The 72,089-nt window shown below is 37.7% G+C and overlaps 2 protein-coding genes and 1 non-coding gene across 3 annotated transcripts; 1 reads left to right on the top strand and 2 right to left on the bottom strand.

Annotated features, from left to right (window-relative positions):
* Positions 1 to 32,057: 32,057 nt before the first annotated feature.
* LOC113275215 (probable WRKY transcription factor 12) lies at positions 32,058 to 35,051 on the bottom strand. The gene is made up of 4 exons (XM_026524669.1): positions 34,518 to 35,051; positions 34,086 to 34,177; positions 33,634 to 33,846; positions 32,058 to 32,327 (listed from the first exon to the last, which is right to left on the bottom strand). Exons 1-4 carry the CDS (start codon positions 34,818 to 34,820, stop codon positions 32,162 to 32,164), a joined length of 774 nt encoding a protein of 257 aa, XP_026380454.1. The 5' UTR covers positions 34,821 to 35,051; the 3' UTR covers positions 32,058 to 32,161.
* Positions 35,052 to 37,132: 2,081 nt separating this feature from the next.
* TRNAI-AAU lies at positions 37,133 to 37,206 on the top strand. Its single transcript has one exon. It is a non-coding gene; the product is annotated as a tRNA-Ile (tRNA).
* Positions 37,207 to 45,991: 8,785 nt separating this feature from the next.
* On the bottom strand, positions 45,992 to 52,914 carry LOC113275214 (probable phosphoribosylformylglycinamidine synthase, chloroplastic/mitochondrial). Its single transcript, XM_026524668.1, has 4 exons — positions 52,815 to 52,914; positions 50,784 to 50,833; positions 46,459 to 50,681; positions 45,992 to 46,244 (listed from the first exon to the last, which is right to left on the bottom strand). Exons 2-3 carry the CDS (start codon positions 50,820 to 50,822, stop codon positions 46,464 to 46,466), a joined length of 4,257 nt encoding a protein of 1,418 aa, XP_026380453.1. The 5' UTR covers positions 50,823 to 50,833; positions 52,815 to 52,914; the 3' UTR covers positions 45,992 to 46,244; positions 46,459 to 46,463.
* Positions 52,915 to 72,089: the final 19,175 nt, after the last annotated feature.

Raw genomic sequence — 72,089 nt, 5'->3', positions numbered from 1 at the left:
AAGAAGAACCCAAGAACTGTCGCCTTCATAGGTTCATCAATCATCCAACAAGTGACTGCAAAGTTTTGAAGCACATCTTCAAAGAGAAGGTTTATCCAGGAGAGCTTCAACTGGGGACTGAAGGAGTACACAGGACCCTCTCCCAATCAAAATCTTCACTCTCTCTGAGAAACTTTTCAAAGAGGCAGTTCAATCCTCGGTCGAGCATATATGTGGATTTCTCTATCTGTCGAAGGCACAAAGGAGTACATGCTCACATCACTGAATCACATCCGGAAATACTTCCTGAGCCTCAGGCACAGGTAAAGATATGTATGACTGGGGATGCTTACCGCAGTCCATATCAAAGGAAACGAATTTGGGAGAACTTTGGTCGATGCTGGCACAACTATCAACATTGTTCCACTGAAATCCCTCAGAGTCGCAGGCATCACTCGAAAAGAAGCTACTCATTCTCCCATCTCAATCAGAGACCATGAAGGAATGCTCACAGATGCATACGGTTTCATCACTCTCAAAATGAAAGTTGGTTCAACCTGGACGGTTGGTTTCCACATAATCAGGGAAGATCCCGAATAAGACATGGTTCTCGGACAGACGTGGATTCATGCCGAGAATATGACTACTGACAAAGCGTCTTTGGTTGTACATCTCTCCAACGAAGAAAGTTTTGATCCAGAAGATTTGGCGGACGTTCCATCATCATAGCACTTGGAGGAATTTCGAACTTTGATGAGGTTGAAACAAAAACCTGCAAAAGATGCATAGACATTCATCGAAAGGTCCTGCACTCAGGAAAGCCTCATTCCTCCCATGTCTATGTCATTTATTTACTCACATGTTATCCTAGTATGGGGACTTCTGCTAGCAACTCTGCAAGACGTTATGAATGGTAGCTTCACCACATTAGTATTTTACCAAGTGGTTGAATCTGACATTTCTCCGAATCGAGCACCGAGACATTCATTACTGAGATAATTTCCAAGCATGGAAAGGAACACTTTTATTTTGGGCGTTTCTCCATAGCCTTGCAGGAGTGTCCATGTGTTCCACAAAATCAAAAATCTCTGATGTCTGCACAAGAACTGAATCCCACTACCGCAACGAAAGGGATGCTGAATCAACAGAAGATACTCAGGGCCGAGACTAAGACATTCGACGCTCAAGGGACATGACGCTTCAACGCTCAATCATCTAATAAGCCTTCAAATTTTATTCTCAATCAAAGACTATTGATGTGATTATAGAAGTGGTAAATAAAGTTCGTTCAACTCGGACTTGATGAGATTGGTTTAAGACTTCAAAATAAATACAAGGAAAATATATATACACGATTGTCACGATATCGAGAGGTACTGAGACTCAGGAATCCACCAAACTCATAACATAGGGTTCAAATATTAATTCTTTTAACAATTATAGCTCAATAAATAAAGACATGGACTCTTATTTTTTCCAAGGTAGATTCCCAAAATATTAGTTGTAAATCCTAAGCATGGGACATCAAAACATCTAAGCAAGCATGACCCATTAGATGAGATGACAACTAATTAATCAAAATCATAAATCAATTTTAATTTGTGCAAAAGTCATATAAGAATTAAATATACTTACCCACGTATGATTTTAGGATTTCTCCATCATCCCAGGGTTGGGGTTTAGCTCTTCATGGTGAAAACACGCTCCAAAGATATAAATTTGGCTCAAAAGGTGTTTTATTGAAGAAAAATAGTATTACAGCGAATATGTAACAGATATAATTGTTAAAGAGTCAACTGTTACAGAAATTGTTGCAAACTGAAGATAATAGTTACTAATGGACTGTTACAGGATTCTGAATTTAAGACCCTATGAAACGACTGTCCTTTACAGCCTTATGTTTTTCAGCTTAGTCTTCTTTCTGTTGCTGCTGCAACTTCTCCTGCAGCCCGATTCTTAGCTCTGCAGCGTACCCCAACTCCCGATCCCTTCTCAGACCTCCCATCAGTCTAAATATATTTCAATAGGTAACATAATGACTCGATTTATCTAGTTTTCTTCTCTCCAAAGTCTCGGATTTTTCTTTCACCGTAAGTCACGATAATATCTCCTAAAATATCTTTACGCGTCTCTGTGTTTGATACACTCGAATCCTGGAAGTCCTATGCTTGCACGCGTCTACCATATTTACTCAAAAAAATCCCGTAAACAAATCCTCTTTCCTTCCTTAACACAAACAATTCCCGTAATAAGTTATCTTCCTTGCTTTCCGAGAATACAATGGAATCTACCATTTTTATCGCAACCAACTTCCTTACCAACCTTGTTTTAGTGTAACAAGGTCATTCCAACCAATTTCCGTTAAAATCTCCCATAGAATCTCGTTCAAATTCTCGCCTGAAGAACCGAGAAAGCTCATACCCCTGTTTTGTGTCGTCTAGATGATCCATCCCAACTCAGTCGGATTTAAACACCATATCAAGCCTGTTAATCACTATCAGGCCCAAAACAGTCCTTACCCGTCATTGAATCTCGTTAAAACTCCTTCAAAATTCGATCGAAATGTTACGCAGTTGAAAGCTTCCTTTTCCCGCCAATTTCAAATTCAAACCTAGGAAATGATGACCCCCCCTTAACAGCTGTTGGTGTGAGAATAGCAGTAGGGTGCCCCTTAGTAATTGAAGTGACCCTTATCCAAACTGAGAGTCCGAATAGTAATTTTCTCCCACGAGCACAAATACCACTTTTCGAGCCAATTTTCCCGCAAAAGCTTATTTCTCCAAAAACACCTACAAAGACATAAAATGACTAAATAAGTACAAAATCGAGCATTATAATTACACAGAATTGAGATCATATCAGACACATAAATGTGTCTATCAAGTACACCTTCGATAATGTCGTATCTAGCTTCAGCACAAATATCTCGACGATGACACACTGATTCAACACCAGCACGATCAAAGTATAACTGAACTACGATCGATAAGTCTTCATCATCCCATAATAAGACTTCTGAAGCAGATGAAACATCATTCATCAATGGATGCTACAAACTCCTTCAACATACACCGGAGACTTGATCTTATTGGAGAAATCGATTCAAATCTATTTCAATAAATGTTATCCACATAACAAGCTATTGCAACCTGATGTGATTCCATGAAACGTCATCAACGGAACCTCTCTACATCACAAAACTTGCACGACCAAGGAACTTTTTCTCCTCACATCCAGAATGGAGACTACCGCTGATATCTGCCACAACAACACTGATTCCCTGACGAAGCCACTTCACAGTAAAGTCATATTCAGAAGAATTTGGGTTGAAATCCTAGTCCACCTTCATCTTATGAATGCTCAAATCACTAATTAGTTCGTGCATGTAAAGGCTCACTGGATGGAGGAGCAAAGACCATGTCGATAATCTAGCCTTTTCGGTCTCTAGAGTAACTCCAACCATAATATCGGCATCAACAACGATATGTGGAGGAAATTCATTCATGGTCTCAGCATCAACAAGAATTTCTGGAGAAAATTCCATCGTGATCTCAGCATCAACAACGGTTTCAAGAGCAACATCCTCATGACAGGGCTTCATTAATTAACCATTCTCTAAAGTATTGCTCGATGAAGCGGACTTCTCCAAGCACTAATGATTCATATCAAGGTGTGTAGATGATAGGCACATTTTTGAGTCTTATATAATATCAATTGTATATATTATTAGTGCTCGATTTTATATTTATTATGGCTTTTTATGTCCCTGTAGGTATTTTTGGAGAAATAAGCTTTTGCGGCGAAATTGGCTAAAAAAGTGGTTTTTACGCTCGTGGGAGAAAATTACTATACGGACTCTCACTTTGGATAAGGAGTAACCAAATTACTAAGGGGTGACCCATTTCCAGGCATCTGCTAAAGGGAGACCGGTACTGGATAGGGGAAGGTCACATTTCTTCACGTTTTCAAACATTCGTTTTGGCGGGAAACTGGCAGCAGCAAGGAGCAATTTTTGTGTGAGAATCTTTGGGCAGTTTTAAAGAGATTCAATTGTGGAAATCGATTGGGCTGGACTTACTAGAGAAAAACAGGGTTTGTGTGTGCGTTTGGGTCGAACATATTGGGCTAGAATGGCCGGGAGAAGTGAATCAAAGTTCAACAGGGATACGTATTCTTTCTGTTTATTTTCAAAGATTTTGTGAAGAATTTTGGGAGAGTTTTACGCTGGATAAAGATGTACCTAGTCTTGTTCAAGTCAGAGGAGAAGTTTGGAGAGTTAGAATAGGCCAGAAGACGCGTACAGAGAGGATTGAAGTGAGATTTTCTCTCAACTGTTGACCGAAGAGAATAAAAAGAATATTCATAGATAAACTCGGATTTGTGGGTTTGATGGGTATAAAAAGGCTGGTTCAAGTCTTAGAAAGGGGATCAAGTGTTTGGGGTCGATCAGGGACCAGAGAGAGACCGGAGGAGCGAAGAACAGGAGTTGCAGGAAAAGTTTCCTGCTGTTGCTGCTGCTGCTCGAGGAGGAAGAAGAAGACGAAGAATGGACCCTCCAGGGCCGTCGTTCTTCAACAGTGCTAGCAGCAGCAGACTTGCGTCGTTATTCAACAGCAGCGCTAAAGTATCGTTCTTCTCAGGACGCTTAAAGAGGGTCGTAGTTTCACTGTATTATATTTTTCACTCTTTTAATCATATTTTGAGCATCAAGTATGTATTTTGAGAACATGATTATTATGAGTAGCTAAACCCCGATACTGGGATGATGGAGGAAACCATTCTTTATGCATGAGTATTTAATTCTTTTATGACTATTTGCATTATTATAAGTTGATTTATGATTTTTCTTGATAATTTGTGATTTTATCTGATGATGTATGCTTAGTCTAGGAACTCTTGATGCATCATGCTTATGATTTACATCTAATACTTTATAAAATCTATTTTTTGCAAAGAAAAGAGTCGATATTTGTCATCATTATAAGCTATAATTGTCTAGAATTAATAGTTGTTTCGCATGAGTATAAGAATTGGTGGAATCCTGAGTCCTAGTATCTCTTGATCCTGTGACAAATTTTGTATATATTTTTGTTTTAAAAATCTTTTCAAGTCCTAGCAACGAATCCTTATTTACCTCAATTGAAATACTACAACAGTAGACATGAAATATGTTCACATGAAAGTCTTTCCGAAGCTTTCACGATGGGCGGAGTCTTCTACAAGATGTTCTCATCACCTCTACAAATGAGATACAACATACTTCATCCCATGGGTTTACAAAAACGTACCAATGGGTGAGGAATGGGACAATTCTTCCTCAACAAAAGATGTTCTTCTATGTCTCTTCTACAACATACCGAAATGGCGCATCAATTGGAAATACGAGCTAAAAGATATGGCCTTTACCGTCAGGTCTATGAAATCTGAAAGTCTTGTACGGGATTACAAATTACAAATGTGAACGCTTCGTTGGCTGACCTATACAACTCCAAATTGAGTGATTCTTGTCTCATGTGATAATTCAGTCTCTTAGCTTCAAAAGTTGGGGCCAAGTATCGAATTCCGACGTCGTATGACGTTCCTACATCTTCCAGTGCATACAACATGCAAGCAGCAATTCTTAGACGGGATTCATAACTTCCACAGTCAATCAGTGTCCACCAGGTCTTTCCATTAAGTCCTTCATCAAGGTACTTCCAACTTCGACCACCTAGGTATTTACATCAATTTTCCTACCTGGGTCTTCTATCTAAGTCTTGCTAGAAGAAGAGAAAATCAAAAGGAGAGATTTAACAAAATACTGGGGACTGACGGTGTGCTGATCATGACGATCAGTTTCACAGTCCAAGACCCGAGGCACCAGACTCTCATGTGCTAATCATTAATCATAAAAGGAATGCTACCACCGGGACATGAAACCATGGTCATTACATAACCCCTCTTGAGAGCAACCACAGTTATGGTCCCGTGACCAGGGTTTTCATAAGTGATGTTTCTACGACTAACAAAAAAAAGATGGCACTGCAAGCACCATGATCTCTATCAATCAAGGGTTCAGATTTCAAATCAAACAATAGCACTGGAATCCTTCATCAAAAGTTCAAGACACAAGAAAATGGTCTGAAGACATAACAGGGGCGTTCTACAACAAGCTCGTCCGAGACGATTTTACACTGTCCTGCACAAAGAAGCAAGCTGGGAGAAATTGGTGAGGAATATAGGGATGGGTCATATACTATTCTCTTCGCAAGGATGTCCTCTACAACATATCCAAAATTCACATCAATTTTATGAACGAGCAAAGAGATGTGGCCGAAACATTGGACTACATGCAGCTGAAATATTTCTGAAGGTCTCCTGTAAGTTTACTGTTTCGCCGATTTAGGCCCCTAAACATGCTCAAAACTCAAAAAGCTTCTATTCTAAAGCTTGGAAATTTCCTGGGCATGAGAAAACATGGGTAGATCGTGAAATCCCGACATCGGACGAAGATTCTACAACAATTTCAATGAAGACCTAACTTCTGAATTTTCTGATGACGAATTATGACGAAATTCTTCATCCATCCACATCCGAATCAGGAGCTACACCATCAACGCAAAGCCGAACTTCATCTTCAGCCGATAGTCTCGCTTTCTGAAGTCGGCGGTGCTTCTGCTGATGAGATATGAGCTTTTCATCTTCAGCTATTTTCTTCTGTGATATTTCATCAGGTCTCTGCTTTCCCTCCGCATCTGCTAATACCAAGAAGGCATATATCTTAGCACGGACGACTCCCAGATGATCGAGAGATATACAATGTGTCAGCTTTCCAGCGTCTCTGAAAGGTTGATTCACTTCGGCAGGAGCATCAGCAGAAGTCTTCATCTTTGACTTGATATTTTTGGAGTGTTCCCCGAAAGAGCCAGAAGAGTGGTTGTAACCAGAAGTCACCACTGTCTGGGGCGAAGGACATGGAGTCATGGATATACCAATAAAAAAAGCGTAACAAAAATGGTAACAATCCAACTCTTACCTATTTACAATTTCACTAGTTGTAGTGATTATAACGTCAGAATTTTGAAAACTTGCTCGTTCCCTCAAACCTGCAAAGACGAGCAAAATTCATTATTCAAAATCATGACTTGATTTTCATAAAAACGTGAACAACCCACGTGAATTTTAACATCCACTGGTTTTTCAAAATTAGACAGACGTCCATTCTACAATTGTGAAAACTCACATACACACATTATTTCACCATGTATATTTGTCTACTCAACAGTTGTTCAAAATAAAAACACTGAATTTACAATATATATGTATATTTATATATTTATATTTAACGTGAAACTCAAATAAAATTGAATATATATATATATATATTTTTGCTCCCTCGCGCGAGCATCTGTCTTTGAAACGAGAGTATATTTTCAAAGTTTTCTGAAATCTCGAAGATAAAAAATTTCATGAAACCTCGTAAAGAAATTTTTTATTACTAACAGACGCACGTATATTCAAAAAAAAAAAAAAACTTTTCTCTCGTACGAGCATCCACCTTTGAAACGAGAGTTTATTCCATTTTGTGAAGTCTCACATATTTAAAAAATAAAAATTTTGGATTTCGTGAAAACTCGTAGATAAATTTTTTATCATTAGACTCAGGTCTATTTTGTTTGTTTCTTAAACTAACTAACAAACAAACGCACGTTCTTAAAACAAGGATTTCCTTTTGGGTCGGGCCCGTAAACGCTAAGCCGACCAACACTGGACGACTGATCGTCCAAATCAGCGGTGCCTCATCTCTCTATACTTACGGGATGACACTTTATCATACCATCAGGGTCCTTATCTGAGCATTTGCTCGTACATGACATCATTAGAGAAAATCATGGATTCTGAAAATACCTTTGTACAACTGAGTTCAACCGCTGATCTCGTCGACTGAAAATCACCATTTAATGCTTACTGCGGAACATGACTGTCCCTCACTAAGCAGGGGACTTAATTTTGATGGTGGATTTTCAACAAAGGTCAAAATCGTAAAATCATGATACTGCAGGTTTCTGACACGGCTTCAGGAACGCATGTGACGATTCATATTTTACGAGACATGATGGATATGTCACTTGAAAGGCCTCCCCGGAGCGTTCGATGCTGCTCATTTCATCATGCCCTCTATGTAGAATAACATAATTGGGTGGTTCTCCGAATGATTGAGAACTTAACGCCTTCAGGACGTCGGTGATACTCGTTGTTCCCTGACTACATAGAGATACCCCCCTTTACATAGAAGAATGATTGGGCGGTTCTCCGTAAGATTGAGAGCATTAACACCTTCACGACTTCGGTGACACTCATTGTTCCCTGACTATGTAGAGAGACCGTGTATAGATTCAGGCGGTTCTCCATACATGATTGTTGAGAGGGAAAAACGCCTTCAGGACATCAGCAACACTTGTTGTTTCCTGACTACGCACCTTTCAGAACGGGTATGACGCTTTAACTAGCTAATATCCCTTCTGCAATAGATTAATTCTACCGTGACATTCACCATTGAATTCCTAGAAGATAATCTATTTTATCTCATTACTCCGATTTCATGATCGAATCCACAACTGATCTCATGAAATGGTAATAGATAATCTCATTACTCCGATTTCATGATCGAATCCACGACTGATCTCATGGAACGGCAATAGATAATTTATTACTCCGGTTCTGTAGTCGAATCCATGATCTTTTGGGATGGTAATGCTCATTTTATTATTCTGAATCCATGGTCGAATGCACGGCTGATCTTATGGATTGATAATAAATAACTACTCACTTTTATTACTCAGTTTCATGAACCATTCTCCATTGAATTTCATAAATTAGTAATAAATACTCAATAACCGGGGATCTGGACCATCACTGAGTAAGCCCCAAGAAAATGGCGCAAGTGTACTCGACAATGATGCACGACCGAGCATCTGAGTGCACGAACGAGCATTCGAAAATATGGACAAACGAGGAATCCTACATAAAATAGGAGAGAGAAAATAATATTAAAATAATAAAAGTGGCGCCTAGGGGATCAGGCCCACCGGCCAGCCGGTCATGCCGCCGTAGCCGGTCCCCCACGCCTTTTTCCTTTATTTTAAATTATATTATTATTTTCATGAACTCATGAAAACTCCTTCATTCTAGCAATTTTCCTTGTTTGAGCAAAACTCATGATTTCTCCATATTTTCACGTTTTCATGAAAAATAAAAAAAAAATAGGGAAAGGTGTTGTGGGATCGGGAAACCTGGCCGACCGGCCATGCCCTATCCGTGGTCGGTCCCACACCTTACAATCCCTAGTATTTCATAATTATTATTTCCCTCATCTCATGAAACTCCTCAGTTTGAGCAAAAATCATGGTTTCTTCATATTTTCTCAAATATTGCTCAAACCATAAAAAAGTCAAAAAGTCAAATGGTCACATGACCGACTAGGCTACTCACACCAAATATTAAAATATAATTATTTTAAATTTTGATCAAACGAGCAAAGTTCTACTTGCTCATTCGAGTAAAATCAAGAATTCCAGTCAAAGATCAAACTCTTCTGAAACTCCAAGATATTGGTCGAACGCATATCAGAAAATACTGAAACTCTCAGGATTGAGACACGGACATAATGGTGACACGGGCATGCTTCGTTGACCGACCAAGGCCGGCCCTAAGGCTTGCAAGGAGCCGGTCACACACATTCTTATAATTTTGACCTAATTTGCTCAATTGCTCATATTGGGTCCAAACTCTTTCCAACCAACTTGGAATTTGCTCAAACGACCATCCGCTGGTCCCACGACCACCGAGGGACGTATTCATTCCCTCTTAATCGGTCCCTTACTTTTCCATAATTAGGTTTTATCACCTAATGCTCAATCGAGCACTATTTCAATAAATGATGAAACCGGCATTTAATCATCATTCTTTCACCAAATGGTCAACTCAGAACCCTGGTGCACGCTCACTCTAACAATTGGGCATCACATGGTCGTCCATTATCCCATGTGGTCGATCCCTCCCTCCCTCATGACCTATTTTCAGCAATTCATCAATTGACGAACAATTGATCAAAAATTAGGGTTTTGAACAAACGCTCCAAAAATCATCATTCTGAGCAAGTTCAAACACTAATAAATTTATGTTGATCCAGAAATTAACATCTGAATTAATTATATAATATTCGGTAGTCTACCGATATTTTAATTAATATTTTATTGGGTCACGTCACTAATAAATAATTCGTCGAATTGAGCAATACTTGCTCAGTTGCTCGAATATTGATCGAATTATCAATATTCAGTAATTCGCCGAATTGAGCAATACTTGCTCAGTTGCTCGAATATTGATCCAACTATCAATATTCAGTGATTTGTCAAATTTGGCAATACTTGCTCAGTTGCTTGAATATTAATCCAATTATCAATATTCACTAATTCATCGAATGGATGCTCAGTCGTCGAATTTACAATCTTTTCTAATACGCGCAATGTCAACATCATTCAATGAACTATACATCTCAACAGACATGTTCGATCCATGAATCACTGAGCATTCATCAATCATGCTCAATTCAACAAAACCTAAACTCATTCTAATCAGTTAACAACTGACTAATAAAATACACGTCTGTCATGCAGACTCCACAACTCGTGAGACATCAATCACGTCACATGGGGGATATCAATTAGGGTTTTGGTCTGGCATCCTACGGCACGTGGATTCATCCACGATGAGAAATGTGAGTAAGTCGTGCAAACGGTTGAAGGAGTTAACAAAGTAGTGGGTGGACGGTTAACCAAGTCTCCGCAAGACCTGGAATTGGTTTCATCACGATTCCCCACTTCCCCACTCTTTCACTCAAGAAACCGTCACACTTACAAGGATCAATGTGTTCATTATTCTGGCAATATAAATAAGTCCTAAATCGAGGACAAAAGACAACATTCATTTTTACACGAAGACAATCAGCTACACACAAGTCTCGATCAAACTTATTTACACATATTTGCAGAAACCTTCAACACATCCACAATCCCTGATCATCATTGATCCCACACAATTCTCAGCTTCCCTCCTACGGATCAACCCATCTCCCTCTTTGTGACCGAATTGACTCTGGAACGACCATTGACTTGGTTTAGGCCGAAGTCCTACAGATTGATCTCTCGAATCTAAGCACTTCCTTTGCAGTACATCTGTGTGAGGTTGAACAGTTTGCTCGGTTGAGGAGTCCCGGCAACACGTTCGTCTCTTTAATTCCCTAAAAACCAGCAAATCGTTTTTCCCCATCTACAACTGCGGAACATGACTGTCCCTCAATAGTCATTTCATTTTATTACTCTGTTTCGTGTCTGATTCTCAGCTGAATTCCATGAATTAGTAATAAATATTCACTGATCGGCATCTGGGCCATCACCGAGTAAGCCCCGAGAAAATGGTGCGAGTGTAGTTAGTACATAATGCACAAACGAGCACCCGAACGCACGAACAAGCATTCAAAAATATGGACAAACGAGGAAACCTATGCAAAATTGGGGAGAAAAATAATATTAATAAAATAATAAAAAAGGCGCCTCGGGGACCGGGCCCACCGGCCGGCCGGTCATGCCGTCGTGGTCATCCACACGCCTCTCCCATTATTTATTATTTTTCCTAATCTCATGAAAACTCCTTCATTCGAGCAAATTTCCTTGTTTGAGCAAAACCCTTAGTTTCTCCATATTTTCCTTCAAACGATGAAAAAATAATAAACAATAGGAAAAGGAGTCACGTGACCGGGCCACCTAGCTAGCCGGCCCGCCATGCCCTAGTCGTTGCCGGTCCCACACGCTATTATCCCAATTTTCTGCTTATTATTATTATTTCCCTCATCTCATGAAATTCCTTCGTTTGAGCAAAAACCCTAGTTTTGCATATTTACTCAAATATTGCTCAAACCATCAAAAGGCCAAAAAGTCAAATGGTCACATGGGTCGACTAGGCTACTTACGGTAAATATTAAAATACTATTATTTCAATATTCTCAAAATATTGGTCACACGAGCAAAGTTCTACTTGCTCGTTCGAGCAAAATCGAGATTTTCAGTCAAGATCAAACTCTTCTGAAAATCCAAAATATTTTTCAAATGCGCACCAGAAAATACCAAAATTCTCAGGACTGAGACACGGACAATATGGTGACAAGGGCATGCCTTAGGCTAGCGAGGAGCCGGTCCCACACTCTTGCACAATTTTGACCTAATTAGCTTTCAACAGTTCATATTGGGTTCAAACTCTTTCAAACCAATTTTGAATTTTATCAATCGACCACCAGCTGGTCCCACGACCACCAAGGGACGGTTTCACACCCCTTGTCTGGTCCCTTATCTCTCCATAATTAGGTTTTATTACCTAGCGCTCAGATGAGCATTATTTTAATAAATGATTAAACCAGCATTTAATCATTCTCTCACCAACTGGTCAATAAAGGACTTTGGTGCATGCTCACTCGAGCACCTGGACGCTACATGGTCGACCATCATCCCATGTAGCCGGTCCCTCCTTCACTTAGTAATTAATTTTCAGTAAATCATCAATTGATCAGCAATCGATCAAAGTCATGGTTTCGAACTGAATAATTTGCAAATCCTAATTCTGAGCAAGTTTAAACACTATTAATTTTATGATTAATCCAACAATCAACATCTTAATTAATTATATAATATTCGGTCCAGCTACCAATATTTTAATTAATATTTTATTTGGTCATGCTACCAATAATTCACCAAACGAGCAATATTTTCTCAGAGTATTAATATTGATTCAACTATCAATATTCAGTAATTTATCAAATGAACAATATTTGCTCAGACGAGGAATATTGATTCATCTATCAATATTCAGTAATTTTACTTAGACGAACAATATTTGCTCAGAGTATTAATATTGATTCAACTATCAATATTCAATAATTCATCATACGAGCAATATTCGCTCAAACGAGCAATATTTTCTCAGACTATCAATATTCATTATGTTGATCCAATTATCAACATTTATTCGAGGACTATACGTCCCAGCAGACATGTTCAATCCATGAATCATAGAGCATTTGGAAACCATGCTCGACTGAACAATACTTTGACACATCGTTTAATCAAGTCAACAATTGACTAATTAAATACACCTCTTCCCTGCAGACTCCACAAATCATGAGACGTCAATCATGTCACATGGGGGGATATTAATTAGGGTTTTGGTATGGCGGCCTACGGCACATGTGTTCATCCACGATGAGAAATATGAGTAAGTCGTGCAAGCAATTGAGGGAGTTAGCAAAGTAGTGGGTGGACAATCAACCAAGTCTCTGCACGACCTGGAACTGGTTTAACCACGATTTCCAGTTTTTCACTCTTTCACTCGAGAAACCGTCACACTTACTGGAGATCAATGTGTCTACATTCTAGCAATATAAATAAGTTTCTGAAGCCACGGTTGAACAACATAAAAAGACAGACAACATCTATCATCTAACCAAGAATCATCGTGTGAGCAACAATCTCTCGATTGTGCATAATTAAAACTTATTAGTTCATTTGCAGAAACCTACAACGCATTCAGAAGCCTTGATCACCATTGATCTCGCACACTTCTCAGCTTCCCTCATACAGATCAACCCTCTTCCCTCATTGTGATCGAATTGACTCTGGAACGTCCATTCCTTGGTTTAGGCCGGAGTCATACAGATTGATCTCTAGAACTCAAATCACTCTCGTGCAGTGCATTTTTTTGAGGTTAGGCAGTTTGCTCGGTTGAGGAGTCTCCATCCGTACGGTCGTCTCTCCACTTCTTGAAAAACCAGCAAATCATTTTCCCCCATCAACAGATTGGCGACCACACTGGGAGATTAATCTTTTCGTTTATGAAAAACATAATAGATTTAACTTCTGAGCATATATGAAATATCAGCTCGATTCACGAAAACGTAAAGGCACATATATTTCATAAGACTTTTTCAATAATTAAAACAATAATGATTACATACTGCAAGTTCATCTTCTAACAACTCTAAAATTTAAATAAATAAACCTAAAAACATGCAAGATGAAAAATGTTGGAAATAGCTTGTGTAATCACAATTTTTTCTATACAAAATCCTAGTTATCCTTCTCAAAAGTAAGAATAAATTCTCCAAAGAAGTTTCCTAATATTTAAAATCTTTGAAGAATTCTTTATCATCTCCAAACTCCTTATCAACAACTGGCATAAGAACATACGGTTCATGAATGAAGGTGTTAGTTCCTGCAAACCTGGTAGGTTGTTGATTGACAAGTGCTTCTTGTAGATTGAGATATTTCTGTAGAATCTTCTTCATTACCTGCACCTCCTTCTTGGTTTTCTTAAGTTCTTCAAGAAGATTTTCAAACCTTTTCTGATTGGAGTAATCCACTCTAGGTTTCTTCTTATTCTTCATTTTCCTCTTAAGAGTCAAAAGGAAAAGGCATCTCTTCTTCCATTTTAGTTGGATAAGTATCAACAACCATTGGACATAGGTTCCACGAGAAGATGTTGGACTTGGAGCCTATGAAAAAGATGGGTCTAACAACCTCACCCAATATTTCGCTTAGCAATATGTATGGACTAACTCCAATATACTTTCAAGAGAATCAACTAGACAGTCATACTCAATCTTAAGAAAAGCATATCACGGAGTTATATCTCAATTTCTCAATTCAATACTTACTCAAGCAAATAGAAATATATGAATCTAATTGAACACAAGAGAAATTAACTTGAACGGTACCAAAGACTAATGTTCAAGGATCAATCAATTTCAATCAACAACCAAAGGTTGGATTTACCGATTGATCGGTTCAACGCACAACCTGTGATATTTCAATTATATAACAAAATATAATGCGAAAAATAAATAACACATACACCAGAAGTTTTCTTAACGAGGAAACCGCATATGCATAAAAATCCCGGGACCTAGTCCAGATTGAACACACACTGTATTAAGACGCTACAAACACTAGCCTACTACAAACAAACTTCGTTCTAGACTGTAGTTGAACCCCAATCAATCTCAAACTGATCCAAGGTATAGTGGCGCTCCTTACGTCTCTGATCCCAACAGGATATCACGCACTTGATTCGCTTAGCTGATCTCACCCACAAGTAAGAGTTGCTACGACCCAAAGTCGAAGACTTTAATAAACAAATATGTATCACACAAAAAATCTACAGTAATAGATAAATCTGTCTCCCACGGAACTACCTACGAGTTTTTTTCCGTCTTTTGATAAATGAAGGTGAAAAGGAACCAATTGATATACCAGACTTATATTCACGAAGAACAGCCTAAAAATATCAATCACCTCACAATAATCTTAATCGACTAGCGAAACAAGATATTGTGGAATCACAAACGATGAGACGAAGATGTTTGTGACTACTTTTCTATCTTTCCTATCGGAGAAATTAATCTCAATCCAATCTTACGATTGCACTTAATCACGATAGAAACAACAAGATCATATCACGCAACTACAGAAAAAATAGTTGGGTCTGGCTTCATAATCCAAATGAAGTCTTCAAGTCATTAACCTACAGGGTCTCGGTAGAAACCTAAGGTTAAAGGAGAATCGACTCTAGCTTATACAAATAGTATCACACAGGAGGTGTGGGGATTAGGTTTCCCAGTAGAGTTATCTTTTATATAGTCTTCAAATCAGGGTTTGCAATTAATGCTACCTTGGTAACAAAGCATTCAATATTCACCGTTAGATGAAAACCTGATTAGATTCAAGCTAATATTTCTCAACCGTTGGATCGAAAACTTAGCTTGTTACACACAAATGAAATGTCCAATTTTGGGTTTACGAACCGTTCCCAAACATTAACATTTGTTGGTTCAATAATAGTTAACCAAATGGTTAGCCATATGATTACTTTCATATCACCCATATTCTTCTTCACCATAACTAGTTCAAATGACTCAAATGAACTAGTTAGAGAGTTGTTCAATTGCTTAGATCTCATAGAAGTATATAAGACACAATCGAAACAAAAAGAATTTTGATTCACTCGAATCGATTCATGAACATTATAACCACGGTTTGCAAATATGATTTCCTTAGTTTATATAAGTCTTAGTTCACGAATAAACCTTTTTTTAGAAAATAATCCACTGAAGTATGCATACCGGTACACATACTTAAGTACCCGGATTGAGTTTGTTTTCAGTTCACAAACTCGAGCAGAAATTCACGGGATGTGAACTTCCGGCAGTACGCGTACGGGTACGCGGACTTAGCTTCCGGACATCCTGAACAGTAAAGTACGCATACTTTAGTTCAAGGATTTTGGACTTACACAAGTATGAGTTCACATACAATGTTTATATCCATTCAAGGTTATATATTCTAAACTCTCATTTCAATAGTTGAAACATTCTTAGAGGATGTTAAATAGAGGTTATTCACACACTATTTTTCATCAAAGCGATTTTCAAGATATTGAAATAACCAACATGACTTTCGTCACTTTTAAAGATGAACTTGGCCAAAGCGAAAGCTTACCAACACATATTTCGAGAAATAGATAAGCGAGATAAACTCGGGTCAAAATTGTGTATAATCGAAGTCTATATAGCAATACGACTTTTGTCTCAAGATAGGAGATAGAGTAGATATACTTTTGAGTGATAGATAAGTTCAAGTCTCCACATACCTTTTAGTCGATGAAGTTCCACCAGTTCCTTGAGTAGTTTTTCGTCTTTGCATGATGAACGTCGTGGAGTCTAGAGCTCAACCACACTTTCTATCCTAGTCCGAGACTTAGCTATAAGTGGACTAGAAATCAAGACTTATAGTTTTGGCAACTAAACTTGACAAACACTCTTGAGATAGCAACGCTTGCGAGTTCGACCGAGCAGTGCTCTAACATCCTGCATTATTCGTAAGAATAAAATGGATTTGTGAAACACAAATATATGGCTCAACAGGCAAAACTTATTGTGAAAGAGATAAGAGTCTTGAAGTGGAAGATATTTACCATGTAGGATTTCAGAACCATAAAAGTTCACGTTCAAGAATACGTAAAACCTAAAATGGAATGAAAAGGTAATTATTTTTATCTTTCTTAAGATTTCGTAGATCAAAATTTCAATAACATTACTTGAGACATAGATTAAGATGCACAAATAAGAGATGGAGATCCAAGTAATAATATTCAATTGTGATCCAAAGCCCTGGTGTGCATAGTTCTTATCTCTTTTAAGGGCACATGAGATAAAATGCACCTTTGAGGTGAGCATTAGATTGCTCACCACTAGATTCCTGCACGGAATTAATAATATCCTTTAAAACGGAACATTTATCCCGGACTCTTCTCTTCGTTTGAGATTTTACCTTATCCTTAGAATCAATCAATCTTTTAGAAGAAGAATAGTTAACTTTGTGTACCTCGGGTTTGGACTTTTGAACAAGTTAAGCATATTTGCTAAACGATTAGCCCTCCGTTGCAGTTTGTTGACATACCTTAGTTTATGTTTGTAATTGAAACATTGTGTAAGTCCGTGAACTTCACTAGAAAAATAAGGACATGTCGGTTTGAAGATTGATTTAGGAACAACATTAGCAGTTAAGCACAGGGTACCTCCAGTGATTTTGATGAAGAGTCATCAATTAAATTATTAAGATTGATAAGAGTATTGCTACATCCATCAAAATTGACAATTTCTCCCAAGAGTGCTACACTTGTACCATCTTCCTCTTCGGAATCATAATGATTAGATATTTCATCAAGTGTTGCAGCAAGACTCTTGCTGCCAGTGCATTTCTTACGATTTGGAAACTCATTAGCAAAGTGACTGAATCCTTTAGACTTGAAGCATTGTGACATATGCTCATCGTCGGTATCATTAGAATCTCTGTTTTTGACAGAAATACGATTATGTGGCCTAGTTGACGTTAAAGATTTTTCTCTGGAGAATCGTTTATTTCTCTTCCTAAGAAGTTATCTAAACTGTCTTGTGATGAATGAAACTGAGTTATCAATATCTTCATCTGAAAAATCAGGATCGGCAAGATCATCTCCAGAGTTGCCAACACTTTCACTGTTAAGAGTTTTAGTGTTTTTCAGTGCATTGAATGCAATATTCGTTCCGGCTTTGGATTGCATTTCATGATCAAAGATCTTCAACTTTCCAACAAGAGTATTTCTGTAAAGTGTTTCAAAGTTATTCCCTTCCATGATGGCATGTTTCTTAGACTCGTATCTTGCTGGTAAAGATAGGACAATTTTCATCACAATGTCCTTTTGGGGAATGGTCTTCCCGAACGCATAAGATGCATTAACAATTCCAGATAATTTTTGATTAAACTCATCAAACAAATCTGACATATGGATATTTTCCCTGTCAGAATTTAGGTTTTGAAGCCTAGCTTCTTTCTATGAGGTATCTCCTTCAAATATCGTTTCTAAGATATCCCAAGCATCTTTAGACTTAGTGCACGAAGTCACATGCTGTTGAAGATCTGGGCTTATGGCGTGGATAATAGCGTTTAACTCGTCAGAATTATGCTTTGCAGCACTTATCTCGTATTCACTATATTTTCTAATTGTTTCGCAATATTGTTTCGCAATAGTGTTTCCGTTTCTAATAATTGTTGGGACATCGTATCCAATAACTATAAGTTACCATGTCTCAAAGTCACGGGATTGTAAAAAGGAACGCATAGAAATTGGAGCCATCAAATGTTGGCGGTAAATTTAACGAGATTGTACTCCTGTCCATATAGTCATACTGCTTCAAACACATACTTATTAGGTCTTAGCGTGTTTTCCTGCTCTGAAACCAATTGAAAACGTGGGGGGTACCAAAATACACCACCACTTTTTTTCTTACGCAATATGTATGGAGAAACTCAATACAACTCTGAGAGTTAAACTTACATAATCAAATCCGTGAACCTAATCACAAAGAGATTACTTCGACAGTACCAAAGATCAATGTCCAAGAATCAATCAAGTCGTATCCAACAAACTAGGTAGGATGTATCTACTATGATTGATTAACACTCAACCTGTGATATTTCAATTATAAAGATAAACAATATAATGCGAAAAAATAAATAACACAGATACTACAAGTTTTGTTAACGAGGGAACCACAAATGCAGAAAAACCCCGGGACATAATCCAGATTGAACACCAAATTATATTAAGCCGTTACAAACACTAGCCTACTACCAATTAATTTCGGATTGGAATGTAGTTGAGCCCTAAAAGGTATCCCACCAATTAAGGTATATTCGCGCTCCTTACGCCTCTTGAATCCCAGCAGGACTCTATGCAATTGATCCCCTTAGCCGACGTCACACCAACTAAGAGTTTCTTCAACTCAATTGAAGACTTTAAACCAATATCCCTCCCACAGATTAATCTTATATATGATATCCTTTTACAATCAAATAGTTTGATCAAAGTTGATGGATGTCGATAGCAACAGTCAAACTCTAGCTAACCTCAAAATCCGGACTTATGCATCCCGAAGTGCATCCTAGATTATTATTCACCTCACAAGTATAAAACCTGTGGAATCAACAAAGTTTGATATGGAGAGAACTTTGATGATTTCTATCTATCTAGATCAAGTGAGCATCTCAACAATCGATCGATCAAGATCAGGATACACGAGTTATCAAGGAAAGATAACTGGACCTGGATTCATAAATCCCTATGAAGTCTTTGTAGTCGCTAAACCTTAAAAGGATTAGGAAGAGGACGACTCTAGATACAACTAGGACGCACCAAAAAGTAGTTCGGGATTCAAAGATCCCAGTTGCTTGAAGTTCCCCTTTTATAGACATTCAAAGCATAGGTTGCTTTAGGTTTAAGCTAAGATAGCTTTGAAACCAAGCAAACAATATCCACCGTTAGATGAATCTTTGAGTCAAATTTACATAAACATGATATACACTTTGGTTAGGTGAAACCGTAACCGAACCGTGTACAAAGACTATGTTCAACGTGGTTAGACGAAACTAGCCGATTTGAACTTAAAAGATTAATACTCATTTTCATGAACACATAAGATATAATCCTTGAGTCACAATCATGTGATCAAATAAATCTAGTGTTTTAGAGAATTAATCAAATGCTAATTATCTCGTAAAAATAATTTAGTCGCACTTGAAGATAATCGACATGGTTATTAAGTGCACAAAGTACAAATACATTAGCCATTCGTGACTCAGGTCAGTCAGAGCACGTGTACCGGTTCATAAACATTTAACCAAACCAAGTTTCGGAGTTAACAGAACTATTTAGGTATGCGTACCAGTTTGGAAGCCTTAAGACTATGACCGGTTCTAGAGTTCACAGAACTATTTTGGTTTGTGTATCGGTATGGGTATTAATCCCGGTTCCGTAACAACAGTTCCAAAATGGTTTACATACGAGTATGCGTATCGATATGGTTCACGAGTTGAACATATTTTCACATAATGTGCATAAGAATATGCGTACCACAAATCTGCAAGTCGATATATATAGCTACTTTGTTACGTGTACGAGTACATGTAATACGGGGGACTTGTAGCAGTTTTCCGAGTTTGTAAGACTGATAACACCGTCTAGTATCCGAAGCTATAGTAGTTCTATATTTCTCTCTAAATCAATTCGGAATATTCCCGAATAACATCAATGACACATATCACTGTTCCATGCTATTTTCGAATGATAAAACTTGAATCATGATTTTGATTCCGAACAATAAATTGTCTTTAACCGAAATTCTATCAACTATGAAAAAATGTTCATTAAGCTTAGTCATTGTATTTCGAGAACTAATTATCAAGATAAACTTGACTCAAAATTCTTATCTATGCATAATAGTCTAATTAGTTATGCGACATCGTCACAATGATAGAAAAGTGAATATAACTTGAAAAATAGGTGGTTCAGTCTTCACTTACCTTTTGTTGATGAAGTTCTCCAAAAACTTCGGTTGATCTTCGCCTTCAAACGGTAGAATGCAATGATGCTGCCGTGATCCACTGTTTCTTAACTACATTTATATCCTATTCCGAGATTTAACTAATTGTAGACTAGAAATCAAGATATAGTTTTGACAACTAAATTTGACAACAAACTTGAGATAGCAACACCTGTGAGTCTCTAACACATTGCTTTAAATATGTTAGACTCCACAACAAAAGATGGAACTGGACTGACTCTATGTGATTATACAGGTACAGTTAGAGAAGCTAGAGGACTTTATGTGGATTGTACAACCAGAGATCAGTTAGAAAACGTTGGAGTGGATGCGGATTTCCAATGGGCAACACAGTGGAGCGGACACATAATTTCTTTCACATGTGATTCAGAACCAACCTTGTTGTTGATGATAGGAATGTATGCAAAAACACGTCAACGGAGATACATAGTCCAAGATTTTACTTTAGTGAAGAGACAAAATGTTATCTGGGATGCAAAACTGGTTGTTTTTTTGTAACAAATACGTAATCAAACATAATTAGGTTGACCACGGCCTTTGGGCGATCTTAACCTACTTTAGTTTTCAGACAGGAATGAAAGTGTAAAGATGTATCGTAGTGCCAATTATGGAACAAAAAATACTTTATTATCAACATATCGAGGGAATCCTTCTTTTAAAAAATAATAAAAAATAAATGGATAAGTAAGTCGCAATTGAACGTATACTTGAGAAGGTGCAAAACTGCATAATTTATATGGGCGGATTTCAAGATTATCAGGGATACCATTTGAACAATTGTATGATCAGGATCGTTCAACATTTCTTTGTCATATATGAAATGGTATCAGTCCCGGAAAATACGTGTGAAATTAGGTTTAAATGGCTAAAATTGGAAGAAAAAAATACCTAATATTGGATGGGGTGTGCAGTTGGACTTGGTGGGAAATTGCACAACCACTCTCATTGTGGCTCCGCTCTTGCTGCTTCTGTTGAACTTTCCTTTTTTTTTTTTTTTGCCATTTTGTAAATTGCAAATGGGTACTTTTCCGTTATATGAATAGGCTTTGTTTATTAATACAGGTACAATAATGAATTAATCCAACCCATCGTTACCCAGTGGGCTGCTCCTCACCGCTTGCTATTAACTTGGACCAGACAGACCAGAGGTTTCCGCAACATTACCTCTTAATTCTCTCAATGCTTATTATATTTCTATCCAAGGAAGATTGTTGTGGGATGATATAATGGTGATTAAACGGGACATGACTGATCAAGGCTTGGAGAGAGAGTTGGTGCTCGACAGAAGTGCGTGGAAAGCAGCGATCCACGTTAAGGAGGTATGTACACGAGGTACATGAGTTGAACGTATTACTTTTGAATTTCTGTATCTTTTATTAGTAGATTGTCTAAACTGCGGACATGTAAACAACCATGGCAGAATTGTGAATGGGGACCCCCAGTAGCTCTGCAGCTCGCAGGATTGAGAAGGGGGGCGACCCCCCGTAACCCTGCAGCCGGGATATGGTACATGTGGATATATCACCTAAATGGTCGCGAACGCGTAATCCCACTGAAATGATGGCCACTGCACTCTCTGCACTGAAAATGAACAAGACATGGGATGTGTTAAGGAATTACTCTTGCCTTCGGGTAAGTTGCGTCTAGGCCTGCAGGCAGCCGGTGTAAAAATTTTAGCCGCATCTCTTGAGATAAGATCGTTACGCGGTTTATCTTCGCTCGACCCGGTACTTTTTACTGGAAAACGAGTTCTGGTTCTTTTCTTGAATAAAGGGGTATATTTCATTAGACGAAAGCTCTAACGAGCAACGTTACAGGACCCCATATAGAGTAAATCCGTTGCCGAAACGGTGACCCATAAATCGACAAGCTTCTACTGAATACCAATTGGAAATCCATACTAATTGGAAATCCCAGGAACAAATCCTAAAGGACAACTAGCATCCATATTGAAGACAACTAAATAAGCCATACCGATACATAAGGAACCGACTCTGAAGACAGATTCCACAGAAACCAGTGGAGACAAGATCAAAGGTTTACAACGGCAGACTAAAAACACTAACAAAGCCAACATACAAATCCGCCAACGTACAAAGATCACCATCGATGAGAAGGCCAAGCAGTAAAAGCCCAAACCATAGAAGCAACCATGGATCAGCAGAGGGACCGGTTCAGCCACAACCCGACCCGACCCGGAAAAACCCTAGCCACCATTTTCCCCCACCAACAGAACGGAGAATCATCAATTTCACTGGAGAAATAACAACTACAAAATCAGATCACTTCCAAAACAGCAACAATAAAAAATAAACACCACCAGCAGTTTCAATACATCAAAAACAGACCCCCATGCCAACAAGACGGTGATCAAAGGAACACCCCCACACCAACATGCAACAACATAGAAACCCCAGAAGCCATCACCACCACTGGAAGTCATCACCTCCACCAGAAGAAACTAACAACAACACAACCAGCAATCATCACCTTCACCAGAAGCTGAAATTACCGAACAACCCAGGAGAAAACACCACAAACAGCAACCCAACAACAGAAGCATGAAGAATCGAACTAAAAGCCCAAAAAAAAACACCAACTAACAGATCCAAACCACAGATCTAGAAAGAGGTGTACCCACTGATCGATTATTCATGAAAAGAAAAAATCCACCGCAAAAGAGAACTTATTCATAACTAATTACAGTAGTTACAGTTGAATCTTACTCAATTTAATCTATAAAGGACCAAATCAAGCAAGATTCAAAGAGAGCAGATGATTTTTTTTTTTTTTTTGGTCGATGTAGTTGAGAAAAAGAGGAAAGAAAAGAGAAAGAGACCAGGCAACTATGGTGTGGTGTCAACGACCACTGGTTCTGATATGGTGGTTGATCTGAATATTCAATAGGTCCTAAGAATAATATATTAGAGAGAGTCTAGTCCAATTGACCTAGTCAATTGTCTGTTTGGTCCTTTTTGGGAAAATATATTATAGTTTGGTCCTACAAATTATGGTATGGTCCTAGGATGGACAATACCCACGCGGGATGATGTCATAGATGATGTAATTGTCAAATGGTAGTGGCAGAAATACCCTTTTAATGGGGACTATATATATACTTATTATTAGGAGAGAAGAGAATCATTTTCATATTTATTTTCTCTCACCTCTTTTTTTCTTTCAGATCTTCTTCTTCTTCTTTCTGCTACTGTTTAAGATTTAGGATGAAGATTTATTTTTAAAGATGGATTTGATTTGATTATAGAAACTGATTTGGTTATTTATTTTAAAGATTTTGATTTTTCAGTACAGAGATCTTGATTTGATTATAAAAATCGAAGATGAACTCGTGTTGAAGATGACGAAGACGATGAGGATGATGATGATGATGATGAAGATGATGACGATGAAGACGTGATAATGAAGATGATGATGAAAAAAAATCTTATTCTTCCGTTTTTTTGTAAGTTTTGACGATGAAGAGGATGATGAATGATGATGATCTTTTGTGTTCTTCTTCTCTGCTACTGTTGCTGTTGTTAAAGAATTTATTTCTGCTATTGTTGAAGACGACGAAGATGATGAAGATGATGATGCTGCAGTTCATTCCATGAATGAACTCTGTTTTTTTAGGTTTTTCTATGGAGTTCATTTCTGGAATGAACTCTGTTTTTTTTAGGTTTTTATATGGAGTTCACTTCTGGAATGAACTCTGTTTTTTTTAGGTTTTTATATGGAGTTCACTTCTGAAATGAACTCTGTTTTTTTAGGTTTTTATATGGAGTTCATTTATGGAATGAACTCTGTTTTTTTTTTAGGTTTTTATATGGAGTTCATTTCTGGAATGAACTCTGTTTTTTTTTAAGTGATTTCTGAAAAAATAAGTAGAAATTAACAGGAGTTCATTTTCAAGAATGAACTACTACAAAAAAATAAGTAGAAATTAACACGAAAGGGTACTTTTGTCCATTTAATATTCTTAAATAATTATGGACCATACAGTAAAGGTGTTTTTCCAAAGAACCAAACTGATTTGGGACCACCTAAAAAAGGACCAAACGACATTTTTCCCATTATTTTACCCTTCGGTCCTCATATTTACATTTTCATAAAAGTAGTTAATATCGCTCCTCATATATTAATCGGCTGCAAGCGGGGAGCAACCAATTCGGTTGAGGAACTTGCAAATATTCGGCGAGATTCATTAAAAGCCTTATACTCACTCTGGACAGTTAACAGTAAAATCATAATTTAAACATTCCTAATATCATTTGAACAAAGACTCTAATAATTAAGTGTGAAATCGGTTTTTAGGGTCCATAACAACATTAATAACCCACTAATATACCCCTCATTTTTCTTGTTAGCTTGTTTTGGTACAAGATCGTTGAAACTCTCCTAACTAGGCCAAGTTACTCATCATTAATCCCCCTCGGTGATGAATAGAAAATCGACTCGGCAGATGGAACAGTAGGCAATAAGGGCGAGCTTAGTTACTTAGAGTTCCGACCTAAATTTCTTTCATCCAGCATAACCAATAAAAATTCAAAATAAATATATACGCAACCTGTGAATGTTGAAAACGGAGAGGTGTGGAAGAGATGAAGGATGTATGGTTTATGATGAGTTCGGAAGGTTGATTACGAACGACCCCCGACTAAGCCAAGATGATCGTTCGATGACTGCTTTAGTCACGGATATAGATCAGGGTTGGTCGTAAAAAGGGAAGCTTAAAGAGATAGATCAAAGTTCTTAGATACAAAGAGTTGCAAAAAACAGACTCTGAGAAAGAGGAAGTTTGTAGCTAGGCTGGTGTTCTAAGAGCAACTGCAGTGGTGCGATCAAAACCAAAGATCAAAGATCAAAAAAAAGACCAAAATTTGGGTTTAGTCCGTGTTGTGACGCAACGGTACATGATTAAAATTTCGTCGGGCGGACTTTAAAAGTCCGCCCCAATTTTTTTCTGTAAAATTTCATCAGGCGGACTTTAAAAGTCCGCCCCATTTTTTGTAAATTTCATCAGTCATCAGGCGGACTTTAAAAGTCCGCCTCATTCTTTTTTTTTATTTAATTAAAATTTCATCGGGCGTAATTTAAATCTCCGCCCGTTAACAAGCGTACTTTAAATTTACGTCCAGCAACAAGCGTATTTTAAATTTACGCCCGACTATATTAGAATTTGGGATTTGGTCGCGACCATATTTGGTCTGGAATTTGATCTTTGGTTGGGATTTGATCTTTACTCCGTCCCATTGTGTTACGATCTCATCCCAAATTTTTGGTTATACTCGCCCACTGTGGATGCTCTAAGATTGTGAACCGACTTTAAAATGACCAAATCTTGGTCGATTTATAATTGCAATAATCATAGGTCGGTGGAATAAGTATGAAAGATATGATAAGCTTCTCATCCATCTATAATTATAAGTATCGTTTTAGGATGAAAATGATTAGGAAGCTTGTCCAAATCACAAGAAGTACTATCCATTTTCACAATGTAAAAAGTAACCAAAAGATTCTTTCCACTATTCTTTTTTCTTTTATAGTCCTCTCTCTTACCTCATGCCGACACACGTCATTTCCTTCCTTTATTACTCAACTACCACTTTTCTCTTTTGAAAGTTACTTTTAACTCCCTAGTCAGTCTTCACCTTTTAATTCTCTTATTTTCCCTTTCTACTCTCGAGCTCCAGATTTGGGATAAACTCATCCTCTTGTCTCGGACCGAGCCTAGTCCCCAAGTCTTGTTTTCCATACGGGCTTGGGCTTATAAAATGGTAATATTTTCCTAAGAATGATTTTTTTGGGATCATGGTTTTTCTCGGGGATTATGGTTTTATTTTGGGTAAAGACATTAGAAGTAAATCTAGGCCACCCCTTATCTAGATATTTATATTAATACCTAAATTACCCTCCTGATTAATTTTAGGTGATGATTAGCTAGTGTTAATAATAGTTAGTGTAATGATTAGTGAGATGATTAAGTTAAAGATAATTAGTGAGATTAAAAAATCAGATGAGTTTTTTTTTTAAAGAAGTAGAATTATTGAGAGAGTAAAGTTAGAGAAGATAAAGAAGGAAAACATGAAAAATGATGGATTTTACCAACCACAACCGGAGGAAGGGTATTTGGGTACCCAGGTATGCTTCAAACTTAGATAATGTTGGTTGAATTGCTCCAAACTTTCAAAAAAATGAAATTTTTTATGTAAATTTGGGCCAGTTCGGTTAACCATATATCAACAACATGTAACCGAACACATATGAAAGTGTAGTTCGGTTACCATATGTCAAGAACATGTAACCGAACACACCTGAAAGTGTAGTTCGGTTACGTTTTCCAAACACGCAGGTTACCGAACTCGCTCGTTAATGGAGGTTTTGGTCGTACAGTGCAATGTTCGGTTACCTAGGATAAAATGGTAGGTAACCGAACTTTGAACTTGACAACTTATTTAAGTACATCTTGTGTGTTCGGTTAGTTCGCAAACTTCAACGCAACCAAGTTCCCAACCGAACTTCAGGTTAAAAGTAACCTAGTGTTAGAAGTTAGGTTGGTTCGCAAACTTCAACATATTTTGCGAATCAACCGAACTGGGCTTATAGGTAGAGTTCGGTTACAAAGAAAACTTAATAATTTTGCGAACAAACCGAACTTATGGACTTGTATTGTCTAATACAAGGAGTTCGGTTAAAAGTATTTTTTTGCGAATCAACCGAACTTTGAGTTCGGTTAAGAAAAAAATAATTTGTGATAACCGAACTTTTTACTGAAAAAAACTCCATTAAACCTCTCTGCAACTTCCATTTTCAACTCATTTTGATGATTAGTTCTCATTTATTCAATCAAAAACGAATGACAAGTAATGAGTTTGTGAGAATATCTTTGTTAATGTTTTAAATTAAGCTATATATATAGTGGTGGTGGTGGTAATCAGAGATGGTGGTGGTAATCGGTGGTTGTTGTTGGTGGTGGTGGTAATCAGCGGTGGTGGGTGGTGGTGGTTGTAATCGGTGGTTGGTGGTGGTGGTAATCGGCGGAGGTGAGAGGTGGTGGTGATTATATATATATGGAGAGAGAGAAAGAGGTGGTTATTGTGTTGGTTTTAAACTAAATTAGATTAAGGGTAGGTTGGTCATTTCAATGTTCTATGACAGCCTTTATAACTATAGGAAAGGTGGCCTAATAAGGTCATAGTCCCAAAAAAAAAAAAAAAAACAATGTTCCCTAAAAAATCATTCTCCCCTAATTTGGAGAGTCATTTTTCATGTATTAATATTAGACCCATGAAAATATTAGACCCATGACTGTTTGACTATGTACCTGACTTAGTTAACAGCCACCTCGAGATATGCCGATAGAGATACTGACGACCTGCTTTTCGAACATACACAAGCGGTTAGAATAATCATACTCCACTATGCTTACGTGGGGCAGTAACTTCCAACTCTTTAACTATCACGTCCTGGTGACCCTACATATATATATAAAAGAATTTCACCTTCTTCTTTCACCATTTCTTTCTCCATGTCTTCTTCAACTTCAACAAAATTGTACGCCTCTCTTCATCGGATGAGCGGAGAATCATCAGATGACGATCCAAGAATTGAGCCGCCTCCTCTATCTACAGACGATATCTCTTATACGATAAAAAAAAAATAACAACTAATGCGAGTCTCCTGATCTTACTTCAGCCGCCCATATTCGAGGATAACAGTCTGACAACTGGAGAGTTCTGGGACTGAGAGCCGAAAATAAACATGAAGCTAAGACTTAAGAGGCATATGACCTGAAGTTGACAGGTAATAAACTTGAATATATTTATCAGTTTGGAGAGAACCCGGAGCTATATAGAAATGAACCTGAAAGCTGCGTTATACCTGAATATAGGTATCAGATCTAGCTCCTCCCAGGGTTAGGCGAGAAACTAAAATGTGGTCAATTGGTCTCAGTTGTTATGTGAATCAGAATGGTCCCCGCATATTGTAGCTTTGTAATGAGAATATCTTGAATTCTCACATGTAGAAATAGCCAGGAACGACTCATTTTTTAACAGAACATTCAACTGAATATAATTACACATTCCCACACTTTTTCTCCCCTCTGCAATTTGCTACGTATTTGTTAATATAGCGTTCGCAAACAATACCTAACCGACTTAATTCCGAATCATGATCAAACCTAGATGATTATTTAGGCCATATATATTATTTATATGCATTAGCCTAAGGAATCATCAACTGAACTTTGTGAATGTATGTAACTTGTTATGGCATCTTCAGGCATCAATTATATAAACAGTTTTATAATCACAAGCGTCATGATTAGTAGGTAGGTATGAATTATGGGGTGTTGAAAAAAAAAGTTTAGCCCTTTGCTTGGGTTCTTTTTTAGATTATTGTAAACCTTATTTATTAAATTCCTGGCCAATTCACTTCTGATTTGAATTATATCTCCGGATCTGGAGATGTCCAAGGGTCCATTGAGAAAAGAACGTAATGGATTTCTTCATCTGTTGGTATAGCTATTTGTTCTGCATTGTCCTCATCCGAGATGCACGTTGGTACGTGCTGAAGAGAATGGTAGCTATCAAACGGGTTCGACGTCGAACTGATCTTTTTGAAATGAGATGTGAGGAGAAGTTCAATGGAACTTCTATCTTGACACCATGGGCCATCAGCTGCTTGAAAAGAATCGATTTTATTTCTTGCTTTCCTATGATTTGCTCTAATATGGAAGTACTTCAAGTTCTTGTCCATTTCATTATAGAAACAATCTTTTGCTTTATGTCTGTTACTACTAGCTTGTAAATTATTCAATCTCTCGATTTCTTTTTCTCATCTTTGAACTTCGATATTATCTTTCTTTCAAACCCTAGCTTTTACAAACAGCCGGCTCCCCTTCCTCTTGCTCGGAACTAGTCTTCGGACTAGATCCGAGCAAGGATTTCATTGTTTTGTTGATTCTCCGTCATGGCTTCTATTCCACAGTTTCTATTTCTTTTTCCCATGTCCATGGATTGAATCTCTATTGAAGATATCCCCTATTCATCATCCCATACCTCAGTCATGGCTTGAATCTCTATCTTCAATATACCGATTTGAAGATATCCCCTTTTCATTTTCCCATATCTAAGTCGTGGCTTGAATCTCTATCTTCAATGTACCGATTTGAAGATATCCCCTAGTCATTATCCCATATCTTAGTCATGGCTTGAATCTCTGTTTTCTCATACCCATTTATCTTCGATTGAAGAAGATATCCCTTTTCTTCTTCCCATATCTCACCTCATCTTAGTTTGAAATACTAATACATATCCTACATCCATCAAACAGTGAATCATGTGTTAACTCTCACCAATCGAAATCATATTTGCAGCCACCAGATCTCAAAGTAAATTAAATCTCCATCAAAACAATCCCTTCTACACCTCATCTTATACATCTCCTACACCCATCACTTACATTCATCTCTAATCTCTTACATCTCCTACAACCATCCCTTGCAGCCATCTCTTATCTTAACCAACAAAAGTGTTGGTATTTGATGATGGAAATGGCTTCCCATCTCGGTTCTTAATCCGATGATAATCAGGGTCATCAAAAGTAGAGCTGCAGTGGTGAATCGGTGATGGCAGTGGTAGTCCATATGGTGGTCGGGGGCGGCTATGGTAGCAAAGCGATGCTATTTCGTTAGGGTTTTCATCGGTTCTGGGTGATGGGCAGTTCCATCCGGGTATCTCTAATGGGCTTCGTAGCTTGGTTGAGGTTGTGTCCCCTGGCTTTTGTTTTTTACTCTTTGTAAGGAACTTTTTTTTAGTCATTTTGGATTATCTGGATAGTCCTTGCAATTTCTACCGAAAATTATATCTCTGTAATCTGTGTCTGGGTCTAATTGTAATCTATTCTTATTTCTTCAATATAATCTTCTTTCACAATCAAAAAAAAAAAAGATATTATTATCACCAGCAATATCAACGGCTTGAGGTAGTGATAACTCTTGTTGTAGAATTGAAATTTTGTGTTGTATATTTCCATAAATAACTTTGCTCCACTTGGATAGAGAATGTCTTTGTTGTAGAATTGAACTCTTACATGTTTTCTCTCTGCCCCTCAATTTTAAGCCCAAAAAATTCTATTGAAATAAACGATGAAGAAATAAGATGAGTGTACATGGATCATATGTAACTGATATTCTACACTCATATTTTACGAAAAATTTCATACCGAATCCGCGGATTCGGTCTCAAATATTCACCATATGTGAAGATAAATCCATTACAAGCCCACTAACTATATACCCACCGCGGGTTAATGTGAGCCAAACTCAAGCCCACCAACCAACACCAACCAAAAACGTCACAATTTTTTTTTTTATATATAGATATTAGATAGGCTCGTCCAACTAGATTTGGAGGAAGGAATCAACCAAAAATGTCGCGACAAGAGGATGCATTTTTTTTAGCTCGCACACGAAACAAATTTTTTTATTACACAGACGGAAGGACTCCTTTCACTCGTCCACTAAAAGATTAAAGAAAGTGTGATTATTCAGCAGACCTCTTCTGGAGCTACAAATTACATCGATATACGAATCCATATTTGAATGCAGACTCTACATTAAAAATCAAAATTTAACATCGATACCCATAGAAAGCATTTTCTGACATTTGCAACATATTAGTGTTCAACAGATGCAAAACAGCCTACTTTTTAGTTACAGCCTCAAAACACTTTAACCAATGTCCATTTATAACAGAAAAAGCCCTTATAAGCCTAATAACTGCTCTTCATCTCTTCCCCTGGATTAATGTCAAAGCCAGGTTTCATTCGGCTCGTGGTATACCTCCAATGTCGTCCTGCTCAAGGGTTTAAAGTTTTTATAAAATCAGGATTGGTGCAGTCTGTTTGCAGCCAAATATTATATGAAATGAAGCTCTGAGATATAAAATATATAATGGAACAAGCTTCTCGCTTCCAAAGTATTCAAGAATACTAAATTTGTGTAAGTCTGCCGTTCATATTTGGGTGCTGGAAAATTCAGAGAATGATCTGCCACGACTCCAAACAAACCCAATCTTTGATATACCGGTTTTATAAATGCCAATATGAATAAATAAATAAATACATACAGTAATTATATCAGCCCTTTAATAACTAGAATGAGCTAAAACACTGATCATGTTCAGATGAATTTGAATCATCACAAGGAGAATGAGTATGCCTTCCTTCATATGTTGTTATCACCATTCGACAATCTTCTGATAATCTCTCTACTCTTTTCTTCACTCGACAGTTATTATGTGTACATCGATAGTAACTTCTGAAAAAAATATACAACTCAAAATCAAATAAATATGCCTTGAAATTATAAGTTTTGCTGGAGAGTGAGCTCATGCGACTTGACAAAAATGAGATGCATATACTCCTAAATAATCTAGGCTTTCTAGCTAGCTCGATGAAACTCCAATAAAACAAATCAGATTGGAAGAGTCTGCCCCAGAATGTAGAATCTACATTTCTTAATATCTCTATAAGACTACGTACTGAAAAAAAACTTAAATGGCATACTTATATTGATATGGATGCAATTTCCAGGCTTAACCTGCCTAATCCACAAAACATGAGCAAGTAGAGTCATTTAAGAATCTCTCATCCTCAAGGGGATTCAGAGTAGTTATATCGCATTAAAAAACCAAGGCATCGAAGTTAAAGATGTCCAGAAGCCATTAGAAGCAGCAGAGATGAATCTTCGAGATCTTGAAGTTGGACTTGATTCTGTCTTCAGGTGTTTGATCAAAAATAGAGTTTCACTTCTCAACATTATCATTTATCGTGATAGATAGAGAAAGAGAAATCCCCCCACTTGCTACATTGCCACACTAGAGACTAGAGAGAAAGATTGTTTGAAGATATCCTAAGATTCCAAACTCACAAGAAAGATGCTTCAAGAAGCCAAAAGTAATGTGTAAGAACAGGAGAGTGATGCAACCATGTTGACAGTACGTAAATTATATACAACCACGCAGAAAGAGAGTGACCCTCATGAGAAAACCAAGTCCCGGTAGGTAATGTATAAGGAAGCATTACTTATGTATGAATAGGCGGATGATGGTGGTTACAACGTATATGGGCTTCAATTGGTAATAAAGAAATCTATAAAAAAAATAATAATGCATTCTTTTTTTATCAATAATGCAGTACATTCTCACGAAAAATTAACGCGTTTCTTTTGTGTAGTCTTGCTATCTATGGATTGCTTAAAATCGGTAGATGGTAACATTATGGATGACATAGTGCATTAATTCTTTTGTAAGGACATGATATTCAAAATTAAAAGTTCATTTGCCGAAAATTGATTTTCAATTAGTTTTCATTTGGGCATCATGAAAAATGATAACAGAATTTTAAAATAGTGTTGATCTAAAACATGTCAAGGGATCTACTCAATTATGTAATGTGCTCATTGTCTCATAATAGGAAATGGAAAAAGAGGATACTTTTCAGTTCCTTATGATACTGCGCAAGACCTTAAAGAAAAACTCTATAGCCACATGAGGAAAGAATGGAAGATACTGTAATTGAGCATCAAAATTCGTTGGGAGCTATAGGGAGAGTAGATTACGTACCTAGGATGGAGGCTATTCTTGACAACTTTCTGGCCATATTTCCTCCATTTATAACCGTCATCTAACACATCAACTTCACTTCTTGTTTGGAAACAAAACCTTGGTTCTCTTAGTTTCCTCCTGATCACCTTATTATTGTTGTTATTATTAATATTCATCTTGTTCTTCTCAGAGAACGAGGACGTCGATGTTGGTGTTGATGAGTTTCTCCACCTGCCCATTTTGAATATATCCATTAGTGTATATGCGTGTGTATGATTGCCCAAGTGTCTTCTATGGTATATATTAAGTTTGTTTCGTACTAAGATGGCGACTGGCTACTTTTAACTCTATGGCCGATCTGGTACTGTTTGAGAATTCACAACTTATAAAGCTAAATATGTAAACTAATGTTGTTTAGCTGCTGATGCATATATACCATATTATGCTTCAAATAACAAAACAAAATATACCATGAATCGCCCCCATCGTTCATGTTGCCATTACTGTTACTATTGGTGCAGATCTCATCGATTACAATTTTATTATGATCCAAAGTTCGAACCTGCATATTTAATTATTCACAGAAAACAAAGGAAGAAAAAAAAATGAGTAAAGCAATCAAATTTCGTAGCATCCCTTAAACGAACACATATAGATGCATGCAAATACAAACAATGGACCGCCGATGAGGCATATTCTGCTGTTAAAATCCATTAGTATCGGATCCATAAGACTATGCATGTCACAGGGCATAGACTACATGTAGTAGTTCCTCCGTACTGATTTAACAACTAAGCAATGATTAAACCCTAGCTAACTAAAAGTGTAAATAAACAAAGATTCATCTCCAATATTCATGTTTTAGACCAAGATCAAATTATACCTATGAGCACAATACTCACTTGTTGATCATTACTCCAAGCAAACGCCCTAGAAACAAATCCAGTACTGCTATTACTAAAACTAATAAGATTATCAGTACTAGTGGTGCATGTACTGCTGAAAGGCTGCAAAGAAACTTGTTCTTGATGCTCTTGTTGTTCTTGAGAAGAAGAAGAGAGTAAAAAACTTAGTCCATGTTGCTGATGATGAACAAAACCCATTTCATGATCTATTGGTGGTTGTTGATGAGTTGTTGTATTCAAGAAAGATACTTCTAGGTCATAACAATTGCTTCCATGCGCTTGCAATTGGTCTCCTTCCATTTGAGTGAAGTTTTGACTACTTCTACTACCAACTAGCTAAAACGGGCAGTATCACTAGTCTGGATAGCTATAATAGTAAGAAGAATATATATATGGGATGTTCTGATATTTTAGTACTCTAATCTCTCTGATGCAAGTAACATGGTTTTCTTGGGTTCATACCGAGAATATACAAGTTTGCGTTTTAGGGTTTGATCACACTTTTACATAGTGTTCAGTAGTAGTCATTGTTGTTAGTGCTTGTTGACTGGTGAGAAATTGCTGGTGGGGGGAAATTTTGTTAGTCAAGAAAAATATTATTGTTCCTTGTATGTATTTCTATCTCAAATCTCTACCTAGTGATTATGATGGGGAAAATAAAGAATATTATGATGGGTCCACAAAGCAGTGGGAAGGGCACATTATTGAACCATCTACTCTGTAGTCTGTACCAAATTCTAGGGGATGGATGGTTTCCTGTGTTGGTTATTTGCCCATGCCTGATAATCGCTTAACTTTTGTTGGTGTAAGTTCATTCTTTGTGGAGTCATCTAATTATTACCACTGTGAAAGATCCGCACGTGAATTCTCAAAGTAATTTCTCCCTTGGGCTTCGTGATCGAGCCGTTGAACCGTAAACATTGTAAGTTGATGGGATCAGGTCATTATCCGAGAAATCCATTCTCTTGAAGGTGTCATCGGGAATGCGAGTTGGTCTGTAGGTTGCCATCCTACTACATGCACAAGCAGACAAGCTCGAGATACTTAATACTAAGATACCAGTACACAAGACACAACTAAAAATACTCCATGCGGATGTGAAGGTACATGCGGCTTTAACACTTTTGATCTGGCAGCATCAACCTAATTATTTTACAGACGATTAATTGTGATGATTAGAAAATTGTCTAAATTAATGGCACTGGATAAATGTCGTTCATATTTCTCGGTGGTTGATTGTAATGCAGCTAAATAAAAAATCTCCAACAGTGCGAGAGTAAATGTTTGTTGCCCCTAGGTTTGGTTTTTGGAAGGCCCTAACTTATCACCAAAAAAGTAAAATAAATATCATCGTCCGTTGTATGTATTCACATCTCAAATCTTTACCTAATTATTATGATGGATCTTATTGGTGTGTTGATGAGGTTATCTTAATAAAAAGGAGAGACGACAAGACTAGACAATTACAGTGCTGTTTATCTGTTGTTGTTTGCTTACTAGTGTATTACGGTTTCATTTTCATTTAAACGTTTTATACTCCCTCCGTCCCTAATTAGATGACCTATACCATAAATAAGTGGAGTGATAGATTAATATTATTATAAAAAATATGTAAAATTTGATAGTCATATTTATATTCATTAGATAGGTGTTTTAAAATGCTTTCCGATGATACAAAATTTACGAAAATCCGTTGTATAGTTTGAGAGATGAATCATTTCTAAATTACTAGTAAATTTTAACTAGGTTCTCTAATTAGGGACGGAGGTAGTATATGTTACCTAAACAAGAAACTACTTGATAAATAAAATTCATTGAATAGCCAAGGAATTTATCTCGTCTAAGGTTGTTGTCGAGGGACATGTTGATAGATTCAGCTTACCAAAAAGGAATTTGCTTAGTTATGAAATATTGTCATCCCATGATCAATTTCGTAAAAATAGAGTAAAATGTCAAATTTTGTATATGCAGATCAAAAACTGGCCGTTGATTTCTCAGCTTCACAAGAGAGGTAAATGAAGTGGTGTAGCAATATATATTTGTCGGAGATTTGTATCCCTGTGATTTAACCATCAACACTAGAGAACAGATTTCTGATAGCTCCGGTAGATAAAATCATAAAAAGAGTAGGGAAAAACTCAAAAACCGATGATGGTGGAAAAATCAACCACTGAGTACCTCATAGAAAAGTTGGACGTCTGTTGAGATCAAACAGACAACTTTGGTGTCTACAGGGTGCCTGTTATCGAGTTAAAGCAGTATTCGGTTACCAAAAGTTGCATTATCGTTTAGAACTCGCGTTGTCCCTTAACCTCCACGAGCTTACCAGTTTAGTCTATCACCGTACACGCAAACACGTTGTCCCCGCACCCCTACCTAGGAAGTTGTTGTCCCATGAACCCTTTTGTCCCGGCAAACATAACGAATAATATTTTTAAGAAAATCTATGACATGGTCCATGTTTTTTAGAGCATCAATATTTACGCATTACGGCCCCTCTGTGCGCACAACAACTCGATCTATATTCCCCTATTTCTTCAGCATGATCCCGTAATATAAGGCGACAGGACTGGTTTTATCAAATATGATAATATGAATTCGTTCAACAAGATGGCCCATTAGCTCAGTTGGTTAGAGCGTCGTGCTAATAACGCGAAGGTCGCAGGTTCGAGACCTGCATGGGCCATTGAAAAAATCAACTTTTTATATCTTTTTCTTTCCCATCTTTACTCAAATCTGCTATTTCTTTTTTAGGTTAAACGTTGACTCATCCACTTTTTCTTGTCTGTAAATTACTTCATCCGCTGCTGAATTTATTCCTAATAATCCGTCCCATGATGCTTCTTTTCTTTCTTCGATGAAAAGACTCTCACCAGCAGTAAAAATTAGATAATTTTTTTTTTTTAGAAAACTCTGCCCATTACTTGACTAATTAGTACACACATTAATCACAAGTAAACCAAGAAAAAAAAATGTCATTTATTTTTTTCTGGTTTCAAAGTAAACTGATATGTTTGGCTAATACCGTGGGAAGAAAATGCAGCCTGTCATTCCAATTGAAAATGAAGAGGAAGTGAAGTAATACGGACCCGACACTCATGATTTACAGCACCATTTTTCTTACTAGTAATTATAGAAACACACTCCCTGGATAGGTAGTAGTAGTCCCTAGAGAGAGTTGGGTGAAGGCCACGTACAGCGAGTCTTGTCTAGAGCTCTGAAATTCATGGAAACAATAATTAATGGGGGGCAAAAATCACATTTCATGGGTCACCCACGTACAGAGAGTTGGGTGAAGGCCACTCAAGTGAACAAAAATCACATCCAATTCTAATCAGAATTGTTTCTAATTCACTTCGTCTATCATGATGGAATCTGCGTCACATTTCATGGGTCATATCATGTCCCCCCTGGGTTTTGCTTTCTCTATTCACTTCCTTTCATCGTATTATCTTAGATGCTTATCAGGAATTAACCCAATTGGAATCAGCTTTGTCCACCAAAACTCGAACTTTTCCTATGGAGGGTTGCCCAAGGACTCCCAAGTCCCAAATTTCAACCTTGTACACCGGATCAACGTCGTACCATTCAGTTTGCACCCCTTATGCCAACTTGAACCAATAACAAGCACCCATGTTCTACTCTCTTGCAACAAGGCCAACCAGGTATTGAATAAACTTTACTCTAACCTGACCAAAAGTCCAAAACCAGATCAACCAACAACGGCAACAAAGCCAGACATACCTCCAACCCCACTACAAAGGAATACCCAGAGAAGAACTTCAAGAATATCAGCTAATCAAGAACACAGAGTTTGTGGTCAGACCAAAATAAATTGATTGCCACAGAAAACACAAGTTCAAATTGCAGAAAAAACAAGTTCAAATCAGTACAGTTCTTCTCCTTATTTTGCTGGCAACATCAGTAACTACAAAAAAGAAAACGTTTTGATTGCCACTCCAAAGGTCCAAATCATCTAATCCTCTTGAATTATGCTTTTCTGAAATAATCGCTGAAGTTCTTGGATTAGGGTCACTGACTCACTGTAGGCGTTGATAACTTGTCTGCAAGACTGCAAGCTGTGGAACTCGTTGCAGTAGCCATGTCACACGACTCGCATCACTAATATAGCAACCTGCAATTTAAAGTCTTAAGCAGAAAATAAGATGGCAGCTGCAAAACTTGGAACACCAATATTAACTTAGAGCTAACTCGGAGATGGTACATGAAATAACATTAAATAAAATTAGTTTTAACTTAGTGTCCACGTAATGAAAAAAGAGGATTTTATGGATAAAAAGAGATCACCAGCTAAAAAATCACTCCAATTTCAAAACATGAAAAGGTACAATTTCACGAGAACGAAAAGTAAAATCACTGAAACCAAACAACTAAGCACCTCGTACTAGAGAGATGTACAACTTCATCAATGAAGAAACTAAACGTATATCTGAACGGTTTCATGCAGATGTCTTCTATTTGGTTTTCTAAGCTATGTTTCTGTGATGCAGGGCATACTACAATTCCAGAAGATTCCGCTTAGAGGTTTGGCTTTCATGGTTTCCAATTTTCAGTCTTTCTTATTTTTAGGATTTTTTTAGATTTCCTTTTAGTTTTCTGTTTCCTAGTTTAGTTATTTTTCAAGCCTATATAAAGGCTAGATTAAGTCTTGTAAGAGCTATCTATTACTCAATCAAATTATTAAACACAAAACTTATCTTTCTCTTCTTGCTTGAATTCTCTTCTCTTCTTGCTTATAGCAATCTAGTATTGCTTTCTTTTACCTTGTTCCACATTAGTTGGTATCAACCGCTTAGTTTTAGATTTTCATCCTATAGCTTGATCCTTTACATCGCTTCCGCAACACCTTTCAGTCCTTTTTTAGTTCCTTTTCGTATACAAAAAAAAAAATGACTGCTCAACCAGTTACACTAGCAGCAATCGAAGCTCTCATCAAATCTCATACCGAGATTTTGGCAAAAAAACATTACTGAAGCTCTTGAGAAGTCCATGGAGGAAAAATTAGGGTTAAGAGATACCAATCTTGAAACCATGCAGAATCAACTTTTGAAGGTTGCAAAACATATAAATCTAGATTTGGATATGCTGAGCTTGTGGACTTAGAAGGAAAAACTAAAGAAGATATACTCCAGTTTTTACAGAATGATGAAGTACCTGAAGATGTATTGCGTACTTTAAACATTAAGAAACCGTATGAAGGTTTCATAGGTCGTTCAAAGAAGAAGATAGTTTCTCCTGCACTTGACAGTGATGATGAAGATGAACGTGAGAACGATCTAGAGAAGAATTGGATTGAAGAACGACGTTTAAAAACTGGTCACAACCCTTACAGTTCTTTACCAGAATATAAACTAAAAGCTGGTATTCCCAACTTCTCTGGAAATTTTCGTATTGAAGAACTGACTGATTGGTTCTTTGAGGTAGAAGCTTTTTTCGAATTCATGGAAGTCCCTGAAGATGCTAAGGTTAAACTTGTGATATACAAAATCAAAGGAGGAGCTGCAACTTGGTGGGATAAGATCTGTGATGATCGTAGAAACGCTAACAAACCGAAAATACGTACTTGGAAACGTATGAAAACTTTGATCAGGGATAAGTTCTTACCTAGAGACTTTATGCAGCAACTTTTCATCAAATTACAAAACATTCAGCAGGGGGCACGAACTGTTGAAGAATATGTGTCAGATTTTTATAATTTGGTCGCACGAAATCAACTCAAAGAATCTGAAGAACAGTTAGTTGCAAGATTCATTGAGGGACTGAATAGATTAATACAAAATGGTATGACTCATTCAGTTTTTACTATGGTCGAAGCTGTGCAGCAAGCTATTAAGATAGAAAATCGTCTTATTCGTTCTTCTAGGATTTATCCATCCAGACAAGGGCGTTATCAAAATACTTACAGGGGTACCAATTCATCTCAAAACTTTTCTCCAGATACTGTTTTGAATATTCCCAGGCCTCCTTATGATGATGTTAGCCATTCACATCGACAACCTAGCCATATTGTGCCTTATACTCCACCTCTGGCTACACCTATCTTAGCCAATCCAGTTGATCTTCAGCCGGGTCAGCAGTCTCACTCTCTGCAACCAACTCCTCCTACTACAGGGAATCGGTTTCATAACAGGCAACAACAATTTCCACCGCAACAGCGAGCTAATAATGCTTATACAAAATTTCGTGGAGATAAGTGCAATAAATGTCAGCAATCGGGGCACACTTCTAGTGATTGTCGGAAATTCAATGCTTTGATTGGTGAACCTCAGTTCATTAATGAAGTCACTGGTGCGCTTAATGAGTTCGAAGATGAAGACTCACCTGGTGATGACGACGAGTTTGTTGGGATGATTCGTCCATTATTTCTTACTCAACAATGCAAGTCTCAGAGACACAGTATTTTAAATCAAGATGTTATATTGGGGGTAAAATCTGCAAGATGATAATTGATAGTGGCAGTGTGGATAATTATATTGCTGATCACGTAGTTAAGAAGCTTGAACTACCAGTAACTTCTCATCCAGAACCTTACACTGTAGGATGGGTTAATGCCTCTAGCACACAGAAGATTACTCTTCAGTGTTATGTGTCATTCTCTTTTGAGGGTTATGAAGACACAGTTCTATGTGATGTCATTAATATGACGGCAACCCATCTTCTTCTTGGCAGACCTTGGCAATACGATCTTCACGCGGTTCACAATGGATTCGAGAATACTTACACTTTTGTTCATAATGGGAAAACCAAGGTTCTTAGTCCATCCAATTCCACTTCAAACTCTTGTGCGCAGACTGATGCTGTCGTAGCCACTGTTATTCGTTCTTTGCACCCACAACATTCTTTACATTCCCATGAAGATTCTAAGCCTATGATTGAGTTGCCTGCAAAGGTGAAGCCCTTATTATTTCAATATAATGTTTTATTTCCAGATGAACTACCAACTGCATTACCTCCTTTACGGAATATTCAACACTGCATCGATTTTATTCCTGGAGCCTCTTTACCAAACCAAGCACACTATCGCTTGAGTCCTGCTGAGCATGAGATATTACAGGGACAGGTAAATGATTTGCTTACAAAGGGTTTGATACGACCTAGCAACAGTCCTTGTGCCAGTCCTGCCTTCTTGGTTAGTAAAAAAGACAATGGATGGAGGATGTGTATCGATTGCAGAGCATTAAATCGCATCACCATTCCTTATAGATTTCCGATCCCGCGTATTGATGATATGATTGATTTACTGTCGGGCTCTATTATTTTTACTAAGTTGGATTTACGCAGTGGTTACCACCAAATACGCATTCGAGGTGGAGATGAGTGGAAAACAGCATTCAAGACACGTGAAGGTTTATATGAATGGCTGGTCATGCCATTTGGGTTATCTAATGCACCTAGTACTTTTATGCGACTTATGAATCAGGTTCTCCAACCCTTTCTCAGTAAATTTGTTATTGTCTATTTTGATGACATACTAATTTTTAGTCGCAGTGAGCCAGAACACCTCCAACATCTTTCACAAGTGTTTCAAGTTCTTGCTGACAACTCTTTATATGTTAATTTGAAGAAGTGTACCTTCATGGCTTCTTCAGTAACATTTTTGGGATATGTGATTTCTACTGATGGTATTCATGTCGATCCTTCTAAAGTTCAAGCAATTGAAGATTGGCCAGTTCCTACTTCTTTCGTGATGTTCGTAGTTTTCATGGTTTGGCTTCTTTCTATCGAAGATTTGTGAAGAACTTTAGCTCTATTTCTGCACCTTTGACTGACTGTCTCAAGAAGGAGAAGTTTGAGTGGACGGAAGCAATGGATAAAAGCTTTATTCTTCTTAAAGAAAAGCTTTGTACGACACCAATTCTTGCACTTCCGAATTTCAACAAGCCTTTTGAAATAGATTGTGATGCATCTGTTGTTGGTATTGGTGCAGTATTATCACAGGAGGGTCATCCAATTGCATATTACAGTGAGAAGAATTCAGATGCACAAAAGAAATGGTCTACATATGAATTAGAGTTATTGGCTCTTGTTCAATCTCTTAAGCAGTGGCATACTTATCTTATACATAGGGAATTTGTTGTCAACACTGACAACCATGCTTTGAAGTTTTTGAATACTTCTGCTAAAGTTAACAGAATGCATGATCGATGGCTTTCCACACTCAACAAATACACTTTCTCCGTGAGACATAAAAGTGGCAAATTGAATCAAGTTGCTGATGCCTTAAGTAGAAGAAGTCATCTATTAACTACAATTCGTAATGAGAGTTATGCATTTGACTATATCAAAGACATTTATCCAGAAGATGAAGATTTTGGCAAACTATGGGATCAATGCAGTTCTCAAACTCATGGGGTTGATGATTTTCTTATACAAGAAGGTTTTTTTTTAAAGGGAATCGATTATGTATTCCTCAAGGGTCTTTACGTTTACATCTTATGCGAGAATTACATGGCAGTGGTCTTGGTGGTCATTTTGGGAGAGATAAAACCATTGCCCTGATTGAAGAAAGATATTTCTGGCCATCTTTGAAACGTGATGTACAAAAGTTCGTACAAAAATGCATGGTCTGTCAGAGAGCAAAGGGTACAATTCAAAATACCGGGTTGTATACTCCTTTACCAGTTCCTGATGCACCTTGGGTTGATATAAGTATGGATTTTATACTTGGTTTACCTCGTACTGCTAGAGGTAATGATTCTGTTATGGTCGTAGTTGATCGTTACTCTAAAATGGCTCACTTCGTGGCTTGTAAGAAATCAACTGACGCTTCTAATGTTGCTTCTTTGTTCTTTAAAGAAGTAGTAAGATTGCATGGGGTTCCAAAGTCTATCACTTCTGACAGAGATACCAAATTTTTGAGTTATTTCTGGAAAAGTTTATGGATGCGCTTAGGCACAGTTCTACAATTCAGCACAACTTCACATCCGCAAACTGATGGACAGACTGAGGTTGTTAATAGATCACTTGGGAATTTGATTAGAGCTAAGTGCCTGGATAATAGTAAGCAGTGGGATGTGTTATTGCCACATATGGAATTCGCTTTCAACACTTCTGTGAATCGTTCTACTGGGAAAACTCCATTTGAGATTGTGTACTCTAAAGTACCTAATCATACTCTTGATTTGGTAGCCTTACCCACCACACAGAGTACAAACACTGCAGCCGACTCTTTTGTAGACAAAGCAACTGAATTACATAATGAAGTAAAATCTAAACTGGAGAAGTCCAATTCTAAATATAAAGAGGATGCTGATAAACACAAGAGGTTTAAAACCTTCAAGGAAGGGGAGCTCGTGATGATACATCTAAGAAAAGAAAGATTTCCAGTGGGTACTTATAACAAAACCAAGATGAAGAAATATGGTCCTTTCAAGGTTTTAAAGAAGATCAATGATAATGCTTATGTTATTGATCTACCAAATGATTGGAATATCTCCAACACATTTAATGTTCAAGAGATTTTTACGTTTCATGGTGACAATGAACTTCTGGTTTGTTTGGACAACTCGAGGACGAGCTTTACTCTAGAAGGGGGGACTGATGCAGGGCATACTACAATTCCAGAAGATTCCGCTTAGAGGTTTGGGTTCCATGGTTTCCTAGTTTCAGTCTTTCTTATTTTTAGGATTCTTTTAGATTTCCTTTTAGTTTTCTGTTTCTTAGTTTAGTTATTCTTCAAACCTATATAAAGGCTAGATTAAGTCTTGTAAGAGCTATCTATTACTCAATCAAATTATTAAACACAAAACTTATCTTTCTCTTCTTGCTTGAATTCTCTTCTCTTCTTGCTTATAGCAATCTACTATTGCTTTCTTTTACCTTGTTCCACATTATTCTGAAATAGACATCTCGAACAATTATTAATAGCTTGCAACATGGTTTTCCCTGCAAACTACACATTAAAACGGGTCGATAATAGTTTGTTTTACAAAACACTTGAAAAATTAATATTAATAGGCCATAAGGTGTATAATGCTTTCATTTAACACCAACGAACTGAAAACATGTCCTGCACTATCGTTGCAGAGCAGTAGTACAGGAAATCACGATCAAATGCTCTCAATACAACCAATCATTGTTACACTATTATAACTAGAATATGGTTTCTACCATGCAAATCAAATACTTATGCCAAAAATAAGGTATTCGCGCGGAGTTAGTTTCTACCATGCAAATCAAATACTTAATGAGTTGTGTCAACAGTAAGTGATTCACACTGAAAACTAAAAGAACCAAAACCCTAAGTTAAAGACTACAACTACATTTAACGACTCAACCTGATGAAACCCTTGAGGTTCTTATGAACTGAAGCTGACTGGGTACACCCCCTCATAACGACGAGCTAGCGGCAAGTTCAGCACAATCTCTGTGCATGCAAACAGAATATAAAAGTTTAGAATTACGGACAAGAAATAGAATAAAAATTATAAAATACAAGGGCTTTAGGTGGTTTGATTTCATAAATAACGACTACAACTGAGAATCCTAAGTATCGGTCAAAATGATCAAACTAAAACTCCCTCCAGCAGATTTGACCTGCTATGTAAATTGTGACTGGAATTCATTTCTGAGAACATAAACATACAGCATTTTTAGCATGTGTCCCTTGTTCTGGAGAACAAGTTACTGAATCTAGACCAATCAGACGCCTTCATTTTGATACCCATCGCCGAAGGATAAGTGGCCGAAAAACATAAAATACAGCAATATCTAGAGTGAGATCACAAGAGACGTATCAACAATGGCTAACTTGACGACTCTCACAGTCAGCCTACTGCAGCAGGTATCTTTAATGAAATAAGTAGTTACCTTCTTGAAGGGTCATGGTCCGCCAGGCATCCTCAGCATAAGATAAGGCGAGATGGTTGCTGGAACTATTTATGAACAGATCGGCCACGCTAAAACTCTTATACAAGTAGGTAAGACGCTGACGAGATCCGCGTATCCAAGACTCATTGTCAACTTGCTGCAGCACAATAGAACCACAAATATTGCTATTGAACAAAACTTTTACCAGATCCAGGAACAAGTGATGAATAAAGACATGTATTCCTTATGCCATGAAACAAGCATAGCTGGTAAAGAAAAAAAATTAAAGCCTTTTCAACCCAAAGGTTACTTAATTGGAAAGAAATCAATATGAGAAGCATATCTGGTAAGCACAGCATATCTTCTTGTCACAATTATTAATATGAGAAAAAGCAAATTGGTAAGAAAGTTTCCCCTGCATGACCAAAATCTAATGAATAAAAGCCCTCACAAACCTTAGCGAAAAATTTCAGGTAACGCAATTCATATTTAAAATACTCATGGTAAGAGACGATATGATACCGCTCTCCAATTTGATTTCCATACATCTCAAGGAGAGCCTTGATGCATCCACGCAATAAACATCGAAAAACAAAAGAAGGTACCAAAATAGAATGCATTGTGCCAACTGAGATATATGTAACAATAATCATAATAAGCATTTTAGTAAAAATAGCAGGTCAAATATAGTGATTCCCCCCCGCCCCCTCCCCCCACTGAAATGTCACATGAACTCAAGGTCATAGAACGTGAAAACATCAAGGAAAAAGGAAGGAAAAAAAAGGAGCTTCCTGCACTCATAGGTCCATGGCTCGAAAGCTATTCTGCCAGGTAACCATACGGTCAGGGAACCAAAGCAATCCCTCGCCTGAGTTGCTTCCATTAATTACGTTCCTGCAAGAGAGAATCAACATATCAAATTATCCCTACTATGCACTGAAGATATGTGTTGAAGCAGTAACCTAACTCTTCTACTAACTAGCGAAACAGCATTACCAAAACGCATTTTGATATGTTTCATCAAGATTTACTGTCTTCAATGCAAAATTAGAACAATTTATCTCAAGCAAAGCGTCAAATTAAATATTAGGTTTCTCTGCATACTAACCTGCCCTACGAGCACCACTCCCTTGCATTTTGAAACATTCGCAGCCATGGGCTAGGGTCTTTCTTGTCTACATTCCAGTGCTTTGGATACCATGGAAATTGCCACATTAGGAAACAACGCTCGGGATGAGGCATCATGGCCAAGTGTCTTCCATCTTTAGAGCATATTGCTGCTACTCCTAGTGGAGACCCATTTGGATTGAAAGGGTACACCTCTGTTATCCCTCCACTATCATCACAATATCTTACTGGTGCCAAATTGGAGTTAAGGATGTGATCTTGAATTTCAGTGTCAGGGAAATAAGCTCTCCCCTCACCATGCGCAGCCCACACACCCAACGTACTACCCTCCATCCCTTTGAACATTATTGAAGGTGAATCCGCGATTGTAACATTTGTGAAACGACATTCAAATCGCCCTGACTCATTGTGAATGAATCTAGGCTGTGACGGGTCCCCACCCACACCAAGGACTCCACCAACTTCGGCTCCTGGAATCCATCCCAACAGTGCCATGAGTTGGCATCCATTGCACACTCCCAGGCTGAAGGTGTCGGGCCTATTGTAGAACTCTTGAAATTGGGTTAGGAGAGGCTGATTGAACCGTATGGAGGCTGACCAACCTTTTGCTGAGTCCAACACATCTGCATAACTAAAACCTCCTACAAACACAATTCCTCGGAACCCATCAAGAGAGATGGCTCCACTTAGAAGGTCTGACATAGCGATATCCCAAGGTTCAAAGCCAGAAGCATACAATGCTGCAGACATTTCTCTATCCCCATTGCTCCCTTCCTCTCTGATGACAGCTACCTTTGGTTTACAAGCCAGTGCCAACAAATTCTTTTCTGTAAATTTTGGAGTGAAAGATAAAGCCCAAGAAGGCTCGTGCCTGCTTTTCAATCCATTTTTTTCCGACTGTACACATGATGCCAGCCTTTGGAATCCCTCAAGCTGAAAACTAGTTTCCTCCCACATATCTCTTAGATGAGATGTTTCCTGCTCTAATTGAGGTACCCCATCAACCGACAAATGTATCGTGGGTGATGAAGTTACTTGCCCAAGAATTTCAGCAGAAATCTGGGCTCCTTGAAGCCTACTCCTAACTGTATCCAAGTTTTCCTTGCTAACCTCAAGGACAAGACCAAGCTCTTCCGCAAAGAGGGTTTCGAAGAGGCTCTTTCCCCGTGAGATCAAGTTCATACGCAATCCACAATTTCCAGCGAATGCCATCTCCAGAATGCACACAATCAGACCACCATCACTAATGTCATGACCAGAAGATATCAACCTGTCTGTAAGCAGCTCCTGTATAGTCTCAAAGACTCTTTTAAGGTAAGAGACATCATCAACATCAGGGCAGTCATCTCCAACCTGGTCGAATACCTGCGCAAAAGCAGACCCACCTAACCGTCGTTCCCCTTTTCCTAAATCAATGTGTAGCAAGACACCATCATCTCCAAGTTTCAAATCTGGGGTCACTGTCAATGTTATATCTGGGCAAGTGGCGTATACACTGATGACAAGATTTCCAGGAGCCTTCACGACCTCGCCAGAAGCATGCGCAGCCATGGACAGACTGTCCTTACCCCCGTCTATTGCTATACCAAGCTCAATCATTGCTTCTGATAGTGCATTAGCAGCATCGTACATTGCTGCTCCTTCCCCGTCAAGCTTGGCCGCATACATCCAATTTCCACTGGCCTTTACATCAGAAAGAGAAGTAATCTTGGCCCAAACAAGGTTTGTAAGTGCTTCCCCAACTGCTAACCTAGCCATAGCAGTTGGATTTAGCAAACCCTTAATTGGTTGCTCCCCAATAGCACATGCACCACCAGTATGCTCAGTATAGGACTGAGCGATGACTGCAACATCAGCGAGAGTAAGCTGCAGAGGCCCCACTGTTTGCTGCTGTGCTACAAGACCTGTTACACACCGATCAACCTTTGTGGTCAAGAAACGCTTCGAACATACAGAAGGTAGCCGCAATACCCTCTCCAGGGAATCCATCAGGGTCGTCCCTGGTGGAATCTTAAGTGGCTCTGCTGCAGGAACAACCCTAGGGAACTCAAAGCATTTCTGAGGCATGTCCCCGAGCACCTTCTCTAACTCGAGATCCACTGCAGGAGGGGGAGGAGGAAGCCCACGGGATCGGCAATTCTCTGTAGCCAAGCTGTCTACTAAAGTTACTCGTCCTTCACCACTAATGGATCCAAGAACAGCCATAGATACTCTTTCCCTCTCACAAATTGATTGTAGCAGATCGCGGCTTTCAGGCTTCACCAGTATTGCATCTTGTTCTTGATACTCAGCACCCCATATCTCTAACACTGACATTGTATGATCACCAACTACTATTGCCCGAATATCAATTTTAGCACCCTTTGGATAAATAATTTCCTTAACAACATTGCAGTTTCCCCCAGCTCCTTGGTCATGTATACTTATGATTGGGTTACCTTCCCCCATCTCGATACAGGCCCGAACAACACGATACAATTTCTGTGCCATTTCAGCATCCCCGCGCTGTACAGCATTAAAATCCAGGTTTGCATCATTTTGCCCACTTACCATGCTAGAAGCCGCACCACCACCCATTCCAATCCGATAAGCTGGGCCTCCAATCTTTACAACAAGCATTCCAATCTCGGGTTCTCCTTTGGTTATGTGGTTGTGATCAATCTGCCCAATACCAGCACTAAACATGATTGGCTTCAACCATTCCCTCCTTTCTCCGTTTGGAAGTCTCATACCAAAAGTTCTCGTGTATCCTTGAATCAAAGGCTCGCCGAATTTGTTGCCGTAATCTGATGCACCATTGCTTGCTTCGATGAGAATCTGCAGCGGAGACGCCAAGTTTGCTGGGTACGTGAATGCTGGATTCTCCCATGGAGAACATGAACCATCAATCTGAAGGTTACCGACACAGTAACCAGCAGTGGAAGCCACAACATATGAACCCCTACCTGTTGCATGGGTATCCCTAATTCTACCTCCTGCCCCTGTCTCAGCCCCAGGGAAAGGTGCTACAGCACATGGAAAGTTGTGTGTCTCTGCAGTAAACAAGATATCAAGGTCGCGAGCAGTTGGAGTCAAAGGAGATGTCAGACCAGGTTGAGAAGGGCGCAACTGGTTCACCAAGAAACCCCTAATTGCGCTGGAGTTGTCCTTGAATCCGATTACAGAGTTGTTGGGGTTCGCCTTCAAAGTGCTCTTCACAATCTGAAAGAGTGTGCTATTCATAGGCTTCCCATCTATAACAAGCTTTCCGTTGAAAAACCAATGCCTGCTATGCTCACTATTAGACTGTGCTATATCAAATAGTTCAACAGTTGTTGGATTTCGTCCTATGTCTTCTCTGAAAAGCCTAGTGTAGTACTGTAAATCTTGCTCATCAAATGCTAAACCCATTTTCTCATTGATCTCCTCTAATGCTTTCCGCCCTCTCCCCATGACATCAATGTATTCAACTTCCGCGGGAACTGCACTTGTCTTGAATGACAACAACTTCTGAGGGTAAACACACTCAGTCATTCGATCATGAACCATTGCAGCAAACTCATTAACTTGGTGTTCCTGTAACCCCTTACTTCCTGAACCAAGAATCAGTATATACCGTCTTGACCTCTCCAAGCGGGTAATCTCTGTCAACCCACATGCTTTACAAATAGATACAGCATTAGCACTCCATGCTGTTGTAAAAGAAAGACGAGGGCCAACCTCAATAACAACAGAAGAAACACCTCCCTGATTCTCATTCTCAAGAAAACTGTCACTCCCCAAATTATCAGGCTCATATGTCTCTCCCAGAAGCCATTTAAGCACTTCAAGCTTTTCACTCGAGAGGTCCGAATTGATCCCGATATTGAAACATTGCTCGGTCTTCAAACATACAATCTCCCTTGAAACCTTTGTCTGAACTTTCTTAAGGAGTTCTACATTTGCGCTTTCTTGAATCAACGGAATCCGGAAAAAATGTAGAACTTTCTCATTATCACTTTCAACCTTAACAGAATCTTCACCACTACTCACATCTCCTAAAACCACAGCTGCTTTAGGTTTCCCAGAACACATGGTCCTTGATATCGATGCAAGACCACGTCCCCCATTAGGCATTCTTAGTGAAAGGCTTTGTCTTTGTAGAGAACCCCAAAGTAGCCTACATCTCTGCTGCTGCTGCTTATAACAATTTTTTTGCAGAAACAGGCTTTGTCTCTGTGAACCCTGCAAAAGAAATTCCATCGCATTTAACTAACAATCATAAATCATCAAATGGCACACTCAAATACCAAAACCAAAACAAGATAGAAAAATTACTGAACTTACCTGCAAGAACTCTCCCACCACCTTCCCTGCAGTAGCCATTGCTACTTCAACTGCATAATATTACACCAACAAATACTCATCAGCAACAGCACAAACTACATCAGGATTTGCAAACTCAGGACCTCATTTTACCGGTCACACGAGCAACAAGTTTTGTGCAATTTCTCATTATCAATATTTATGTTATCCATGTTATATTGCAGATACTCAACTATTTAGAGCAAAAAGTGATCTAGTCCACCAAAACAAAGGCCTATTAATGTGCCAAGTCCTAGAAAGAAGTTGTCATTGATTAATAATGACATGGTGGAGTCCACAATTAGTTTAGGTGGTAATAAGATGCGAAGTCATAATATTGGCTCAGCAGCATCAGAAGAGAAGATTAGTCTTAACGAAGATGGTCGAGATGATTATTTGCCAAGTACAATGTTAATCTCGATTAACTAAGTAGTCTCCGAAACTCTAAATATCTCTACTCTTAACCTTTTTTTCATTCACTAATTTACTACTACATTGTAGTCCAACATTATAACATGGAATGTATTAATGTAATGATGCCCAAGTTCATCAAATTCAGCTTACGGCAAGGAATATATGACTATGGAAAAGGAAGTCTAATAACATTCACAAATTCCAAACATGAGCTTTAAGAACTATTACTATGTAACAGGAAACCAAAGGTTTTGAGACCAGAACGCTAAGAAAACTGATAAGTGTTAGCTATAAAATAGCAGTAGTTTTCTGTTCTGGTTTAGATGAACCCTAGCCTCCATAATCCGCTGTACCAGAAATCCATCTGCATAGTCACAGCACCCTAAGCCCCACAATCATGGTCCCAACCATCCACGTGATTTGTGGGTGCTCTCTACCTGGCAACACCAGGGCCTAGACTTTACTTTCCTGCAGGCAGAGTGCTTACCAGTCCCTTTTTCTAATCATATTTACATATGCTTTCTAGCTCTGCCCCTCTTAATAATTCTATTAAAGCAACCTTCAACTTTAAACTGTAATCTAATCTGCCGCTCAAATCTCCCAGAAAATGTGTGTACGACATCAATAAATACAACACACGGATCAGGCACAACAAAATACAGAAGAGGTTCTGCAATAACAATATACAGAAAACATTTGCATCCATTAAATAAAGATGAACATGTAATAAACCACTATACTCAGTGATGCAATAATGATTAAAATGGTTTTTTAACTTTTCGAAAATTCATTGGACTAGTACAGAAATTGCAGTAATAGGGTGTTTATAGAACAGATGACAAGGTCATATCTGGAAATCGCAGTGAGTACTAAAAACGAATTTCTCGGAGAAGCGTCAATCAGACTCCTACCCAGAAATGTTTCAGCTGGAATAATTCAACAGTCAAAGTCTATGAAACCATGATCTCACTTGTTCCCTACACTTGAGCTTATAGTTAAACAAAATGTCTTGGGATGAATCTTTTGAGGAAAAGAAACATTCCCCAACAGAAATACGGCCCAGAAAATGACATTGTGCTTGCCTCTCCAGATGCAGATATTTATGTATACTTATCCAATTTAGTGGTTTGAAACCTCTTTTTGGCTTCTTCAAGAACCAATACAGTATCATAATCCTCAATCATCCGTGGAAATGACGAAATGTACAAATATCCTAAGTATCATCACTACTTAGCGTAGTAGCCATCATCTCTTATGAGTTCATCTAAGCAATAAACTATCTAAAAATTAAGCAAAATGAATATACACAACGAGTCTCTAATCTAGGTACTCTATATGCATATAACAAACACACCCAAACTTGTTTTTCATTTCTCCAACAACTTTAAAAACCCTAAGTATACCATAACGAGTAAACGTTCTCTAATCGCAAAAATATCAAACCAATCATATCTAAATATCAGAAATTAGCAAACTCTAGAGCAACAAATACTACTTTTTATTAAGATTCGAGTAAAAACAGAAACCCATTTTCAGGGAAATCAAAAGAGACAGTCATGGAAGGGAAATGAACAGAGAAAGAGAAGGTTGAGAACAAACCTTGTTGTTGCAGAGAAAAAAAAGCCCGATTCCTATTGAGAGAAAATCCCAGAAATAGGATGGGGTTCTTACAGTAATAGAGATGGAGAGAGAGACGAGGGTTTTTCTGGTTAGAAAAGGGTTTATGAGGGTGTGGTTGTCATAGACTTTGCTTTCAGGGGTATTAGTGTCCAAACAAGGACTAATCCTAGTGGCGTTTGTGTAATATCACGCCATAAAAGCTGTTTGGATGCGCATTATGAAGTCACTTTTTTGAAGAAGTCAATTTGGTATAAACTTTCAAAACGACTTCTAAAAATGAAAAAGTTAACTTTTTGTTGAGCAAAATAGTTCTGCTTCGACTTCTACTTCTGGTATCCAAACGCACTATAAAGAGCCTGTTTGGTACACGTCCGGAAGTAACTTTTCGATTTCAAGAAGTTAAAAAGGAAAAAGTTAGTTTGGGTATAAATTTTGGTGAGGCAAAATATTTTTACTTTTACTTCTGCTTCTGGTATCCAAACGCACGATATTCTAGTATTTGGGAGGTGCTTCTTCTTATAAAATAAAAATACTTGTAAAAAACAACAAGCAAAACCAACTAGTTTATTATAAGTTTTATTTTACATATTTAAACTGACTTTTCGTTTCTTCTTTTTTTTTTTTTTTTTTGCTTTTAGAACACACAATTAGAGGTAACCGTTCAGTCGATAAAAATTCGAGTGAGAATGTTGTAGCTATAACTAACGGCACCGGTGATGATCAGTGACGGAGCCAGATCTTTTTTGTTGGGAGGACAACTGCATACGGTAAAAATCTAATATACAAAATGAAGCCAGAGGTTGTCAGAACTTTTTAGGTGTGTTTTACTTCAAAGATGTCACGAAAGTTGCGAAATGCTCTGATTAACGGAGTTTACTCAATAAATATTTTTAGTGATTTCTAGACTTTAATGGACTTCAAAATTATTATATTATTTGTGTTACTGGTTATAGATTGTAAAAACATCTTATAAAGTTCGTGTTATTAGTTGTAAACTTAAAAATTCAGAGATTTCGCCCACTTACATGTTTTCGAGACTTTGAGTGACTTTTGCGTGGAGATTTACCTTGATGAAAGTCTTGCAAAATATGTATGATTTTCGAAGACTTTAACAAAAAAAAAAATAGAAGTGTTTATTACTCTCTTTTATTTTATAAATATGCAATCTATAAAAACCATATCATAGATGCATATAAATTATATGGATTAAACGCTTTTAAATTTTATGGTGGTATGTAAAAATGTGTAATAATTATTATTTGTTTATTTCTATTTATTGCAATTTATATTGTTCATAAGGAATATTTTATATGTATAATAATATGTTTCTTTTAAGTTGAAGTTATGATAAATAAGATCGCGAAATTTGGGGATAAAAAGCCTAATTGGGGGATATAGATTACTTCCCCCAACCCATGGTGTGTGCTAAGGGGTGATTTTTGGGTATGAAAATACTAAAATACCCTTTGCTCAAAATAAAAATCAAAAAACAAAATCATATCCCCATTTATCTCATTCCCTTTTAAATTAGAGTTTTCCCCACTCCCTTTCAAACTCTAAATTTTCCCCACTCCCTTTCAAATTCTCTTCCCTTTTAAATTTTCCCCATTTCCCCACTCCCTTGAAAACGATTTTTTTTTAATCATTCGGAAACGATGAGGACCATGCCGGTAGTGATGAACACCATGCCGGAAGTGATGAAGACCATGCTGGAAGTGATGAAGACATGCTGGAAGTGATGAAGACCAATGCCGGTAGTGATGAAGACCATGTCGGCATAGATGAAGACCATGCCGGCATAGATGAAGAGCATGCCGGTAGTGATGAAAACCATGCCGGCATAGATGAAGAGCATGCCGGTAGTGATGAAGACCATGTCGGAAATAAAAAAAATTACATCGCCGGAAGTGATGGATATCATGCCGGAAGTGATGAATATCATGCTGGAATTGATGAAGACCATGCCGGAAAATGGTGCCGGCATACTTGGTAACTAACATTCAATGCCGGAACTGAGTGTCGGCATGCTCGATAGAAATCTATCAACGTCGGCAGTCAAGTGAAAAAAATTTGAAGTTTCCTGGATACTTTTCATCATGTGCCGGCATAGAAATTTAAGCAACATACTATGCCGACATAGTTACCGGCATGCTCGAGAATTAACTGATTGTGCCGGAAGTGGACTGATTAAAACCAAAAATTTAGGTTTTGAAGATCAAAACCAGAAATTTTTTTAACGAGACTTTGTCTACCCACCCCCCGACCCCCCCCCCCCCCCCCCCGAATAGTGGCAAACATTTATGAAAATTTCCAACAAATGCCGGCATGGTTTTTTCGGTTGAATACAATGCCGGCACCGAGCTATTTCAGCTGCAACAATGGTGGATTCAAAGAAAAAAAAAATCAAATTTTCGTAGCAATTCTCTCTTCACAATCATCCTCCACTTTCACCAAAAAAAGTTCCCTCTCAAACTTTTTTTCCATCTTTCTACTCTCATCTCATTCACCCAAATACACATACAAATACACGCTAATAATTTAACAAATACTTAAGATTTTTACTAATTATTATTAACCACTAAGCCTGATTAGTGAGGGGTAGATTAGGATTTAAAAAAATACTTAGATAAGGGGTGACCCTGATTTGATATTTGAATCCAGTTTTTGTCTTTTTCCACTATCCCCCAATTAGTTTTTTTATCCCCCAATTTCGCGTTCATAAATAACTATGATAATTTTTATATTTGCATTTATCATGTCAGGTTTTCATATAATTCTTCAGATTTATGTGGAATTCTATATAAAACTTGTTTTTACAACTTTTCAAGACTCTACAAATCTCTCTAAGACATTAGATAACTCTGCATAACTCTACAAAGTTAAATCTCGAAATTGATAAATATCTCTAAGAACGTGTAGCGTAACTTTGCATAATCTCTCTAAGACATTAGATAAATCTCGAAATTGATGTAGTAGTGTAATAATATAAACCCTTGTTGTTGTTTCAGGAAAAAAAAGCAAAGAAAAAAAAAAAGCTTGTTACTAAAGATAAAACAAAATAGAAATCACATTTACAGTCTTAGGAATCATTCTTTTCTTTTCTCCTTTAAAGATCGATAAAACAGGGAGAACCCTGGAGTTACAACACTTCAGTTCTATTAAAAGCCAGATTCTGCAACTTACCCAAAATAGGGGCAATAATACTTGTTGGCTTAAGCATAAAGATGCTAACTTAACCGGATAAAATATTACTGATTAGGGATCAAACTTAGAGCATTTAAACCTATACATAGATTGTAGTTACTTTTGCCTAGTTCTGTGTAATTCTCATAAGGTTATTAATTTTTATGACTCTTTTTAAATCTCTACAATCCATAAAGGTATTTATTGAGTAAACCCCCATAAATGTTTACTTTAAAAATATTCACTTTTTTCCTTGACAAAATTTAAATGTGTATGAAATATTCGAACTTATTATGCTAGATGGTAATTTTTCAAAAGTTAACTTAAAATACCAACCCAAATGTGTTATTTTAGAGGAATTTTATGAGGATTTAGTTGAATCATTAAAGAATTTATCAACAATTTCAGTAACTTTTTATTTCTACCCACAAATATGGAGCAAAGATTTATGACCTTATAAACATAACTTAGCTTTCTTTTATTTATAGAAAAATCATGGGAAAAATAATTACAAAATTTCGAAAAGCCTCGAATTCACCAATTGTTTTATATACTTATGAAAAACTAGGGAGGAGTCGGAGGACAACTGTAACTTGTTGTAATTCCGGAACTCAAGATATCGGTTATACACAAAATATATAAGGTAGTAGAACCTGAAACCTCCTTTGTTCCAATACAAGTTAACAGACTAAATAGAAAACTTTTGATGGGAAGTGGTTAAAGATCTGATTCTCGTACCCTAGGGAATGTTGGAGTTCCCAAAAATAGTCTTGTATTTATACCTAAAGTACTACCGATAATGTCTTTGAATGGTATGATTGTACTAAGGGATTCAAGAGGGAATTTAAAAACTTCTCTGGATAAGGATACGGGAAACCTTGTCTCCCTCTAATGAAATTTCAACACAATTGAGCATTAATCTGGTGACATAAGAAAATAACATTAGACTCATGCAACCAAAATCAATAAAGGGTGGGCACCAAGGATATCATCGAGTTAAAATGGAGTAATTGGAACCAAATTTTCAATAATTTCTAGAGGACTCTTGTTCCTAAGGCCTTCCATAGGCATGTCAGTGAATGTCTTGGATCACCACCACATTAAAATTTGATATTCAAAAATATCTTTGTAAGTAAACCCGGTTCAGTAGATGACTGATCTTATAGTGGTGGGACCTCATGTTCAAATGAAATGTGTATATTATTTGGGGTTAAGTGGAACCACAATATAGTTTCTTGGACTATTTTATTCCAAAGGGCCCAAAACTTCGGTTCAGGATCGAATCATTGAAAGAAAATAACATGAAGAAAGTAGAAATTTGACGGGAAAAAAAAACGTGTCCTTAACATTGTATCCAAGAAAATCCACTTAGTTTAGAATTATAAGTAATACTATTAGTCGGCTACCACGGTGACTACAAAATGAAGTGTTTATATTAGGATAAGTTTGTAAGAATAACAAACTTCATTATTTGTAGACTAAGGTAGTTTGGACACCAATGGATTTCCATAACCGAAAATATCTATAAATATGTAATAAACACCAATTTTCGATTTTGTCTAAACCGAAATCCATTATGGATGACAACTCAATATTAGCTAGCAAGTATACTTTACTAGTATATCTTCCAGAGATATGTTTTACTTGTTGGGAAAATAAAATAGATAATGTAACACCCTGAGTTCTGAACCAGGGTCAAACCCATATGGATGTCCGAACTCGAAGCGTTACGGTTCGGGACGAAACTGATGCATATGTTTCTCTTACTTAAATTTTTATACCAAACATGATTAAAGTTTTATGAAACATGAATTGATGCATATGAATTTACTAAACATCTTTAATAACATTTCAGTTCAAATTTACATTTCAAGCAATACAATATAACAATACAATGATTAAACTAACTTTTTAGTTTCCACTTCCACCTTCCGTGAAATATGCAAGAATGTCAATTGGGGTGAAATGACGACTCAATAGAATGCATTCTCATTCTCAAAAGATGCGAAGAACTATCAATCAATCGAAGATAACATACAATAAGAGATTTCATCACAACTTTGAGGATTCAATTATATATTCGATAAATATGCTCACGATAACAATAACGTTGTCAAAAAATCAACTAGTATAAATTTCAATGCATAAGTTCACAATTGATAAGTTGCACGAGTTTCCTCAGTTCGTGCCCTGCCAATCCGCTTATTTGGGTCGTTCTGATAAATTGTACGATTTTCCTCAGTTTGTGTCCTGCCAATCCTCTTATCGGGGTCATTCTGATAAGTTGCACGAGTTTACTCAATTCGTTCCCTACCAATCCGCTTATCGGGGTCATTCCGCTAAGTTGCACGAGTTTCCTCGAATCATGCGCCGCAATTCAAACAAACAAATCAATTAATTTGTAAACCATTTTTACAAACAATACTAGCAAACCATTGTGTAGAAGCATATGACAAACAACATGTATCTCTTTTAAGTATTTAAGCAAACACACTAACTGCAGAATCTTATATCATACGTTTCATAATCATAACTTGATCCGATCGTATTCAAATTTTAGATAAACATTCTTCACACACTTATCTATAACATATCAAAAATTCACAGGAAACCAACATTCAAATAATAGATATTGAATTTAAAATGTACGTCATCCGAAAATCTGGACATATTACATCATGTTACCAAACTATTCACAATATCTTTAATTTTCTTTAAACAATTAAAGATAAGATTTTAACACATGTTTAAATTACTCACTATGTCGACATCTTGAACTTTCCTAAATAGTAACTCATATTTCGGTATTCACAAAACCCTAACGTATATGTAAAATCAGAAAATACAAAAATGTTATTGGGACCGATCCTGCAAGAGATCCCCAATTGGGATGGGTCCTGCTATATATCCCCAAGGCATGGGTCAGTCTTGCTATAGATTCTTTAATAGGGATCGGTCCTGCTAAAAATCCCCAATAGGAATCATATCACCAATCCCATTGATTTCTTTCAAATACGAAACAAGTTTCGCAAGTCTACTTCCTTAAACTCATGTAGTTAAACATAGTTTTCTAGGTATGTAATGAATCCTAAGTTCATTACATAATCTAGCAACAAGTTACAAAGATAGTGTATATGTCGCAATTACGAAGTTCAAAAGATAAGTGTTATACTTCGTAATTCAATATACACAAGTTTGGTATATTCTTCCTTGACACTTTGATCATAAAAAAATGATCAAGTCTCTAACACTAGAGTTTCATATATATATATAACTTCGCATATTATGTTTTTAATCTAAATGACTTGAAAGTAATGTAGATAAAAATGGAAACTAGTCAAGTCTTGTATTACTAACCTCGAACAGAAAGACGATGTATCCGTTAATGCCGATATATCTTCAGGTTCTTCAGAGTAATATTTGTATGTCTCAACATTTCTAAAATTCCTAGTCTTACCTAACGAAGATGACTCTAGTAAGCTAATCAAGCGACCTTGAGTTTTGGAACTAAAATATGACAACCAAACTTGACATACCAACGGTTGGCGGGTTCAACCGAATAATGGTCTAACACGAATTGATAGGTTTATTAACTCAGATGAATGAGAAAACTACTTTGGAGATCAGATAACAAGCCTTTGTAACATTGTTCTCCGACCCTTGGACGCTCACTATTATTTTTGAATGAGAAGACCGGGGTGCCTCTCCTTTTCGGTTTGAATAAAATTGGTTTGAGGACATGTTATTTGATGTTGTTTTTATAGTTGTAGAAAAAGGTTTGTTAAAGACTTGTGAAAGTTCGATTCTAGATTTAAATTCTAATCCTAAAACAACAAATTAAATTAAAATTGTTTTCAAGAGTGGGAAAGACTGGGGCTAAGATTCCACTATTTTACCAATTTCCAAAGTGATTTTAATAATTGTAGTTATGCAACTAAACATTCGAGTTGATTCTAATTATTGCAAAAGTAGATTTTTAGAAGAACAATTGTAAATCGAAAGTATGGGATATCAAAAACCCTACGCTAAGCATATACCATCACTAGGAATCACAATTGCTTGATAAAAATCATTAAATATTTTTTTTATTCTAAGCAAACAATCACAAAATAAATTGCACAAATTAATAAATAAAATTTACCACTTTTTCATTGGAGAAACAGCTTCCTCCGTCTCACCAGAGAATAAGTTTAGCTCATCATACTGGAAACACGCTTAAAAGAATTTTTCATTGCTCAAAAAGGTGTTTACAAGGTTGAAAAGAGTGAAAAGTAAGAAAACAATTGCAAACTGCAGTTGCTAAAGGGGTATTCTCAGTTGCTAGAGGTCTATGGCAACAACTGCTATTTAACAATATATCACTTTTGCTGTAGAATAAATTCTCAATGGTCTTTTGTTCTTCGTCTTCAACACTTGCAGCAGCAGAACCAGTTTCCAGCAGCTTGATTTTCTTGCTCTGTTCTCTGCCTAAGCTTCCCTAAACTCTTGATAACCCCTTCCCTGACCTCCTGCAAGCCTTTTTATACTAGGCAGGTACTAGAAATCTCTCGTAATAACTCCACGGATTTCTTTCTTCTTTCCGGTGATATTTTTCTCTTTTTAAAATTTCACGCGTCTTCAACTATCAATCTCTCCATATTTATCTCTTGCACGCTCCTAATTGCATCACATATTCACCAACACGTATCTTACACGATTTAGAATCTCTGCAGCACACACAACTTCACATATTTACCTGAAAATTTCCCGAGATAAACTACCACCTGTGTTTTCTTCCACTCGATCATTGATATGTGTCTAAAACACCTTAATATTTATCTATTGTTTATGCTTTCTTTGCTAAGTTTTCTTGTAAATTATGTATCTTATGTTTGTTTTTGAGTATTTAGGTACTTTGGAGTCATTTGGAACAAAAGAAGGGGAGACGTCGCTTAAAAGGCAAAAAGGTGCAAATGCTGTTGGATGCGGATTATTTCTCATTATTTGCTTTTATTTCTTCAGCTCTGTCTGAAAAGTATGCCGGCTTTAGTGATACAATTTCTGTCTGAAAAGCATGACAACTTTAGTGATGAATAGACATTGAAGAGGAGAAGCGGATATGAGAAGTAAAAGACGACTATTGTTGGTGGAAGAATTCGAGAAGAGCAGAAGCGTCATTCATAGGCGAGCGATGTTTGGAGCCAACTAAGGTTATGCAGCAAAGGAGGTGAAGAAGAAGAAATCATCCTAAATTGAGCAATAAGCGCAAAATGGTCATTTCATACACCAACAATATTGGGAGCCGAGTCAAGGTTATGGGGCGACTCTCTTTTGGAGAATGATTAAAAAAAACTCAGCTAAGGATAAGGGGAAACCCATTTAAGTGTTAAAGACACCCGGTTAGATACTCATGGCACCTATGTAGCTAGCTTTGAGAAATCATTTTCTCTTCTTTCCCCCAAATCATTGGCAGACCTGAAATTAAGAAGAAAAGCAGCAGTTGCTGCTAAAGATTAGATCGAGAAACAGTGAAGAAATAGAAGATGTTTTTGATTCAGAGAGGATGAAACTCAGAGAGAACCAGAGATGAAGAAGGAGCTAACACTGAAGTTGGGGTTTTGGAGGTGGAGTTCCTGCTGTTGAAATAAGAGAAGAACAAAAAGGGGATCTACATCTGTGGTTGAGATTAGACAGCTTTAAGCATATTGAAGAATGGGTTTACTTTAATTCACGCTACAGCATCTTTGAGACCGAGATTATAAGGGAGTTTGTTGCTGCAATTGGAGGTTAGGGTTCTTGCTTTGAAGAAATTTATGCAAAAATTAGAGATGGGTTGCTTCTGTAACTCGTATTTGAAGAGAAGAATTTGGGTTTTGAACAAAGATTCAGACAAGGAAGAAATTGACCTGGTTCTTGGTAAAAAAGGAGAGTTTAAGCTGCAGCACTAGAAGAACACAAGGAGGAAGAAGTTAGGGTTCTGAATCTGGTGTTGATTTGAGAAACATGGGTCAGATGGTGGACTCGTTGAGTTGTTGTTTTGTGGAGCTGAGAAGGAGGATGGTGCTGTGATTGTTGGTGTCAAGACTGGTTGCAGGTGGGCTGGTGATTGCAAATAAAGAACCATAAGGTGCTGCTAATAATTGAATGAGAGCAGATGAAGTTATAGAATGAATGTATAGATGTATGCTAGAATTCCAGTAAATTGAGTTGTAGTTCAAGTTGTTGCAGGTACTGGTGATCTGAGGTTGCTGCTATGGGTTTGGTTTATCATGAAGTTTTCATGGGAAGAGAAGTTGGTGCTGAGTTAGGTGGAATTGTGATGGTGCTTGGATTGTACTGAGCAGATGAAGACTCAGTGAGTTGGTGATGCTGGTGAAGATGAATTGCAAGTGATAGACAGTCTGTTGCTGTCAGGGTTCGTCGACATAGAAGCAGTGAGAAGTCGATGGAAATATACAGAAAATGCTACCGTAGCCTTGAGATGCAGAGACTGGATATGAAATTGGTGTCGATTTGGTGTTACAGAGATGGGTATGTTGAGTTTTAAGCTCAAAGTGCAGGTAGAGAAGATGAGCTTTGAACTGAGAAGACACACTGCAGTCTTTGATGTTTCAGTTCATGGATGAGAAGATAATGGTATTGAACAGTTCAGTTGCAGGTCAAAAAGAAGAAGCTGGAGAATTTCAAGGTTGTGATGCAGCTGTACGTGGGAGTCCAAGTGAAGATTGTGCTGCAGAATCAGTTGCAAGCTTGCTGGTGAAGATAAGAAGGTATTACAGTTTGCAGTTGTAGTTGATGTTATAGGAAATATGAGGCAGTACTGTTCGAGGATACGCAGTCGCAGTGGTGTGATTGAATTGCAAGAGATTGTGTATGAAGCTGATGGAGTTGTAATACTGATTGATTTTGGTAATGGACTGAAGTGCAATGTGGTGGTAATGTTGTTGTTGCCGCATGTAGAGATTGAAGTATGAAAGGGTGGTTGCTGCGAATGATGAAACTCAGATGAATGTTTAGATGAGCCTAGGTCACAGGTTATGGAGTTAGAGCTGTGTTTGAAGATGCAGCTGAGTTGGTGACAAAGACAAGGATTTGGTGGCTACTGAAGAGGTTATGCTGCAGTTGAACAAGACTTTGTTGCGTTGCAACTGAGGAGAAATGGAATCAATGGCTAGGTCTGAAATTGGCATAAGATGAAGCAGCAGAAGAGCAGTCATGCACAATGATTGTGCAACACAAAAGCTGGCCAGTGCAAAATGGCTTAGGCCTTGGCAGTAAGGACCAAATCAACTGAATTAACTCGATGACTCATCCTGACTCGGCTGAGCCTTGACCGAGTTGACTGACAATGACCGGTGACCGGGTGGCTTTGCCGGTCACCTGAGCTACTTACCGGCGACTTTCCCGACCAATTTCCGGTAGGTTTCCGGCCAACTTTTGGGACTTCCGACAACACTTTTTGAGCAGATTTTCTACTTGGGTATTTCACATATGGGCTTGGTGGATATATTGGTATGGGCTTTTGAAGGCTTGACCTAAGAAAAGCTACAAAAGAGGAAAAGTTTCGACAACTTTGATGACGTATTATTCTTGGAGCTAAGGAGAGAGACGCTTTTGTTTACGCTACTAGGGTTTGCTTTGCTTTCATCTTCTTTATTTGATTATTGATTATGATGAACTCCATAACTATGAGTAGCAAAATCTTATATTATTGGTTAAGGATGTAGTCCTATATCTACAACTTGTGCTTGATTAATGCATTAGTTTTCTCTCTTGATTATCGTTCAAATCTCCATTGTTTTAATAATCACATGATTGATGTATTGTGATAAAACTTAGATGTTTGGTTAGTTAAGTGGCCAATTAATTGAACTTGCATCCTTTTCCATAGCTATTTTAGGGTTTTTCATCAAGCGATAACCCCGAATACAAGAGCATGATATGATTACGGTTTGTAGTGATACACTCTTGTAATCATATGTAGAGTTTGACCATTGTCCGAATTGTCATGCGCAATGTATGATAATTGCATTGATTAGCCTATTTCCAAAACTTAATGCTCATGGAAATTGAACTTAATTAGCGCAAGGCGTTAGGTTATCCTTTAGGTAAAATTCACATATGCAGCTCTAATGTGTATGTTGATGGACTTAGGAAATTAATAGATTATCTTTCTCTCTTGATTCTCTAGGCTTTTAATAATAAAAGAGATTAAATTGTAATTCTAATCATGAATGCAAGCACTTGTTTAAGATAGAAGATGAATTCCTTGACCAATATCTTTCTCTATTGATTACTTTCTCCAATTTACTTTGCTTTTGATTTACTTTTTTTGCTTACATAAAAATCAGAAATCCCCCCAATTGGTTACTTTTAGGAAATTGAATACGTAATAACTACAATTGCTATCTGTGGAAACGAACTCTTTCTTATCATATACTTTAGGAAAGTGAAATTATTTTTGACGCATACGACAACGATCAAATTTTGGCGCCGCTGCCGGGGAGGCATACGGCTAGTTATTAAGTTTTTAGTTTCTTATCATCATTTCTGCTTCCATATTTTCTTTTTGTTTCTTGTTTCGTTTTTCTTACTTGTTTGTGAGAATTGTTTTTCAGGTACCTAATCCCTGGCTTCTAAAGTTTGGAACTATCAAAGGTGCGGGATAGCTACTCGAAGAGGCACAATACTCCAATCAAGTCAGGACACAACGGAAGAACAAGAATTAGAAGTGGAAGAAGAGATACAACTAGAAGAAGAACAAGAGGTTCCATTTGTTGAAGAACCACTAGTTGAAGAAGAAGAAGAAGAAGAAGGAGAAGCAGAAGGAGAAGCAATGGGTGATGCAAATCGTACACTCAAGGACTTGGCTTCTCACAAGCTGGATACACAACAATGGTGTATTCAAACAAACTCTACTTTTGAGATCAAGCCGGGGTTGCTTAGAGAATTACCACAGTTCCATGTCATGGTGAATGAAGACCCAAACAAGCATCTTATGGACTTCCACACCATTGTCATGGCAATGCTTCCAGCGGATACTGATGCAGATGGTGCAATGTTGAAAGTTTTCCGATTCTCTTTGGAGGATGGTGCTAAGGATTGGTTGTACTACTTGCTCTCCGGAAGTGTCACAACATGGAATGGGTTGAAGAAACTCTTTTTAGAGAGATATTTTCCAGCATCAAAGGCGACTCAAATCGCAAGGAGATTTGCGGGATGAAGCAAAATGTGGGAGAATCTTTATATGAATGTTGGGAAAGATACAAGAGATTGGTGTCAAGCTGCCCTCACCACCAATTTAGTGATGCAATGATAATCCAATACTTCTATGAAGGACTCCAAACAAGTGATAGGAATCTTCTTGACGTTGCGGGTGGTGGTGCACTAGTGAACAAGACGGTGGAACAAGCTAGAGAGTTGATTGAGAACATGGTAGCAAACTCCCAACAATTTTTGAGTCGTGGTTCGGATGTGCTTCTTAGGAGAGTAAATGAAGTGAACGAGGTCGAGGAACTTCGTCAACAAATGGGTAACATGACAGCAATGATGCAACAAGTTGCAGCCGCGGTGATACCAAAGTCTCTTCAAGGGTATGAAGACCCCAGTGAACAAGCTAATGCGGTCTTTCCAAATCAACAAAGACCGTATGATCCCTACTCCAACACTTACAATCCAGGATGGAGAGATCACCCCAATTTTAGCTATGCCAACAAGCAAGGAGCGGTTCAACAACCTACTTTCAACCGTCCGAGCGGATTTCAACCACAAAAATAACAATTTCAGCAACAACAATTCCCACAACAATAACCTCAAAATCAGGGGTCAAGTATGGAAGAGTTGCTGAAATTTTTATGCAAAGAACGGAGAGTACGGTTAGGGAGTTGAAAACTCAAGTTGGTTCTATGGCTATTGAGTTGAATCAGTTGAAGGCACAAAATGGTGGGAAACTCCCTTCTCAACCCGTCAACCCAAAAGAGGGTGTCAATGCAATTACGTTGAGAAGTGGTACACAACTTGTGCAACCCGAAGTTACTGATTCGGGCAAGGTGGAAACACCAAAGGAACCTGTTTTGGAGGAGAAAAATGAGGATTCTCCCCAAACTTCTGAGGTACCTATTTCTAACTCTAAAACTCTGGTTTCTACTTATGTTCCTCATATACCTTTTCCTCGCAGATTTGCAAATTCCAAGAAGGCGGAACTAGAAAAGGAGATTTTAGACGTTCTCAAGAAGATCCATGTGAATATACCACTCATAGATGGAATCAAGCAAGTTCCAAAGTATGCAAAGGTGTTGAAGGACTTGTGTACCAACAAGCAAAGACTCAAAAGGTAATGAAGTGCTAAGTGTGGGGGAGAATGCTTCGGCAATCTTACAACACAAACTCCCACTTAAGTGCAAGGATCCCGGTAGCTTTGACATTCCCGTCACAATTAGTAACACCACATTTAACAAAGCTATGTTGGACTTAGGTGCATCCGTTAATGTTATGCCTGCATCTATGTATAACTCACTCGATCTTGGTCCTCTTAAAAAGGCTGGAATTGTATTGCAATTAGGCGATCACTCTAATGTTTACCCAATGGGTATTGTTGAGGATGTTCTTGTGCAGGTTAATCAACTAGTATTTCCAGCTGACTTTTGCGTGTTAGAGATGGATGAAGGTTCACCGGACTCATCTATTCCATTGCTACTTGGGCGTCCCTTCATGAAAACGGCGAAAACCATTATCGATGTTGACAAGGGAACATTAACTATGGAGTTTGATATAGAAATAATATGTTTCAACATTTTCGAGACGATGAGATATCCTAGTGATGTCCACTCTTGTTTCTCCATTGATGTGATGGATACATTGGCGCAACAAATGTTTGAGTTGAATGGTGTTGATACTTTGGAACCGTGCTCACTACACCCGTTAATGATGGTTTGGAGTATGTTGATGAGATTAAAGAAACCATTGGTTCTCTTGACTCATTACCGGAAAAATCAACAATTAAGAATATTTTATATGCTTCTTTACCTTACAATGATGAAAAGCTTGTACCGTCAATTGTTAAATCTCCAAAGTTAGAATTAAAACCTCTTCCAAGTCACTTAAAGTACTTGTACTTGGGAGACAACGAAGACTTACCCGTGATTGTTTCTAATGAGCTTAGTGAATTACAGGAGCAAAAACTTCTAAGGGTGCTAAGGATGTACAAGACGGCCATAGGATGGACAATTGTCGATATCAAGGGTATAAGCCCTGCTGTTTGCATGCACAAGATCCGATTGGAAGACGATGCAAAGCCTACAAGGGAAGCACAACGTCGTTTGAACCCTCCCATGATGGAAGTTGTGAAAAAGGAGATACTCAAGCTTTTGGACGTGGGTGTTATCTATCTCATATCCGATAGCAAGTGGGTAAGCCCGGTACAAGTGGTACCAAAGAAATCAGGTGTGACGGTGGTGGGGAATGATAAGAATGAACTTGTCCCAACTCGTGTGCAAACCGGTTGGAGGGTTTGTATTGATTATAGAAAATTGATTGCCGCCACTAGGAAGAATCACTTTTCATTACCATTTATTTATCAAATGCTTGAACGTTTAGCTGGACACTCTTACTATTGCTTCCTTGATAGATATTCAAGTTACAATCAGATTGTGATAGCGCCAGAGGATCAAGAGAAAACCACTTTCACTTGTCCTTTCGGTACTTTTGCTTATAGAAGGATGCCTTTTGGCTGTGCAATGCTCCAACTACCTTCCAAAGGTGTATGGTAAGTATTTTTTCGGAATATATTGAAAACATAATCGAAGTGTTTATGGATGACTTTAGTGTCTTTGGTGATTCATTTGACCTTTGCTTGCACAACTTGTCACTAATCCTTAAACGATGTGTTGAAACAATTTTTGTGCTAAATTGGGAGAAGTGCCATTTCATGGTAACTCATGCCATAGTTTTAGGCCATATAATATCTTCTAAAGGCTTGGAAGTCGATAAATCTAAGATAGACCTTATTCGTGCTCTAAACCCTCCCACTACGGTGAGGGAGATACGCTCTTTTCTTGGTCATGCAGGTTTTTATCGTAGATTCATCAAGGACTTTTCCAAGATAGCATCACCACTTTGCAATTTATTGGAAAAAGATGTGGTTTTTAACTTTGATGAAAAGTGTGTGGCGGCATTCAATCGTTTGAAAGAACTTTTGATTTCAACCCCTATCATTAAACCACCGGATTGGAGCAAGCCTTTTTAGCTCATGTGTGATGCAAGTGATTATGCGGTTGGTGCAGTGCTTGGGCAGCATGTGGGGAAGATACCTCATGCCATTTATTATGCTTCTAGGACACTCAATGAAGCCCAAAAAAACTACAAAACCACTGAAAAAGAGTTGTTAGCTATTGTTTTTGTTTTGGAAAAGTTTCGCTCTTATCTAATTGGTACAAAAGTGGTTGTCTTTTCTGATCATGCATCACTTAGGTACTTGCTTACAAAGAAAGAGGAGAAACCGAGGCTTGTACGATGGATTTTACTCTTGCAAGAGTTTGACATAGAGATCAAAGACAATAAAGGTATTGAGAACACCGTTGCGGATCACTTGAGCCGTCTTGCTGTGGACAAGGAAGCTATCCCATTGCGTGAAAGTTTCCCGGATGAGCAACTATTCTCAATTGCCTTTGGAGAACCATGGTACTCTGATATTGTTAATTACTTAGTGTCTAAACAAATCCCAAAGAACTTGTCTCGTGCTTAGAGGGACAAACTTAAGAAGTTAGGAAACCAATACATATGGGATGATCCATACTTATGGAAACATTGTAGTGACCAAGTAATAAGAAGGTGCGTTCCCGAATCAGAATTTAATTCTATTTTGTCTTTTTGCCACTCATATGCTTGTGGAGGGCACTTTGGGAGCAATAGAACCGCTCTCAAGGTACTAGAATGTGGTTTCTATTGGCCAACTTTGTTTAAGGATGCACATGCATTTTGTACCACATGTGATAGGTGCCAAAGAACAAGCAATCTAGGTGCCCGAAATCAAATTCCACAAACTATTATTCAATTTATTGAGGTTTTTGATGTATGGGGAATTGATTTTATGGGCCCTTTTGTCAATTCTAGTGGGAATTATTATATCTTGCTTGTTGTGGATTCTGTCTCGAAATGGGTGGAAGCTAAGGCCACCCCAACTAATGATTTTAAAGTTGTTTTAGATTTTGTGCAAGCAAATATATTTGCAAGGTTTGGAATTCCAATGGCTATAATTAGCGATGGAGGCTCACACTTCAAAAACAGGTTCTTGCAAAACTTGTTAAGGAAGTACAATGTGTCGCATAGGATTGCAACACCCTACCATCCACAAACAAATGGAGAAGCCGAGGTTTCCAACCGGGAGGTGAAATCCATTCTTGAGAAGACGGTGAATCCAACAAGGAAAGATTGGAGCATGCGACTTAATGATGCTTTGTGGGCGTATAGAACCGCATACAAGACACCTATTGGGATGTCTCCCTTTAGGTTTGTTTACGGTAAACCTTGTCACTTACCCGTAGAAATTGAGCATAAGGCGTTTTGGGGGATTAAGCAATGCAATATGGAGTTGGATGGTGCTGGAAAGCAAAGGAAGTTGCAACTCCAAGAGCTAGAGGAAATTCGCAATGATGCATTCATGGATTTACAAGGAAAAGACGAAGGCATTTCATGATAGTATGATTACAAAGAAACAATTTTGTATTGGGAAGAAAGTGCTTTTGTTTAATTCTCGCTTGCAATTATTTCCGGGTAAATTAAGGTCGTGTTGGATTGGACCTTTTATTGTGACTAATGTGTTTTCTCATGGTGCAGTGGAAATTTGTAGTTTAGCTACAGGAAATGAACTTAAAGTAAATGGGCACAGGTTGAAACCATATTATGAGATATTCTCTTCGGAAGTCGTGGAAGGAGTTAACCTTGTGGAAGTACTCCCTCTGGAGGAGCCTTAGCAAGCAAGGAGATAGTCGGGCTGACGACTTTAAACCAAGCGCTATGTGGGAGGAAACCCACCAGCTTTGTATCTTTATCTTTATCTTTTTATTTTAAGCATTTTATCTTTGTTTTTGCATATCACTTGCGGAATTTCCCACCTTGAACTTTACTTTGAATGACTAAATTTTACATTGAGGACAATGAAAAGCTTAAGTGTGGGGGAGCCTTTATATGTTTGTATAGTTAGTTGATTTGATGCCTTTAGTGAAAAAATTAGAAAAAAGAAAAAAAGATGATAAACCCCAAAGTCTAGCAACTTGTGCTTTACACTAATGGAAACATCGTGGTTGTAGGAGTTGAGGAACCCATTAGTAGAGTCTATTCATATGAAAACGAACAAAATATAAAAATAAATAATATGTTAGTTGTCACCATATCTCGGAGTCGTCACCATATCACGTTCTATTTTTATTTTTCCATATTTATCTATTGTTTCTCTAAGTGAATTGGTGGGGCACGAACATCGAATTGTTATCACTGCTAGGATGAAATAGAGTGATTGAGTTACTACAAAAAAAAAAAAAAAAGACCGACCAATTGACCAAAAGGAATAAATATGACACTTGGATAAAGCAATATGTGTGTGTTCTCCCTGTCTCCGTCGCCTAAGCAAGCTTGGAGTGCAGGATCCAAGGGAACTATCATGTAATCTGCTGACAAGAAACATGTGCTTGGATCCACAAGATCCAAGCACGATGTCAATGAAAAAAAAGAAAAAAAAAGAAAAAAAAAATTAAAAAAGGAAAAGAAAAAAAATAAATATTATTATTGTGTTGAATAAAATCAATCGCTGGTTCCCTTGTATATGCCAGTGAATTGATCTAGATTTAAGTTTGTCGACCGTTAGTTCCCTTGTATATGCCAGTCGTGTTGATATTAGTATTCAGACCAGTAGCTCAATCCAATAGGATTTTTAGGTTTGTTTTGGCAGTGACCTTCAGACAGATATGGGAAACACCATTCACCTTAGTCAACAGTTCGCCATCATCTATTTTCTATATCCATCTTCTTAATATTTTCATGTGATTGTGGTTGATTCGATTCCGAGTATTGTGGTTGTGTTAACTTTCTGATAAAGCTATATTACTAATTTATGAATGAATTGGATTCGAAAGTGGGTACTTCCTCCTGTAATCATTGATAGTATGCCAAGTACAAAATGTTTAGTGTCATTCATAGATTCTTCACAGGTAGTTGGAATTTGGAGGAAACGGTTTTGTAGGTATACCTCTTGTAAACCTTCACGAGACTATAACTCGTCCACTGGGGACACCTAGAGGTTCAAAGGCCTGTTATTCATGCTAAGAGTAACCGTATCCTCAGCGACACGGAGTTGTTTGTATGTTTTATAATTATTTTGTTTGATTTGCTTGAGGACTAGCAAAGTCTAAGTGTGGGGGAATTTGATAGGTGTCTAAAACACCTTAATATATATCTATTGTTTATGTTTTCTTTGCTAAGTTTTCTTGTAAATTATGCATCTTATGTTTGTTTTTGAGTATTTAGGTACTTTGGAGTCATTTGGAACAAAAGAAGGGGAGACGTCGCTTAAAAGGCAAAAAGGTGCAAATGTTGTTGGAGGCGGATTATTTCTCATTATTTGGTTTTATTTCTTCAGCTCTATCTGAAAAGTATGTTGGCTTTAGTGATGCAATTTCTATCTGAAAAGCATGACAATTTTAGTGATGAATAGACATTGAAGAGGAGAAGTGGATATGAGAAGTAAAAGACGACTATTATTGGTGGAAGAATTCGAGAAGAGCAGAAGCGTCATTCACAGGCGAGCGATGTTTGGAGCCAGCTAAGGTTATGCAGCAAAGGAGGTGAAGAAGAAGAAATCATCCTAAATTGAGCAATAAGCGCAAAATGGTCATTTCATACACCAACAATATTGGGAGCCGAGTCAAGGTTATGGGGCGACTCTCTTTGGAGAATGATTAAAAACAGGTCAGCTAAGGATAAGGGGAACCCCATTTAAGTGTTAAAGACACCCGGTTAGATACTCATGGCACCTATGTAGCTAGCTGGGAGTGTCAGTAGGCGGCCCATATTACCGCCCAGGTCCGGACCCAACTATTA

This window comes from Papaver somniferum, chromosome 4, assembly GCF_003573695.1.
Source record: "Papaver somniferum cultivar HN1 chromosome 4, ASM357369v1, whole genome shotgun sequence".
In the NCBI taxonomy this organism is placed as follows: Eukaryota; Viridiplantae; Streptophyta; class Magnoliopsida; order Ranunculales; family Papaveraceae; genus Papaver; species Papaver somniferum.
This window is presented reverse-complemented; position numbering and strand designations above follow the sequence as displayed.

What these genes read in the sequence shown, in the direction of transcription:
- LOC113275214 (XM_026524668.1), bottom strand. Translation starts at nt 50,822, where the DNA reads ATGGCTACTGCAGGGAAGGTGGTGGGAGAGTTCTTGCAG. An exon ending in TGGTGGGAGAGTTCTTGCAG is followed by an intron (nt 50,682 to 50,783) that starts GTAAGTTCAGTA and finishes TTTCTTTTGCAG; the next exon opens with GGTTCACAGAGACAAAGCCT.
- LOC113275215 (XM_026524669.1), bottom strand. Translation starts at nt 34,820, where the DNA reads ATGGAAGGAGACCAATTGCAAGCGCATGGAAGCAATTGTTATGACCTA. An exon ending in CTTGGAGTAATGATCAACAA is followed by an intron (nt 34,178 to 34,517) that starts GTGAGTATTGTG and finishes TTAAATATGCAG; the next exon opens with GTTCGAACTTTGGATCATAA. An exon ending in AACGATGGGGGCGATTCATG is followed by an intron (nt 33,847 to 34,085) that starts GTATATTTTGTT and finishes CAAAATGGGCAG; the next exon opens with GTGGAGAAACTCATCAACAC.